Source organism: Cavia porcellus, unplaced genomic scaffold (assembly GCF_034190915.1).
Source record: "Cavia porcellus strain 051 isolate PalLab524CR breed Dunkin Hartley unplaced genomic scaffold, mCavPor4.1 scaffold_5, whole genome shotgun sequence".
Taxonomy (NCBI): Eukaryota; Metazoa; Chordata; class Mammalia; order Rodentia; family Caviidae; genus Cavia; species Cavia porcellus.
Window position 1 is genome coordinate 107,022,139 of NW_026947488.1, and position 72,089 is coordinate 107,094,227.

A 72,089-nucleotide genomic window follows, 5' to 3' on the forward strand; every position below is an offset into this window, starting at 1 on the left:
AGAGAAAAACACAATCACAAAGCTTTCAATGATACAACCTTTTATTGAAAAGTGAAGGTTTGCATTTGGTATGCTTTCCCGCAATTAATGTTATCTTGGCTGTTGCATGCACAGTGACAGTTTGTCAAAGGTTGGCTCATGCTGCATTCGTTTCAGACCAACACATGCAATACTCAAGTCATCTGTTGGTCTGTTTCATGTATCAGATTTAATATAATTCAAAGCTGAAAACAGTGGCCCAAAGCATAAGCATTTATGAAAATTCATTGAATTCAACATTTTCCTTTATTATTCCTTGTTACCAAAGCTTCACTTTCCTTGCTGCCTTCCTACAAAAATTGTCAAAGTTGACTCGCTGCTCCACCGCCACCTCCTGGCCATTCTGTGAACTACAATGCTGGACTAGAGAGGTCTCCAGGTGCAGTTGGGCTGAGTGAGAGGGATGCTGGTTAATACTTTTTGCAGCAGACAAAGGCAGCCAACCAACCAAGCCCTGTCACTGTGCAAACATCACTTTAGGGACTTTGTGCAAACAGCATCTCTCTGACCCAAACCCTCATGTGCACACAAATGGAGTGGGACAAAGTCATCAACCTAATCACCTTCCTCTGGTTGCCATCTCTCCTATGTATCCCAGTTCTCACCTACGACTGTAGTTTGGAGTTATCAGTATGATAAGATGTCTTTCTCACATGCTATATCATCTAAAACCCTACATCCTTGATAAAAGAAATGTATTTGATATACCGTGAGGTTAGCAATAATTAATTTGAATGCCATATAAAAACTTTGTGTACATTTACTTAGATTTTACACTTTAGGCAAAATTTAGATTTTTTAACACACATCTGTAGAAATCTAATAAATTTAGGATAGAGCATTAACGACCATATATATATATATATATATATATATATATATATAGTTATTAACTAATACAATTATATCTTATTTATGCAATAACAAAATGCTTATTTAATAAATTCCTGTAGATGTAGATCAAACTTTAAGTACCATGACCAACTTTAAAGAGATGTTGAAATATTTTATTGCTGTTTAACATTTAGATGTATACTGTGTGACAGAGAGCACTTGTTATTTTTGTATGCTCTAAACATATGCAGTCTTAACTCTGTACCTGAGATTCTCCTGATCTCGACAAAAACTGTCCTGGGACGGGGACAGTACAACCAACCATGGAAGCAGTAGGCAGCTACACCCAGGGCTTTTCTTGACTTAGTTCATTCAGGAAGTTGCTACAGTCTTCTGTGCCACCATTTTGTGCCCCGTTTGTGTTGTCAAGAATTTTCTCACAATATAGGGACCTTCCTGAAAGAGGCGGGTGCCACTGTGAGGGGTTCACGAGTGGAGGACAGAGAACTCTACATGCACCTAGCAAAATTAGGGATGTACAGCTGCAGGCCAAGGTCAGGTCAGGGAGCTGACAACACTAAGAGTGAGCAGCAGATGGAAGGGAGCTGTTTCCTGACAGCCTAATGGAATGCTTGCAGAGGGCAAGCCAGGATGAACAGGCGTGAGCTGTGTGATGGTGGAGGATGAGGAGCCAATCAGATGTTAAGGGTGATCAGACATCAGGGATGGAGGCTTGTGGCCAACTGCCTTAGCAGGACACTTGCTAAAACTGGACAATGCAGATATGAACACAGAAGCCAAAAATTAACTGAGAGTGAGAAATATGAAATAAATATAGGTGAAAAATTAAAACAACACTGAGATTCCACCTCACCCTGAAAAGAATGTTTATATCAAGAAATCAACCAATAAGAAATGCTAGAGGTGTTGTGGGCAAAATGGAAGCTTCTCAACTGCTGGTGGGGGCATAGACTGGTGCATCCACTGTGGAAATCAGTGTGGAGATTCCTCAAAAAAATAGGATTGCTGGTCCCATTTGACACAGATATGGATAACAGATTAACTTAAACTAGATTAACTTCTGGTCACCCCAGGGACTTTGTGCTATACTAGGCCATATGAATGTTTGTTTTGGAGGAAGTTTTACAAATGCATTGTGTTTAAAATAAAGAATCCAGAACCTGGAGTCTCAGTGGAATGCTGCTGGGACAGCACAATTTGGTTTGTGAAGATGTGTCCAGAGGACTGGTAAATGTGAAGGCCAAGTATAGCCAGATTTGGTTCCTGGGAAATCCCAATTTCAGGATACAAATTTATCGAAATTTACAGTGTCTTTTTTTCCTTCCAAGAAACTCACTGAAAAAAAATCCACTGTCTTAAAGATAAAATAAGGCCTTAAACAGAGCCTTCTTTTGCCTTTTACCTAGAAAATGGGCCATTGCCTATTGCCTGTAACTTGAGCCCCTGCCTTCTATAGATTCACAAATTCCACAGATTTCTATCCCCCATAACAGAGAAGCTGCCCAGCCCTAGACCATAATGGGCCTCATTCTCTGAGCACCTGCACTCTGTTCTGACTGCCTGCATCTTTGAATCTGCTTACTAAATTTACCTGAGGCTCTCCTAGGGATACATAGCAATTCTCCTCCATGACAAGACTGGAACCTCTGCACCAGGCACAGGATGAGTGGAGGTCCCCATCTCCTCTTTGTGGAGACTTTTCAGACACTGTCAGGTGACCAGAGGATCCTGACTAGGGTTTGGGCAAGGAGAGAATAGTTGTCAGACATGAATGCAAGTGACACATGTCACTACCCTCTAGAAGCCTTAAGAGTCAGAGCTGTGAAAGACAATAAAACAAAATCAGGAAAGCTGAGACTTTATGAGGTAAGTCAGGAAATGGCTACAGGACAGTATGCAAACCCGCTGAAGGTGAAACTGAAGGATGTTCCCTAGACTTAGAGAACAAATGAACATCTTTACCTCCTCCTCCAAAATCTCTCACCCAGGCACATCCTTGTTAACTTACAGTCAGATGCACATGTGACTCAGGAGTCTGTGTAATCATGGAGCTGTCTCTGAAAATAACTTTGGGAATCCTCTACAACAAACTTCACTGAATTTGTTTTATGCGGCTGCCTTGAGGGGGTGCACCTCAATTGCAACACGGTTTCCCACGTACCATTTCTTTAGACATCTATTTTTTTGTAGTTGACATTGAATAAATAGTAAAAATTCTTTTTCCTCTCCTGTAAGAAGTGCAGTGTCCCACTGAGGGGAAGGAAGTGCAGGCGATGTGAGTTGGACACCAGTGTTGGCCCCTGAGTGATGCACACATGAGAAACGCTACTTTGTGTGTATGAGGTTTTGGATTGTAATTGTCCCTCAGTGACCCCTGTGGTAGAGGCTTGGTCATCAGCCTGTGGCACCACTGGGAGGCCAGCATGCAAGAATGTAAACATAACAACATATACAGAGGCTGGACGATAGAGACACAACTCTCCCTGCCTGCTGCCTGCTGCTGTTGATATACTGAGGTCTGCCTCCCTGCTGTCTTTGGGGACTTCACAAGCAATTTACCCCTTATCCTCATCCTCTCTGATAGATGTAAAGGCAAGGGGGTAAAGCTGCCACCAGCAAGGAGCCAGTTCTGAGTAGGATACCCACGAGGGAGCCTTTATCTAGAAGTTGTTAATGGGTTTAGAAAAGAGCTACCCTATGGAAGACTACCTACTTTTCAGGGTTCAATCTATGTATTGTTGTGGGGAACCACTCAGACTGCTTCACAGCTCAGGGACATCTAAAGACAACTGAGGACATGACCCTGCTTGTCTGCACAGGCACACAGCGGGGTACAGTTATGTAACAATGACTTAGCACAGGTGAACTCATATGAACAGGTTAGAGCACTGCACAAGAATGTAAATATGACATAACAACCTGTTTAAGAATTATACATCAAGAACAGTGGTTTTCTGCTCTGTTCCACTCTGCCTACCACTGTTGCTGATGTCTTCAACATGTACATTCTCTAATTTTGTGACCTCACCCAACAAAATCTTCATTGAGTCCACGAAACAGGCCAACAAGTGTTCACACAGTGCCCATGCACAGCCCATGTACTCTTCAGCCAATGTCCTGCATGATCATGCTCTGGAAAGGTCCCCCAAAACTGCAGGACAGTCAGCAGATGTTTGTGTAAGGTCCCTGGAAGGTCACAACTCAGCAGGCTCCATTTTGGACTTCCTGACTCCATTTTGGGGCTGCTGCCCTTAATGCCTGGCAGCATCCTAATTCCTATTTCACTGATTCCTGTTACAGTGATGTAAACCTAAATTAATCACCCTGGAACCACATCTACAATAAATCATTGACAGGAAAAGGGAGGCTAAAAAATGTACCAAAGATAGTTACCTCTCTACATAGAAAAAGAGCAAATATTTCTAATTTTTCTCCTTGTTTGTTGTACTTCTTGAAATATGTAAATATTACCATAATTACCAAAACAATGACTGAGAGACAAACAGAAAAAGAAAAATTAGAGGATTCAATGATGAAACTTCAAAGCTCCCCAGCATGGTGACCTGATTTAGGCCTCTGCTGACTCCTACTGCAGGACCACCCATTGTCCTCCTGTTTTCCTTAGGAAACAAGAGTCTTGTTCTTCATCCTTGATGGCCAGAGATGCAAGGCTGAAGAAGATGCTGCAAAACAGTTTCCTCTGGCCACCTCTAACTCATGAACACCATGGAACTGCTCTTTCTCACCTCCATTCTCTATAGTGCTGCTAACATAAGTGATCGTTTGTAAGTGAGAAAACTAAGTGTGGAAAAGTGACCAGATCTGTTCAAGGTCATTTCTACAATAGGAGAGTCAGCATGCAGACCCTGTTCCTGGTGTCTGGAAGCTACCTCCCTGCCATATGAAGGCAGGGGATGTTTTTGCTATAGTACATGGCTTGGGGCAAGGGGACCTTCTATCATTTAGATTCTTAGCTTTGGGCCTCTTGATTCATGTTCCACATGCAAGTGTCTGAGCCTTGAATACGGCCAATGATGTTTTCCCAGCAATCACTGCACTCCTATTACCTGCAACCCCCCCCCCAGGTGCATGGGATTAGCAAGGGATTAAGCAACCTATGCATTAGCATGTAACTGCCCACATGCTTTAAAATTTGTTCCATCTCTTTTCCTTTTTACACATTATAACTATTAACGCCTACTAGTTGTATACAGTAAGGGGATTCATTATGATATTTTCATATATACATATACTGTGTATTGGTCAAGTTTGTCAACCCCTCTCCTATCTTCTCGCTCTCTCCTAACTCTCCATCCAGGCCTGTATAGCCCCTCTTCTACTTTATTTTTTAGTTTTCACATAAGAGAGAAAACATGCAATATTTGTCTGTCTGAATTATTTTGTTTAACATGATATCCTCCACTTCCCTGAATTTTTCTGCATATAACTGGATTTCATTCTTTTTTATGGTTGAATAGGGTGTGTGTGGGGGGGGGTGCATGTGTGCACATGTGCATGCCATGCTTGCTTTGCCCATTCTCTTGCTGACACATACCTAGACTGATTGCTTGCCTTGGTTATTGTGAATAGTGCCTCTCTTGCTCCTATCTTGCTCATTAGCCATTGTTGTATAACAATGCATTCCCAAACTCAGTGCCTTATTGCAAACTTTTATAATTGGCACTCAATTTTCTGGTTTTACTAGGCTCAGTTGGGTAGTTACAGTGTCCTGTCAAATAACTTCAGTCAGCTTGGGGCTAAAACTGCAGTACATTCCCATGGCCTAAAGTCCAGCAATAAGAAAGCGAGGATTGGAACGTATCTTGTGGGTAGAGCACTTGCCTAGCATGCAGGAGGTCCTGACTTCCATGCCCAGCATGAGATTGTATAACAGCTTACAATTGATTTTTAAGACCATAGGGAGAATGGAACATGGGTAGAGGAGCATTATTTGCTATAATAAAGCAAAAGAAATGACAAGCTTAGTGCCTACCTAGAGGTAAACTGATGAGACCTCATTTCACTGCAGAGCCTTGAAAGCAGTGAAATTCTGTGTGACACAAATCTATAATTGTGTGCTACTGCTGGTTTTCTTTCTGTCAACAAGAGCACACCATTCTTGTGTCAGGCATTGAGTTGGGTATTGAGAAACACTGATTACCAGTTGTGTGAGTTAGTTTTCATTGGTTGTTGAGACAAAATATGTTACACCCAACATGCAAGAAGGAAAGGTTTATTTCTTACAGGTCAGAGGTTTCAGTCCATCCTCAGTTGGCTCCAAGGCAAAGTGACATGTTTGAGGGGAAGCAGTTAATCGTGGCTGCAAACAGCAAACATGAACAGCAAATGAGAGAGACACGCCTTCTTCCCTCTAGTACACTGTATGCTGGCTCCACTCCTGGGCAGGTGTAGCACTCATATCACCAATCTGAGTGCTAGACAATGAACCAATCAGAAATACTGGATTTGGCCACATTCATTATTGTATGATGCGTGGGAGGGGCACTGACATAAACTATGACACCAGTAGAGGCAAAGAGACTGCTCTCATACTCTCAGCATGAAGCTTATTGTCTACTGTGGTAGGGGGATATTTATCAAATCACTATCCAAATATAGGCTGGAAATTCCTAATCTGAAATCTGAAGTCTGAAATGCTTCAAAATCCAAAACTTTTGAGTACTGATATGGTGCCAAATTGAGAAATTCCACAAAAAGAAATTTTGTTTCAAACACGAAATGTTATTTAATTAAGATTATTGGTACATTTTAGATGTAAATAATGATCATGTTAATCGTGGGAAATTTGTACCATACGTGATATGAATCTTTTTTCCTCCATTTTTCTCTATTTTATTTTAGTCCTTATCTACATTTTCAGTTTCCCACACCGGAGAAACAACACAATACACATGTTATCCACAAAATTAATACAAATATTGTATAAAATTATCTTCAGGCTCTGAGTATGAAGTATATGAACTAGAAATAAATTTCATGTTTAGATTTGGGTACCATCCTAAAGACAACTTATTATGTCTATGCAAGTTCTTCAATAAATAAAAAAATCAGAAATTCAAAACACTTCTTGTCCCAGTCATTTTGTATAAATGACACTGAATAATGCAGATGTTTAATTAATAACCTCAAGGAAGAAGTACAAGGGCTAATCAAAATATACAGCTAAAATTCAAATTCTTTAAATTTATTACAATAAGAGATACATATTCCTTAATACTCCTTAAAAAACACATTCTGAAAATTAATTAAATAAAATACACCTCGTTGCTTCAAACACACTTCTCCATTTGTTCTTGCAATTGTTGGAGCAGTTTGGAAGTCCTTTTTTACAAGTGTCTTTACAAATTGAGATAAAAATATAGTGAGTGCTGCTGCTGAATGCCATCCAATGGGAAGAACGACTCATATATACACTATGGTGCGCCCTTATCCACCTGATTCACCAGATCTGGACCCTGTGACTTCTGACTCTTCTCCAAAATCAAAATGATCATGAAAGGTAAATAGTTTGAACTGCTTCAAACATTGAGGCAGCCTCAACATCAAAACTAAAGATCCTTACAAGAGGACTCTCAGAATTGATCCAGAAGAAAATGGCAAGAATGATGGAATGAGTGCATTCAAAGGAAGGAGGAACTGGGTGTGGTGATGCATACCTGTAAACTCAGCACTTGGGAGGCTGAGGCAGCAAAATCTGAGTTTGAGACTAGCTTGAGCAACACAGTGAGTTCAAGGCCAGCCTGAACTCCAAAGAAAATCCTGTCTCAAAAAACAGCCAACAAGCAAAGAAAACCTAGGTGATTGTTTTATCACAGTTTTGTGTTTGTGTGTAGATTACTAACTCATTGAAGATGGAAGACCTTCCCTGTGTGTGGTGGGCAACCAATAGTCCCGCATCCTGGAGGCAGTAAAAAGGGAAAGGAGAAAGTCTGGCTTCTGCCTCTTCAGAAGTGTTTGAGTCCTTGCCATCACCTCAGGTGTCATTTCCAGGATCCTAGCATAGATTTTTCTGCTTCCTGCCAGAGACTCTCCCAGGACTCTGCTGTGAGCTCCAGGCCTCAGACTTGTGACTAGATCTTTTGCATCTCCAATGAGCACCTGGCACTTTTGTGTTCTTCTCCACCTGACTCTGCAGATGGCCTTCCTAAGCCTCCTTTGTAAATCCTTTATCTGTCACACACACAAATCTGATCCTCTAGTGAACCCTGACACAAACTACTGCTAGCCCCCTGTGCAACCTCCCATGAACAATTTCGTGCCTCACTCATGTGAAAAATCCAAAGCAGAACTGCAGTGGTGCTGTGCTAATTATGGGTTAGTTAATAGAGATGTTGGTGTTGGGCCCATTGGGTTAAAATTCTGTCCATTGCTTTGTTATTGGAAAACGTATTTAATGTTGGTGTCTAGGCTCACACAGCTATGAAAATGAAGATAATTCCTATCTCACACTCTTGTAAGAATTAACATATGTAAAGTGTCTCAAAGGGGCCCTGGCCTGACACCTATAAGTGCTACATATGCTTATTAATATGTTATATTAACATGTAAAGATACTTTTTTTTAATCAGTACTGGGATCAAACTCACTACCGCCTATTTGCAAGGCAGGTGCTTATGCTGCTGAGCTAATCCCCAGCCCCCATATAAAGATACTTTTAAGATATAAAGAAATCAGACGATGGATACCGAAAGCACTCATTTCTCTGTAATAAAAGGACAACAACACAAATAACAATTGTATCTGAGCACTTGCTATATGCTAGGAACCATGGGAAGATCTCTTCTTTGGATCTTCACAGCAGTGCCAAGAGATGAGTATTGCCTTTCATAAGGGTTTGTTTTTTTAATGGAAAAACCCCACAATATTTCAAAGCGAAATAATAGGAGAATAACAATAGTGGAAACTGAGGCTCCCAGAAGAGAAGCAATGTGCCTACGGTGTCAGGCCTGGGAAAATTTGATACCAGACATCTATAAATTCCAAGCCTCAGACTCGGTCCACTGCTGCTTCCTGTCATAGCAGGCCTGGGGCTCAGAGTTCCCACAAGCCTCATCAGAGACCTGCAACCACACCTCGCTTCAGCCTGACCCAACCCTCAATGCCATGCCCCCTTCCTCACCCCCCACCCCCCCACCCCACCCCCACCCCCCCCACCCACCACCCCCCCCCCCCCCCCCCCGCCACAGGAGGACTACATAGCTATTGGGTCCCAACTTTTTCGCCACGCCCCTTGCCCCGCCTCCCAAGCCGCTGAGCCCCACCACTGGCCACAAGTGAAGATTACACTCTACCTGGCCCAACCTGCGCGTGCCGCGCCCACGGACTGTCCCTCGCCTTGGGCCTCCACATCCCACTCAGTCCCCCGCCGGCCCTGGCCTCGCCCTCACAGTGGATGCTGGTCTTGTGCACGGAGTCGCCATTTTGCCGCTAGAGAAGCCCTCTGGAGACCTGAACGCTCTTTCTTCAGCGGCCTAGCCGGCGGCGGCGCCAGGGCTGGCGTGTGGGCCAGGTAGGCTGGCGGGAGCCGGCTGTGAGCGGCGGCGCGGCCCCGTGGCCCCGAGGTTAGCGGGCGCAGGTTCCTCGGCGGGGAGTCCTACTGGCGGGGGTCTCGGGCCCAGGGCGGCAGGCGCGGCTCTGGGGGCGAAACGGCCTCAGCCCGCAAGGCCCCTCTCTCCCTTCCTCCCCCTTCTCCTTCAGGGGTCTGCATAGCCAGGCCTGGCCCCTCCCCCAGGCGCTGCTGGGAGCCCAGCCCTGGTGTGGGACCTGCGGGAGGCGGCTCAGGTCTCACATGGCCTCTGCTGTGAGTGAGCATGGCTGTGCTGAGCTGGGGACGTTTACCTGCAAAACGACGATTTCATTCCATTCTGAGCTCCTCCCTGCAGAGACTGAGTGAGGACCCAGATGTTACAGTAAGATAGCAGTTATTATTTTACCTGCACATGCTTTGGCTCAAGTCCCTTCCATTGATAAGGGGTTTCTGCTTCTTATAACATTGGTGCCACTTGGGTGTTTATGTTTTGTAAACATTAGGAGACTGAATGCAGCATGGGGCTTTGACAACAAGGCAAAGTGTGATCAGTAGGGTTTAAAAATTTAAATCCACAAATAAAAATAATTCACACACATTGTTGAACCCTGCTACAGAATATCCAGCTTGCCCATATTCGGCTGTCTCTAACCACTACTACCCAGTTCTGCTCATATGATTTATATATTTGCATAGTGTTGAATATTTATATTATACGCATTGGTAGAGGTTTATTTAGTTATCCTGTTACTGACCATGAACAAAAGTCTAGTTCCTCTTAGAAAAATTGCATTGAGCATATATCATTTTTTCTTGGGATAAATCCCAGAATTTGAAAATACTAATTCAGAGTTCTCTGTTCTTTCCCTGACACTTGACATGAACCGGTTCCTAAACAAGCCATGTTTACATCTTTCAAAATCTAGGTATTTGTCCAATTATCTTGGAAAATTTGGAGTTCAGCGAGATGTTGAGTCATTTTCTGTGCAGGCTGAGAGGCAGGCCACACAACCTACTGTAGGATTTTGTTTTTAAGTCATGTAATATGTTCATGTTTTTGTTTTGATTGACTATTCGGTTTTGTTTCATTTGGTTTTATTCTCTTTAAAATAAAAAATAAAAAAACATTTTCTTGCTGGGCATAGTGGTTCATGCCTGTAATTCTAGCACTCTGGAGAGTTATATAGGGGCATCGCAGGGAATGCCAGGCTAGCCTGAAATACTTGGTGAGTTCAAGATCAAGCTGCAGTACATAGAAGGACCTTGTGTCAGAACAAAACTACCCCTTTTTTGTCTTTTCTTATTTTAATGTAGCATAAGTAGATATTAATAAAGAAAATATGAAAACACTTTTATAAATAGATTAAAGTTTTCATACCATGCAGTTTATATACTATCAAACTATAATATGCTTTATATAACTATATACTATGAAACAGCATAGTAGTTTCATACTATGTATTTTTAATACTATGCAGTTTATATACCATGTTCCATTATCCTGGGGATTTCTTCATGAGCTATATGGCTGTGCAATTTAAAAAAATTTTTTTTTAAGTTTGAGACAGAGTCTAAATAATTCACTCAATTCCCCAGGTTGGATTTAAATTTCTGGTCCTCCTTCCTTAGCCTCCCAGATGGCTGGGAATCTACAGGCTATCCTTACTTAGAAATTAGCAATCATTATATATGTTTATGGGATAAAATGTGCCTTTGATCTATGGCTCCTTTGTAGTAAGAATCAATCTAGTTAATGTGTCTACCACCTTCCCAACCTACAAATGCTTTCACAGTGACTGGGACTGCAAGTCTCACTGTTTAGCAGTTTTTAAAGTTATCCTTCTTATTAACTGTGGTCACCATGCAGTTTAGTAGAGAGTTGAAAATTTCTTCTCCACCGTGCCCGAGATTTTGTATTCTTACGTGAACATCTTCCTTTCCCCATCCCTCATGCAATTGATCATATTAAAAATCAGAGTGCCCAAGAAAGGTGTGAAGGTACTTGGGGCACACTGCTCTTCAGAACGACCAGGCAGTGGTACCCTGTAGCACCTCATCTTGCTCCCAGTTTTTATTTTTTTGTTTTTATTTTTTTTTTTCCTTAACTCAGTTCTGGGAATTGAATGTAGGGTTGGCTTAGTTACTTTTTCCTGGTTGCAGAGACAACATACCTGATGCCAAAAGTTGGCAAATGAAAGGTTTATTTGTTACAGTTTTTGGATGTATCAGTCCATACTCAGTTGGCTCCAAGGCAGGCTGGCATGGTAAGGCCACAGTTTATGTCTGCTGCAAACAGCAAGGAGGAAACAGGCAATAGAGCAAGACAGGCTTTCTTTCTGCCATTACATCACATCCTGGCTCCACCCCTAGGTCAGTGTAGCACTCAGACACCCAGTCCAAGGGATAAACAATGAACCAGTCACAAATACATAATATAAACGCATGATTCCTGGGGGCCACAGACATAAACTGTGACAAGGGCCTTGCACCGAACTAGACGAACTTCTGTTTTTAAAATTCGTTTTTATTTTGAGCCAGAGTCACCACAAGGAACTACAGTGCTGAGACATCATTCTTGGACATAGATTCTTACATGCCTATGTGTGGATGCACCTTGATGTCATACTGGAATCTACTAGGAGGTGAAATGGCTCTGAGCAGGATTTAAATTTTACTAATTGGCTTTCTATGTTTAGCTGTGAATCTGTGCTAGGCCCAGGCCTCTTGCCTGGAGACAGGAGCTGATTCATAGTAAGTGAACCTCTATGAATCACAGGTCCTGGCTGAGGCCTGTAGTGGCTTGTGAGGCCAGAGATACCTCAAAAGGCAAGATAAGGCTACATCTGTGGACAGTCTGGCTCCAACCACAATTAAGTAGTTAGAGACTGCAGCTGCAAAGATTACTCCTACAGTCTCATGTCTTCATGATAAGACAGTGCTACTGAATTGACTTGATACATTACTTGGAGAGATCCTTGAAGTGACTCCCAAGGTCCTGCTCATTGCTTGTACTTTCCTCAGTTTTTCTGCCCTTTGTCCTTGGTTGTAATATAAGAGGACTGACACAGAGAATCCTTTGTCTTTACCCTCACAGTGGAGCCCTACAAATCATATAATTTCTCACTTTCTATTTAACCTCCACCATAAACTAGTTTGGGAGATCCAGGATCTAGGACAGAACCCCATAATGTCAGAGACATTTGACTTTGAAAACCGAGATCCTTGTTCTCACATTCATATATTATTTCATGGTCAGATTCCATGGCTTCTTTTCCTATGGATCCAGAGAGACCAATCTCAGCATCCTCCCAGCTTTCCCTGCTTCATGTGGCCCACGCTGATGCTGCACACCCTTTATGTGGAAGATAGGGATGGTCCCAGTTCCTTCCTGCTTAAAACAGCTGTGAATCAAAATCCTGAAAAGAAATCTTGTGAAGTTGTGCAGCTCTCTGCAAGTCATAAACCTCTATTTTTAACCCTCCCAGGTCCAGGGACACTTGTGTAGTGCTCTGATGGGAGCTGCCAGAAGGGGCTCTGCTCTGCCCCCCTTGTTGTCCCCAGTGCTGTTCAGCACCTGCCTTTAAACCTGCCATCAGATTGAGACATAGCACATATTCAGGATGTTTGCCTGCATGAATCAGCTTTGGAGGCTCAGTGCTTTCTGCCCTTGTTGGCCACCTGTGGTGATTCTCTTTTGATTTATAAGAATTTTTCATCTCTCACAGAATGGACTCATGACACCTCTTTTACACCTGTATCACAAACTATCTGTCTGACTATGGCTTGTAAGGAAAGGTTTCTTGTTGCAGTTTCTACATTATTCTTTTTTTTCTGTTTTTCAAATGCAGTGAATCAGACATTTCTAGCTCCTTTCTATCATTGAAGTCATGGGAACTCTTTTCCAACATGAAAAGATGAGTAGATACAAAATGCTCTCTACATTTTCCTGATAGAATTGTCTACCTGAGATTTTGTCTTCTATCAAAGAGCAACATCAGCCAGGGGTCTTTCAGTAAAATTTGACTGAACAGAGTCTGATAAATGATTATTAAAGACCCAGAGTACTAAATCACAGTGAGAAAAATGTCAGAGGTGGGTAGGGTATAACAGGAGAGGACAGGGGTATAGGTAATTCCAATACTGAGCAGAGAGCTGAAAATCAACAGATGTGGAAATTGTACAAATGGATGATGTACTTATATGCTACTAAATTGAACATAGTGAAACTAATGTTATATTAACTTTTAAAGTAAATTGTACTAGAATTTAATGTCTAGAAGAATTAGAGACTTAGGAGTAGAAATGTAAACTGAAAATAATACAAGGTGTACAAGGAGAGGGGAAAGGAAAGGCAGGTGCTTTTCAGGAGTGGCCCTAACTGGAGCTCAGGATGCTTGCTGTGGAGCCAGTAAAAGCCTCAGCTCTAGAATTCCTCAAGACAGGCTGCCTGGCCTTAGTTTTCACTTTGATCCCAAAGCTGGTGAGGTCGCTGGAGATGGATCTAGCATAAACTCTGCATGTTGGGCTTGAGCTCACTTAGCTACTACCCTGTGACAGCAGAAGGAGAAAAATCACCAAATATCCTTGTTCCTTGCAGGCCCTAGAACTTACCAGTGCCTGTCACAGACAGTTCTGTGCGCAAATCCACCCAGGAAAGCTTCCCATTCTTCTTTGACCCACTCACTTCTGCATGTCTTAGTGTTGCAGAAGGCCCCAAATCTTGGAGTCTTTGTGTAAAGTGTCCCATGCACTCCCCAGAGGCCCACAGACCCAGGCCAAACCCTTCTGACTGCAGTGCTCATTTTCAGTGAGCTCAGGTTGGTCCAACTCAACTGGGCATCTTATAGATTTGGACATCAACCTCCTGCTGCAGTTCCAGAGCCCTGCCCCAGGCTTTTCTTTGCCTTGAATGGGGTAGTGCTGGCCCAGGTTGTCCTCACGTGCTGACAGAAATCACTAATAGTGCTGTGACCACCTGTCCTCCCTTCAGTTAAGCCTGATATAATCCTCCCTTTCCAACTCTTGTGGCCTGTTGTCTCTGAGCAAGAGTGGTGTCTGCAGTGTTACTCTACTCATGGTCACTCTACAGGGGTGCTGTACTATATATACCTGCAAAGTGAGTGGACAGAGAGTGTGGGTTCTGCATGCCTTTCCTCCATCTTCAGTTTATATTATGATGCATCACCGCATTCTGTGTGCCTTAGGGGAAATCCCCTTACACTATTATGTGTTCACATGTACAGAGGCCAGAAAGTTAGGCACATTCACAGTAATGTGGGTATTACATGGTGTTCTCTCCAGAGTGACTGGGTGGCCTGCACAACATTAAAGCACAAGACAACAGTGGTTATGTTTAATCTGGTCATTACATCTGTCAGAGCCTAGTAAATTGATAATTAAATGCACCCAAGAGCTTCCTGCATGATTTCTTTGGACCATGATATCTCACCAAAATTCCTGCTGTAGATAATAGGGAATCCCATGGAATGACTCTCCATTGTCCTTCACAATAAACAACAACTTCTTCACACAAGTGATGGATCCTTGGCCGGAGGCAACACTTTCCCAAGGCTAAGAAAAAACAGCCGTGCAGGAAGTGTCTCACCTCTGAGGCAAAAGTCAGGTATTTGGATAGAACTTGTTTTTCTGGTTTCCTATGTCAACCTAGACAAGACACCATGTCTCTCAGGACCTTCCCAATGTATTAGTGTGCTCTATGGAGCTCATCCTGGCATCTGCCACCTGGGAACATTATCAGTGGTGTGAGATGACATTTGTAAAATCTGTGGGCTGGTGTCAAATATACCTAGAGCAGAGAATTAGAAGTGAAATCCAGGAAAGGTTAGGATGGAGGTGGAACACAGTGACACAATGCTGGTTCCTGCTGTGTGGTGGTAGAAATGAGACTCACCTCCTGGACATGTTTCCCTGGTGGCTTCATGAGGGTGTGGAAATGCATTGATTCAGCCATCCTTATTTTCCCTAAGCATCTCAATTTCTTCTATGTATTGGTGCTGTGGCCTCTAATCAGGACCTCACACAGGCTGAGCAAGCACTTTGGGTGTAGCTACATCCCCATATCTAAGTCCATAGCTCCTATATTCACACCTGTGTGAGCCACCAAGCCTGTGGCCTGTGCTCCTACTCAGTAGCTGAAAGTTCATCTTGTGATGGCCATATCCTGATTAGCCTGTTCCCTATATTATGGTCCTAACTTTGTGGCTTATTATTAATATTATTATTTTAATTTTGCATTAGCACTGCTGAAATTGAGCCCAGGGCCTCATGCATGGTAAGCAATTATTGTATCATGAGCTTTCTCCCCAATTCCTGACTCACTCTTAAATAACTAAATATGGCAGAGGTTATTTGATGGTACTAGTAAGGTTCACACAAAATAACTGTGACAAATCTGATATTTTCCTCTGTTCTCCCCAGTATTTTTTTTTTTGTTGGTCCCTCTCTGGATCTCTGCCTTCAAAGAAGTCACTGCTATCTCTGTAGCTTCCCTGAGGAGAGGCTGATGAACCTTGAGTGAAAAAAAAGAAAACAGACAGAGGAGACATTAGGCTTTTGTCCTGAGTCCTTCCTGTTGACAAAGGACAAAGGTTGAGGGCAAATTCTTCCCTAGTGGCATGTTCACTGAGTACGTAGCTCTGTGCACCAAGCTACTATGGTTGCAGCCACAGAAAAGCCTCCTGGATTCCTGATCCATAGCAACTCTTGATAGAACAGAGTATTATCTCATGTATCAGATAGGCACAGACTGACCTGCCTTGTATCTTTTAATATTTTGAAAATGTATGTAATGACTGGACAAAATTTGTCCTCTCTGCCTTCTTTCACCAATCAATCATTCTGAGGTTCCTGTACAATGTTTTTATATTTTTTTATTAGAATTTCAATTCATGGCTTGCTCTGGTTTCTTTATTCATTTAGATGTTATTGTATATTCACATTGAGTTTTCAGTTATTGAAAACAAACCTGATGTGAATATCTTGTGAAATTCTCTTCATGACATAGAGAGGACTGGATGCACAGAATGTTAAGGTAGTCAGATGTGTTACTCTTAAATTAACTACCAAAATGATTTCTAAAATGAATATACCACTAGCAATGCAAAAGGAGTCTCCTTCCTCACCAGTACCAGTATACTTTGACCTAAAAAACAAAGTCGGCTCTTAGTGCTCTTCAATACATGAGCAGGGTTTTTCCTTGTGAGATGAATATTCACTTATCTGATTACTGATAATGTTAAGAGACATGAACAGACTGGGAAGGGTCCATATGACTCCCAAGGGCATGTTGAAGGCCTTCAGAAGTGATAGACATGTGGATCCCACAGAGGCCTTCAAATCACTGCAGGCTCCTGCTGAAGTCACACTGCATGACCCAGGGAGCTCCGCCTACTTCTGAGGTTAAGGCCCCATGACCAGGAAAGTCTCTGTGAGTTCCCTCAGACCTGCTACTTGACAGAAGGTGGAGGTGGAGGAGCCCCTAGGCCAAGGAGGGGGACTTGAGGGACTGCTCCTCTCTATCCATGATACACATATACAATCTGTATAACCCTGGAATATGGGAGCTGGCAAGACAGTTGAGTTAAAATGTGAGTGAAACTGTCCCAACATGGGTGTTATAGCTATGGGAAAATGGGGCTGATAACATAAAGATGAGCCCACAGAAGATGTGCCAAATTTATTCCAGCCAGCACTGCCTCTATGTGACAAGTTCTACAGAATGTGAAAAGGACAACCTCTGAGCAGATAAGCAGACTTTGATTACTTGTTGACAGCAGCAGCTGGGATCAGAGATGCCAGACCTGCAAGTGCTGATATGGAGAGCATGACCGCACCACAGGGACTGGGGCCTGTTATGTACAGTGTCTGGGGTTGGATAACAGTGAACTAAGGAGCATACCTGGATGCAGCCCCACTTTTATTCAACAGGTAAATGCAGCATTGGATCACCCCATTGTGGTGTGGATATGACTTCACCTGTGTAACTGTGTATCACTGAAAAATGATGCATACATTTGGGGTGGCAACAAGCTCATTAGGGTGGTACCCACTGATTGCCTTACTGTGGAAGCCTCTTAAGTCTGTGTCAGCTAGGGCTGACCATAACTATCCTACACTGACCAGGACACCACCTGGGTATTCCCATGTATCCAGGACACCATCAAACCTATTATAATGGACACACTGCAATATTGTGAATCTGTTCTATAGGTGCAACCATATTGTACAGATGGCCTAATGGTTTACTCTAATGGCTGTGTTGCTACCAACGACAAAAATCATGGACCTAAATCCTTGTTAATGGAGGGCCTACACCATTAACTTTAATTGCTAGGCTTGGTGATGCTCATGGATGAAACTTCTCAAATGTGAAAGGTGGTTTTGCAAAACCACATGAGCCTTGATTTGGGAACCACAACCCAACAAGGTACTTGCACTGTCTTTCATTAGAATATGACATTTATATCTCTGACCAATAAAGATAGAAACAAGAGGCCTTAAAATAAAAGAATGTTCACCTGAGACTCCCGGAGTCTGCCCCACAACCCCTCAACCAAGGACATGCTGGACTGCCACTCAGGCCCACAAAGTTGGAAACTCCCCCAACTCCTGGAGTTAGTATTACAGTTGACCTTTGGCTCTGACACTTTCTCCTAAAAACTTGGACTATAGTGGATTACCATGCGTGGTTGATGAGAGACTCAGGAACCCCTCCTGCAAACAGAAGCTGTCAGCAGGCTCCAGTCAGTGTGGTGCATGTATCCCTAAACTAGAGATCTGCAGTGGGTAAATAGGAGCAGAAATTAAGCTCCCTCCAACTACAAACCATTGGCAAACCTGGCAAGACAGTGAGTAACACTCCACACAGAGAACATCAGACATGTTGAGGAGTGTACCAACAAGGCCTCCCCTAGCTAGGAGAAAATTAAAAGAGCTTATAAAACACCCAGTGATACAATAGGGCCTCAGCTGACACAAACACTATAGACAGGGAGACCTGGTGACTTGCAACAACCTGAACACATGGCAATAGCTGGAACTAAGAGTTTTCCTAGATCTGTTCTTTTAGGTTAGTTAGTCCAGGAAGGATATAAGACTCACAAAACAGGCCCTGTGTGAGGAATTCAGGTGACTGGCTCTCCTCTTCATTTTGGTACCCAGCAATTGCACAAACATCAACCACACAATGGGACCCTAAAATTCACACTGTGTTGGGGTTGGAAGACCAAATATGTACCCAAAGGATGAAAATGACAAGGTGAATTGGCAAAATGCATTCTCAAACATCTAGCCAATCAGGAGCAAGTTCAGGTAACACTGAAATAGAGCATCTTAAAAGTCATAAACCAGGAATCCTGGAAAGATAGCAACTGAAGTAAAGAGAGAAATCCATGAGGCTATAGCAGAAATCAAATGAGAAATAATGTCCCATGTAAAGACAGAAATCCTAACCTTATTATACTAGTTGCACAACATAGCTAGAGAAGAAATAGATTTAAAAAAACAGAAGAGCATGGGAAATTGATTGAAACTTTGAATGAATAGTGTAGAAAATAAGCAGAATCCACGAAACAGGTGCAAGGAGATATCCAAAACAAGAAACTATTGAAAGCTGGTAAAGCTATTTAAAAGAAGCTGAAGATAGCTTGAGGACAGTGTCATATATAGTGATCATGATAGGGTAGAACTTCTAAAAACAGAACAACATGAAATAACAATTCAGTAGCTTCAAGATGATGTGAAGAGAAACATAACAGTAATAGACATCAGTGAAGATACAGTTGATGCTGACATAACTAAACTATTCAGAGAAGTAATAGTAGTAAATTTCTCAAAGGCAGTAAAAGTCTGATATACAAGAAAGTGATGCATACAGAGTGTCAAACAGTCACAACCAACATAAATCTAAACCCAGATATAAATAATTAAGATCTGAGACATACAGCATAGAAACAGAATACTGAAAGCTGTTAGAGATAAAGACACAACTCACCTATCAAGGAAAGCCTATTAGAATCGCAGCAGAATTTTCAGCACAAATCTTCAGGTTAAGGATCAGCTTGGTATGAAGTATTTCATGCCCTACAAGAAAACAACTTCCAGCCCAGACTGATGTATCCAGCAAAACTTTCATTTACATTTAATGGAGAAACAAGATAGTTCCATGATAAAGAACAACTGAAGAAATTCATGTCCACCAAACCAATCCTAGAAAGAATACTGAAAGACATGCTAGACAGAGATAAAAATGACCACAATCTCCAGAACAACAGAAAGAAACCACAGGCTGGACAGAAACTAAACAATTTAGGAAAGCAGGAAGCCAAAAACAGGAACACAATATCGCAAAGTCAAGTCAGTACATATCAGTGATATCCATAAATGTAAATGGGCTCAACTCACCCATCAAAAGAAACAGATTGACAGAATCGGTCAAGAAATAGAATCCCACAATATGCTGCATAAAAGAAACACATCTGACTCAAAAAGAAACTCAGATTAAAAATCAAAGCATGGAAAACATGCAACAGGAAACCAGAAAAGAGCAGGGGTAGCTATTCTGTTTGCAGACAATGTGAAGTTCATACCTAAAATGATTAAAAGAGTTAATGAAAGCCATTGCAAACTTGTATATGGAAAAATACAGCAGGAAGAACTAACAATTATAAGTATAAATGCACCAAATATAGGAGCACCCAACTATGTAAGACAAATCCTAATGGACAAGAAAAACTAAACAAACAAGAACACAATTGCAGTAGGAGACCTTAACACCCCACTGTCACAAAGAGATAGATCAACTAGACAAAAAGTTAGCAAAGAAATAACAGAACTGAATCATACCTGTGAGTGAATGGACTTAGTGGATGTTTACATAGTATTGCATTCAACCACATCAGAACATACATTCTTCTCAGCTCTACATGGGATATTCTCCAAAATAGAGCATATATTATCCCATAAAATACTTTTAAGTAAATGCAAATGGAGAGAAATTATCCCATGCGTATTATGGGACCATAGTGCACTAAAATTGGAAATCAGTGGCAAAAAGTCTGCAAAACCTGGATAAATAAATGGAAATTAAATAACAACCTTCTCAACAATCAGTGTGTTACAGAAGAAATTAAAGAAGAAATAAAACAATACTCATAATACCATAAAAATGCAGAATAACATACCACAACCTATGGGACACAAAGCAGTCCTAATTGGGAAATACATAGTAATCAGTAGTCACATCAAGAAAATGGAATGAACACAAATAAATAACCTAATGCTACATCTCAAGCTTCTAGAAAAGGATGAGAAAATCAAACCCAACTTTCATAGAAGAGTGGAATTTCTAAAGATTAGAGAAGAAATTTATGAAGTTGAAACCAAAAGAACAGTATAAAGAATAAATGAATCAGTGAACTGGTTTTTTGAGAGAATAAAATTGATAAAACTCTAGCCAAGCTTATCAAGAAAAAATACACAATAAGGACTGAAAAGAGAAATTAGTATATGTCCCATGGAAATTTAAAACATGAACAATTTAAAATTTGAACATGTCTACTCGCATAGGGTGGAAGACAGAAGAAATAGATTTCTAGAAACATGTGATCTATCAATGCTCAATCAAGAATATATACCAATTTTGAATAACCCAATATCAGCTACTTTAATCAAAAAGATGATTAATCCTAAACTTACCAACAAAGCAAAGCCTAGATCCTGCTGGATTCAGGGATGAATTCCATAAGAAATTCAGAGAAGATCTGACTCCAATACTCCTTAAACTCAATGAAATTGAAAGAGTAGCAGTCCTCCCTAACTCATTCTTGGAAGCAAGTGTCACTCTGATATCAAAACCAGAGAATGATCCAACTCAATAGCAGAACTATAGACTAATCTCACTAATAAACATTGATGCAAAGATTCTCAATAAAATATAGGCAAATGGAATGTAGCAAATCATCAAGAAGATTATACAACATAACCAAAAAGGATTTATTCCAGGAATGCAGGGATGGTTCCACATACACAAGTCAGTGAATGTAATACACCACATCAACAGAGCCAAAAATAAAAATTGTGTAATCATCATAATTCATGCAGAAAAAGCTTCTGATAACATACAACACCTGTTCATAATAAAAACCCTACAGTAACTCAGACACAATGTTCCTCAATGTCATAAACACCATTTATTTCAAACCTACAGCCAATGTTATACTAAATGGACAAAAACTGAAAGGCTTCACACTAAAATCAGGAAAAAGACAATGATGTCCACTATCACCACTCCTAGTCAATATAATTCTGGAAATATTAACCAGAGCAATCAGACAAGAGGGAGAAATAAAAAGAATAAAAATATGAAAAAAAGAAGTTAAATTATCATTATTTGCAGATGACATGATACTCTACATAGAAAACCCCAAAAACTTAATTGAAAGACTACTAGAGGTAACAAACAAATTAAAGAAATTTAGCAGAATAGCTGGATACAGAGTCAACATTCACAAATCAATAACATCCCTGTACACAAAAAACTCGATGAGAGAGAAATTACAGAAATGTATCCTTTCACAATAGTATCTAAACTAATGAAATAATTAGAAATCAACCTAAGAATGTAAAAGTCCTGAATGTTGAAAATTATACTACTCTGATAATGGAGATTCAAGAGGATATTGGCAAATGGAAGTATATTTCTTGCTCTTGATTAGGAAGTGCCAATATTGTGAAAATGGCGATACTCCCAAAACTGTTATATAGATTCAATGGAATCCTAATCAAAATATCATTAACATACCTTCAGATCTAGAGAAAATATTTCTAAAATTCATCTGGTAACAGAAGAAATTTAGAATAACAAAAGCATTTCTGGACAACAATAGAAAGACAGGAGGCATCTCAATTTCTGACTTGAAACTATACTACAAAGCCAAAGTAATAAAATCAGCATGGTACTGACAGAGAAATAGAACCAAGGATCAATGGAACAGATTAGAAGATGTAAACACTACTACAAAGACACAGAGCCACCTTGCATTTGTCAAAGGGGCTAAACATGTTCAGTGGAAAAAGATAGCCTCTTTAATATGTGGTGTTAGAAAAATTTACATTACATACCAATGACAGAAACTAGAACCATACCTATGATCATACACTAAACTAAAGTCAAAGTGGATCAAGGATCTTAATATTAAAAAAGAAACAAAAATCTACTGGAGGACAAGGTAGGTAGAAATCTTGGAGACATAGGAGTAGGCAGAGAATTCATGAATAAAACACAACCACATGAGAAATACTTCAAAGAATCAACAACTGGGATCTCATATTATTAAAAAGTTTTTGTACTTAAATATATATCAAACAAAATGAAAAAAAACCCACAGAGTCAGAAAGAATCTGGATATAAAACACAGGACTTAAATGCAGAACATATAAGGAACTGAAAAATGTCAAGCCCCCAATGTCAAGCACACAGTTCTCAGATGAAGATATACAAATGGAAAATAAATATATGCAACACCTGTTCATGATAATGCCCTACAATAACTTAGAATAGATGCTGTATACCTCAATTTCATAACGACCATGTATGACCAAACTATAGCCAATTTTATACTAAATGGACAAAACTGAAAGGCTTCACACTAAAATCAGGAACAAGACAAGGATGTCCACTATCACCACTGCTATTCAATATATTTCTGGAAATACTAGTCAGAGCAATCAGACAAGACTGAGAAATAAAATGAATAAAAGTAGGAAAAGAAGAAGTTAAATTATTATTATTTGAAGACAACATGATACTCTGCATAGAAGACACCAAAAACTATTGAAAGACTACTAGAGATAATAAATTCAGCAGTATAGTTGGATACAAAGTCAACACTCAAAAATCAATAGCATTCCTACACACAAACAAAAAACTTCATGAGAGAAAAATTATGGAAATATAGGCTTTCATTGTAGCATCTAAAAAATGAAATACGTAGGAATCAACTTAACTAGGAATGTAAAAGACTATATGCTGAAAATTATACTACTCTGAAAATGGAGATTCAAGAGAATTTTCGAAAATGGAAGGATATTTCTTCCTCTTGGTTGGGAAGAACCAACATTGAGAAAATGAACATACTTCCAAAACTGTTACACAGATTCAATGCAATCCCAATCAAAATATCATTAATATACTTTACAGATCTAGAGAAAATATTTCTAAAATTCATCTGATAACAGAAGAAATCTAGAATAACAAAGACGATTCTGGGCAACAAGAGCAAGACAGGAGGCATCTCAATTCCTGATGTGAAACTATATTACAAAGCCACAATAATAAAATCAGCATGGTACTGGCAGAGAAATAGAGCCAAGGATAAATGGAACAGATTAGAAGATGTAAACACTGCTACAAAGACACAGAGCCACCTTATATTTGTCAAAGGGGCTAAACATGTTCACTGGAAAAAGATAGCCTCTTTAATGAATGATGTTGGAAACATTGAATTTACATGCCAAAGACTGAAACTACACCCATAACTATCTCCATACACTAAACTTAAGTCCAAGTGGATCAAGGATCTAAATAGTAAAAAAAAAAAAAAAAATCCTGGAGGACAAAGTAGATAGAAATCTTGGAGACGTAGGAGTAGACAGAGAATTCATGGATAAAATGCAAAGTGCATGGAAAGTATTTCAAAGAATCAACAACTGGGATCTCATATTACTAAAAGATTTTATACTTCAGAAGAAGTCAGACAAGGGAAAAAAAACCCCACAGACTGAGAAAGCATCTGGATATAAGACACAGGACTTAAATGCAGAACATATAAAGAATTGAAAAACATCAAAGTCTCTTTCAAAAATGGACATCAGAGATGAGCACACAGTTCTAAGATGAATATATACAAATGTCAAACAAATATATGAAGAAATGTTCACCATAACTGTTCATTTGATAAATGCAAATTAAGACAGCACTGAGGTTTTGTCTTACTCTGGGGAGAATAGCTGCCATCAAAAAATAAACTGAAACAAATGTTGGTGAGCATGAAGGGAAAAAGGAACTTCTGCACTGTTAGTGGGAATGCAGACTGGTGAAAGGACTATCAAAATCAATGTGGAAATTCTTCAAAAAACTAGGATGGAAGTTTCATTTAATCCAGCTATTACACTCCTGGGTATTTTCCCAGAAAAACTGAAAATATCATGTCACAGTGATGTATGTGCACCCATGTGTGCAGCACAGTTTTGATAGCTAAATTTGGAAACAGCCAAACTGCCCATCAACTGCAAGTGGATGAAAAAATTGTATTTTTACACAATGGAATGCTACTCAGCTATAGAAAAGAATGATCTTTAGGCTTTTATAGGTACATGAAGGTAACTTGTGAATATCCTCATTAGTAAAATAAATAAGACTCACATTAGGGGGCTTGGAATTTAGCTCAGCGGCATAAGTACCTGCCTTGCAAGCAGGTAGTCGAGTTCGACCCCCGGTACCGGAAAAAAAAAAAAAAGACTCATTAGAAAATGTCACATTGTCTGTCTAGTGTAAAAAATAATAAAAACTGACAAAGTAATGGGACCCAAAAAGCTTAATAGATATTATAAAAAAGGAAGGAAGAAAAGTACTCTAAAGGATATAATGGTATGTATAGCATGTAAAATAGATGACCATATTACTAAATTTCTGTTAGATCGTTGAGCAGGAAGGTTTGCACTTTCAATGTTTCAGTGTTCAGTGACTTTTTATGCTTTGTTTTTGTAACTTTAACAACTATTTTAAGACAACAATATGTAATGTATCAACTAGTGATTTTATGACGCTAATTTTTTTGAATTCTATATTCTATACCTTTTTGCTCTTTGTATTTTGTTTCTTTTAATTTTGTTTTCTTTCTTTAAATAAAAAAATTAAAAAACAAAATAAAAGAAATGGACCTGGAGTTTTGTGTCTTTGATTCCTTGAAGCAGGACCTGCTCATGCAGTAGTGGGAATCCTTGGGATCCACCTAGCTTTGTATGGCCATAGGCTGCACTGCGGTGGGATTAGTGGTATTATGCTGTACATTTACTCTTGATATGTTCTTTGTGTGCATGAGTCCACCCTATGGGTGACTTACAATAAGCACATTTTCCCTGATTTTTGAGTTGGTGGAATGAGAAAAACCACTGCACATTGTTTCAATACCAAAGGTATGAGGACCTGTATGGACCTCACTCAACCGACTGGCATCTGCACACCATGGGCACAGTTATATAAGCATGAGTTAACATAGACAACCATGAATGGGCTCCAGTTTATGACAGTATGCAAGAAATAATGCCTGAGGATGACTGATATATACAGGCTGGATATTAAAGATGCTTGCTTATTACCTTTGCTAATGTTGGCTCTGTGTGGTTTCTTCTCCCTGGGGATCTTATCCACTAAAATACCCACTCACTTCCCTAACTCTGAGAAAATATCATACCACAGACTCAGAGCACTTTACTACCCCACAAAACTAAACTCCCTGTGCCCTCTTCCAAGCCATGCATCACATCCTAAAGCCCAATTCTCTGTTGGGATACAGCTTAGAAATGTAGACTGAGTTTTATGCCTGTGTCTTGGTGATCACTTCCTAAGCCCTGTGATGGACATTTGCCCCACTTCTATCCCTCCTCTGTACCCCACAGGGCATTAATGTTACCAAATGTTCTGAGCTGGAAGTGGAACACGGCTCCCCTAGCAGCAGACATGCAGTTCTCCAGTAGCTTGGTCGGACCATGTTCTGAGATGAGTCAGTTCCAGGCTGGAGGCCAGGACAATAGTGTCTGTTGGCCCCACTCTCATGTAGTTGAAGCTACTTGCCAGCATATCTTAGCCTCCCTTGATCCCTGAACACATGGGGACTCATTTTTCCTGTGTCATAGTGTGTTAAAACCAGGCACAGCATTAATGCATGGTAGGGAGAACCCATGTCCAGCACAAACACCCCTGAAGGCAGCTCCCCATGTACTGTGCAAGCCATCTGTTCTTAATACGTTGTAGCTGAGTGCTATGAGGGAGAGCACAAAGCAAGGGCAGGATTGGGTGCTATGGAACCCATAGAGTTGGGCAGCCCTTCTCAGATATGTGTGGACCCCAGTGGCTGTCAGGATATAGGGATGGCCCTCTTGAATAGCTAGGGATATCCCTGCCTGGGGTTGTTGGGTCAGTGTGGCAGTGGACACTGGCTATGTCTGGCAGCCACTTTGGGCAACACAGAGTGTGTACCACTACCACATGCCCAGGACATCCTCCCACAAGGTCATTTTTTGTCATTCCCCTACCAGATTCTATATACCCAGGGCCCTCCTTGTCCACTCCAATCTTCACTGGATGTTTGAATGGAGTCACAGGAGGAGGCCATGCTTGTGTAGCTGTCAAAAATCCAGTGTCAGTGATGTCTGCTGTCACCCAAAAGTTATGGTGGGTAACAAGGTCAGGTGTCCATCACTGAGTAATTTCAGGCCTTATTCTAATCTTCTTCCTTCTTCCATTCCCTCATTCCTCAGGCATCACACCCTCCTCCTATACTCTGTTCTCATCCTAAAAGCACACAGCTGGGCTTGTGCTAGCCCTGGCTGGCCTGGGAGCTGCTCTATGCTCCTTCAATCCCTTTTTGTCCGAAAGAGAATCCTGTTCTCACAGGTATTGGTTATCACCTAGAACAAGCTTAATCCAGCCTATGTTGTGCTTGGTCCAAGGCCTAGGATTGAGGTTACTAGGAGCCCTTAATGTTGGCTTCCAGCTCCAGAAGTTCTCAGAACATGGTTCTTAGAATTGAGGTCTCAAGGTCACTCTGGAAACTCTAATCTGTGGAGCATCTAAGGAGCTGATCTAAACTGTGAGTTGTCATATGATACATCTGTATCTAGGTATGTGGGGAGACAAATGCAGATGCTACTGTCTGGCACAATCCAAGTAGAAACAGTAACTTTGAAATAGCTCATGTGGGATGAGCAGAATTGGATCTGGCCAGGGAACAAAAGCTGTGTGCAGGACCTAGAAGCAGGGTCCTGAGATCTTACCACACATTGGAAGGAAGGGAAGTAAAGGTGCGAAAGCCCAACTGTGTCTGGGAACAAATTCTTCCAAACTGCTACAGTACATCTTTGTTCTGTCCCAAGACCAAATGACCGTGTTATAAGGCCTGGAATTGTCATCACCCTGTTATTGGTATATCTCTGGGCCCCTCATAAGCAGACATCACCTGGAAAGGAGATGACCCAAGGCTCACCTGTGCATAATGTGCCTCTCAGGGACCAACCATCAGGTAAGGTGGTCATAGCCATTGTCATCTCTTTTTTCTGTCTGGCCAGCTAGTTGCAAGGCACTGCTGTGTTCTCACTTTCCTGCTCATTGGCACATGAGGAAAATACCTAGTGTTCGAGTACTGGTGCCAATGAGAATTTAGTCAAGTGTGGTGGGGTGGGGCAATCATCTGTGTGATCAGCAATGGGGCAGCTGAGTTTTCAGTGGCCATGGAATGGGGCAAGAATCCCATATATTTCCTTCCCCACCACATTGATGTGGGTATCTTGGTGTATAAAGCAGGATTCCTTCCAATTAACTGTCACTTTTTACTACATCTTTCCATCTCATGATATTTACTGGAAAGCTGTCTGTATGTGACACAGTATGTCACATATAAAAGTATGTTGATAAAAGTGTGTTGAAGGCCCTGCTGAGCATCTCTGCCCAGACCGCTGGGCAGCACCTCAGCCTTTGAAACTTAGTGGGAGAGACAGAGCAGGAAGGAGGAGGAAGACAAGGGGCTTTCTCCTAGAAGTCAGCAGTTAAAGAGGGGCAAGGGGTTATGGTGGGTAACAAGGTCACTGTTAGACCCACTTTTTGAGCCCGTATCCTGAGGCTAGAAAGAAGACAGCAGTTTTGGCCACTTTGCTAGAAATCAGGGGTCTGATCAGAGTTACAAAGGCAGGACTTAGGAGCCAGACTGAGGGCTCCTCCAGAAGACTTTCCTTTGTTTGGTTTTCACTTTCTGTTTCATGACTCAGTCATCACCAGCTTTTGGCAGTGTGGGTTCACTTGTCTCCCCAAGATTGAGCTGCTTCTGTAGATCTCTGGTACTCAGCACACAGTGAGTCCTCTATGTGTCTCTGTTAGGTTGTGCATAGACAAAAGCATGAAAGTGCATATTCCTATGATAGGAAGATTAGCCCCAGAAATTCCATTAGCGAGGATGTAGATTGAGGACAGCTGATGCTTTGCTCTACAAGTTTGCATCTACATGAAGGTCCCACTGCTGGCCAGGTAGAGTGTGTCCTTCCTGTTTGAGGTTTTTCATCAGTTGCTGTTTTTTTCCCACATGTCTGAATAGATTTTCTTGCATTGTGTTTTGTTTACAGATTATTGTACATTTTTATTAGTACCTATATACAGTGTATGCTGATTAGATTGGTGATTGGTCCATTGCAAATGTGATGCATAGAATGGAAATTAGGCCCCATCTTGTGCACAGTGGTACAATCCAACAACCAGTGACTGTTCTCAAAGTTTTGTGCATTGAGCAAACATCTCAGGACTAAGACATCAGCAACACAAGGTGCTGCTTTGTCTTGATTGTCCTTTCATTATGACCAGTACTGTGGGTAATGATGCAATATTTGGGAGCTTAGCCCAACCCTAACCTTAAAAGTCTAGCTTAAACCCTAAACCTAACTCTAACCCTAGAAAGTCATTACCAGCATTCTCTGGCCAAATTGAACTTTATGGCACTGATGTGGGAAATGTAATATAGGTTAATTATGAGAATATACAAACTGTGGTGGCTGGGATGGGAAAGAAAAGAAAACACCATTGTGTAAATATTTGAAGAATGTATTCTGGAAGTGGACCTTGGGGGAAATTAGCTTCAAATTGAGATTGCACTGAATGCCAGCAAGCTGATTATTTTAAAAAACATTAAAATCTTAAATTTTATCTGTTTGTTCTATCACTAACATATATCTGGTAAATAAGTGTAGCAGTGAATACAGTAATAAGTAAATCTGGAAAAGAGGGGAATGGAAGGTGTGGGTCAAGAGCTGCCCACAAGTAGACCTCAAGAGATGACTCCTGAGTGGAGGCACCAGGAGGCTTAGATCTCCAGCTGCTGGACAAAAGAATCCAGGTGCTGGCTCTTGCTCTGGGATCACAGCTGGTGAGGGAGTTTCAGGTGAAGCTGGCAAGTGGTCTGCAGGTGCAACTTCTGCATGGGCTGAACCTAGCCCTGAAATTGCAGGAAGTGAAAAGATCACCAACTGTCCATGGGCTTCCTGAGCAAAACCTTCTCACTGCCTGTTCAGGCAGCCATGTGCACCAATAAAGCCCCTGACTGTATTCACATATTGACTGCTGAGTGTGTCACACTCCTGGGTCACCAAGCATATGGGCACTTTGTTGATTTCCAAGGCCATCACCTCCCAAAAGCCCACATCCCACACTCCAGGGCTACTTATTTTAGAGCTCAGTCCCTGGTGGTTCAGGAGGCTCCAGCTGTTTCAGGAGAAGCTCAGCCTGGGGATCCACATGGGCACACATTTCCAATGGGGCATCAAGCACAGAAGACCTGGGAAGACAGGGAGCTAGCAGAATGAGAGGCCTGGCCTTTCCTGCCACAATGTCTCCACAGCTCACTTGTAGAGAGGGGTGCATGGGCCTCCAGTCCAGTCTGTACAACATCCATCCCCATCCTCACCCAGCCATAATTGGGTATTTACAGCCCAAGGAGCTCTTAGAGGCTGACAGAAGTCTCAGTGGGTGGGAGTTCTTGCTCAATTGAATCATACCTCTGCTTCGTACAGGGAATCTTGACACAGTTTCTCCCTGCCTGTCCCCAGTGCAATTCAGTGTGGTGAACACAGAGAGTGGAATCTTCCCTGTCTTTGCACTCAAGGGCTCAGGGATGCCTCTCCATAAATATCTGAGAAGTGATGGATCAATCAGTGTCTGTCCTGTGTTGCTGCAGTCTCTAGCTCAGGCAGTGATGCATTGTCCAGTTCTCTTAGCCTCTGTATAACTCCTTGTTTATGGTCTGTCCCCACATCTAGGGAGGCCTGGGGACCAGAACAATGGCCTTGAGGTGAGCAATATCTATTCTGTTGCCAAGGGTGACTCTGTGGCCTCCAAAGAACATCAAAACTCAAAAGGGCAGTGATTGCACTGGCCCTGCTTATAGGATCATGGTGAATGCCCAGAAAAGTGTCGGCACACAGTGTGTCTTCATGTACATTTGTGGGTTGATGACATCTATCTGCTCTTCCATGACATCTGACAGCCATGGAAAATTTGCTGTTCTTAAGATTTCCTGTGTTGAACAAATCCTGAAGTCCACAAAGTGACTCTCCAGTCTCCTTTCCAATGAAAAAAACTGCAACCACCAAGTATTGGTCAGTGAATGAGATGGAAGATCATCCATCAGAATCATCACAACCTCCACAGTAGGTCTTCATGGGGCAAAGGCCACACTTGGCATGGAGGCCCCATTTCATCCTTAGTGACCCTGAGGTCTAAATCCACTCAGATCCCACCCATTCAGCATTGAAAATTAGGGTTGATTGAGGCCCTTGCATATGGCCAGGACCTGAATCCAAAGGTGGCCAAGTCCCACTCTGCTGCTAAGGTAAGAACTCCCCTTCTCAGCCTTGGTGCTTGTGGGGTAGAGATGGGATCCTTGGAGGAGTCCAGGGATCTGGATAGATCTAGAGGATCTATCCAGAAGGCCAGCTCCTTAGGCTCCTTCAGGCTGTGAGGCCCATCTGCCTGCACCGTGTTTCCTGTACAGACCTCTACCAGGCTCTCTGCTGCCTGACTTCTGACAATGTGGTGAGACTGTTGGTGGATATGGAATTGGTGTTCTGCATGTGGCTTCCCAGGAGGGTTTGGGGATGAAGCAAAGCCCACACTCGAATTGGTCCACAGAGGCTCGTGGTAATGGGCTCACAGGATGGTCCTTGCAGAAAAGGAATTCTCATATTAAAAGTTACATTTCATAAGGGACACTTAGGAATACTAGTATGCTCAGATCACGTTGATAGAGAGGTTGAAGTCTATGCATGAACAAATGCTATGAGTCCTAAGACGGCCCCCTTTTTAGAGATGAGAAAAGGAGGCTCATTCTGGATGTCCAGGTCCATTAATGAGACACCACAGAATATTCTCAGTTTTCTGATGAAAAGTTCCCAGGAAAGAATTAAGTTCCTCTTCCATTGCCATGGGAGGCTGAGCAGCTGTGTTCACTGATACCTTCTTGTGCTCATTTTGCCCAGAGGCTCCTGCAATAGTAATTGCAGAGCCTGAAAACTCCTATGAGACAAGTGCCAGAGAAATGGACAGAGTGGATAACATTTGAGGTGAGCACATCTCTAGGGAGATGATGCTGTGTAAGAGCTGGAGACAGTGGGGGAAAGACAGCTCACTAATTGTCCTTGGACACCAGGCCCAGGAATGACAATAAGGTGCAATGGCAGAATTCAATCATGACAAGAAATGAAATGACTTTTGTCTGTCCCCTTTCTCCTGCTCCCACTGATATGTGTACAGTGACCTTGCTTGTGACAAGGTAGAGACAGAGTTGAGAGTATATGGTAGTTGAGCACTTGGAGTCAAGTTTCCTTTGGAGCAGGACCATGGGCCCAGTGTTTGAAAAGCCCTGGAGGAAGGTGCTGGAAGGATTGATCTGACACAAAATTCCTCTCAGTCATCTGTGGGTCTCCATACAGTGTCTTCTGCTCACACAGCCTGCACCCAAGCTGATATATGTTGTTACTGTGGGTACCATTTCTGGTTCAGGGATGTGGCACACAGGTTCCAGGGTCCATCTCCATAATGATGTCCTGTAGGCAGCTTGGGTGTGGCAGTGCCTAGCTGCCAACAGGAAGCCTGAGACTCAGACACCACAGGTTTCACTTTGTGAACCCAGATAACCTTATGTTCCTTAAAGACAGACAGATCTTTACCAGACATCTACCCAGGAGGACAAGAGATGACTCTGGAGGCTGTGGATAAACATGAGCTCTGCCCTTCTCCTCGAGGCTGCCCTGTCCTGGGTGGAAACTTGACAGGAGCACAGTCTCATGCATCCCAGCATCTGCCCCTTCTGCAGAGCATCTGCCCTTGGTGTTGGTCCTCAGAGCCCTTTCACTGATGATTTAGAATGGGAAATGTTTAGGAGAACTCACAGAGGTGCCAGGCCTTAATGTACCTGTCCTGTACTTGGTTTCTCTGAGTGGCAAGTGGCCGAGCCTAGAGACACCTGTACTGGGCTCCCTTTTGTCTCTGGTCTCTTGGGAAGCCTATGCTGCCCTTGACATTTGAGCAGTCCCTGGTAAGCATCCTGTAGCATCTTGGCCCACTGAACCATCCTTTTCTTCATTCCCATGTGGGATCTTGAGGCTGGTGCTTCAAGGCCTTGGAAAGCAGCACAGTATATTCACTGGTCACTCTCTTGAACCAAGTGCCTGTGAAGGTCAACTGTTGCCAGAACAAGGTGCCTGGTGACGAGAGCCTTCAGAGTTCTGTTTAGACCGGTTGCCAAGGAAGTTGTGTCTTGTGCTGGGGTCCATAGCTGCCCTGCCCCCTCTGATGCCCCCTTTCTTTTTATTGTGTTCCTTAGAAATGGTAAGTGAAAAACTAGAAAATTTAGTGTGGTTTTACACTTTTATTCACTTTGAAGTTTTTAATACAACAAACATGTAGATGCCTCAGATGTGGCATGTTAGGTGCCAAGTGCACATTTCCATCCAAAAGTTCTTTTCATTGAGAATTAGGTTTCACTTAGAGATCTATCAAATTTTAGGATGAGATTCTTTCCTGGCTTCATGTTAGTTTCATTTCAATTCCATTAGACAGTATGGAGAAGTTCCCAGAATACCCATAATAATTTTCCCAAAGTGTGTGAACATTTCATGTTATAACCCCATATGTCCAGGGAAGGATTCCTAGCAAGTTTTACTCTCACATGCATATGAATGATTACTTATCCTTAGATGTTTAACTCGGCCACACACTGTAGTGCTCCGCACTCTGACATCCTGTGGAGGGGTTAGCAGGTGGTGATTGCAAGGGGTAGCTTTCCAAGGCCATGGGCATCATCACCCCATGCTGAGGAAAGACACATGCACATGCCTCCTGGGGAAGGTATCTCATAGCAACTGGTATGACTTCCTGTCCTCCCATCCCAAATGGACCATGGGCTTTGTCCCTCCTAGGTAGTTTGCCTTTCCTAGAGCTGATGGCCCTGAGGCTGATCAGGCGCAATGCTCTTTGGTTGGTATCCTTCAAGCAGTGTGTCCATGCTGGGCTCCCACTGTGCTGCCACCACATGCCATTGGGGAGCTGAAAGAAACCAGCTGTGACTTGTTCATGCACCCCTCACCCATCTGCTGATGGCCATTTCTTCTGTTTCTGAGTCAACCCGTGAAAATGAGCTGCCATAGCCATTCTTATAAATGGGCTTGAGTCAATGCAGATATTTAAAGAAAGACTACTTAAATGTGAAATTACTGGATCATATTGCTGGTTTATGGCTAACTTAGAAATTCTTAAAGTATCATTGGAAACAGTTGTTTAGCAGAGTTAGGTGGTTGCTTTTCAGTTTATTTTGATTTGTTTTATTATAGTATACTGTGCTATGCTGTGTTATTTTACATTATGTTATATGTTGGTGAGGATTTTGAAACTGTATTTTCTGTGGTTTCTGATTTGATTTTGTATAATCTACCTGAGAAAATATAAGAATATCACATAACTCTGAATAAGTATTTTTTGGAGAAAATTTAAAACAGAAGACACAGTCAGCGATGTTGGTACACACCTCTCATTCCAGTACTCAGAGGTTGAGGCAGGGGGATTGTTGTAAGTTTGAGGTCATCCTGGTCTACAAGGGAAGATCAGGGGCAGTCTCAACTGCATAGTAGAACCCTGTCTCAAACAAAGAACAAAAGAAAGAGAGAGAGAGCAAGAAAAAGGAAGAAAAAACAATTAAAATATAATGTCAAATATCACCTGTGAATTCAGAATAAAACATATGTGAGTTTTTCTAGCAAGTGTACTTTAGTTAGCACACCTAGCATAAGGTTTACCATCATGTAGACATTGATGTGTTACCAGGTTTGCATTGTTTCAATTTTATCGAATGTTTTACTGAGATCACTCTAGATATGCTACTGAATATACCTTCTTAGGACTTGCGTAGCTCAGTATGAGGAGAATATGATCATTGCTTTTTATCATCTCCTAAATTTATATTTAGAATCAGAAGTTGATCAAGGGATTTCTACTGTTTTAAAATAAAAATAAGGACCATATAAAGATACTCTTTTGATGTCTATGGAAAGATAAAAATAATTGTAGAATAACAGTTGTTAATGTACCTTGCACAGTGATTTCCAGGATTTCTTAATAATCAATAGTTTCATACTTTTGTAAGTTTTTAAAAAAGATTTTAAGACATGGTCTCACCAGTTCTCCGAGTTTCCCACGCTAGAGTTAAACCCTTCCTCATCCTTCCTCTCACTCCCAAAGGGCTGGAATTACAGGTGTACATTATCCTGAATTGACAATTCACAGTAATTTTGTGTATTCATGGAATAAAATACTTGGCTTTGATCTTTAGAATCTTTGTAGAAAGAATTCATCTAGTTAAGCTATCTCCTACCTTCCTAATCCACAGTTCCTTTCATAGTGAGCAAGACTCAAAATCCCATTAACAATATTAGTAGAGTCACTGCTTTTTAACTGTAACAGTGGTCAGCCTGGAATTCAAGAGATCACTCCAAATGCCTTCTGCTGTGGGAGGCTTGGTATCCTTGAAGCACAGTCTCTTTTTCTGTGATCACTCATGGCAATTGATGACTGACATCAAATCCCAAGAAAGATGTGAACATTAAAGCTACGTGGGGCCCACTGTCCTCCAGAAGGTCAAGCCAGGGTAAAACATTTTGCCTTCCCCTTCTACTTTGCAAAATTTTTGTTTTGGTTATGGTTTTGGTTTTATCCTTAGTTTCTAGAATTGAATACAGAGGTTTTGTATATAGTTCCATTTCCATCCACTTTTTAAAAGTCTTCCTTTTTTGAGGAGTTTCTTAATAAGTTGTTAAGTTGGTGAGTCTCTCCTTGAAATTATGATGTTCCTGTTTTAGTCTTCCAGAGTGGTAAGCTTACAAGCCACACCACCAGATGTGGTTTCATCACGGGGTTCTTAAAAACTCATTGACTGTGCAGGGATTGGTGAAAGTGCCTGTCATGTCAGCATTCAGGCAACTGAGGCAGCAGGATTCCTGGGAGTTCCAGACAAGCCTGAAACACACTCTGATTTCAGCTTAGGCCAGAGAGACAGAGGGAGTCCCTGACCAGAAAAAGAAAAGAAAAATATAGGAAAGGACAGGAATGGAAGGAAGATACAATACCAAATTCCTGGTGATTCTATGAGTTCTTTTGTATCTGGGCTAGTCATTTTAATCTGCGGTCCTATTGCAGTATAAGACCTTTTGGACTGCTGTTACTTTAAAATATACCTTGACACCAGGGATTGTGGTACTTCTAAGTTTAATGTTCTTTACATGGCTAGAGGATGTTGTACTTCTTTGTGAATTTTCATATTGATTTTGTTTGGTTTCTTGGAAAATATCAGTGGTATTTTGACAGGAATGCTTTGAAATGGCTGGTTGTTCTGGGATGCACATATATTAGAACAACATGAATTCTTCCTATCCACCATCATACTATGTGTTTTCTTCTGTTAGTGCTATTTCACTGATTGCATCAATTTCTGCAAATTTTAAACAACAGGTGAGTTTCATTAAATTTATCCTAAGTGTTAATCTATTTGATGAATTATGAAGTGAATTGTGTTCTTTGTATTTGAGGCTGCAGTTTGTTTGAAGCACATAGATATGAACTGTTTAAGACATGTGGATCTTGTACCCTGCACACTATATGATTTGAAAATTTGTTCTAAAAGGTTTTGAGTGAGATATAAGTTTCTTATATGAAAGGTTGTGTCCTCAGGAAACAGAGACCATGCTTAGTTCTTCCTTTCTCGTATGGAAGCCTTTGATTTCTTATTTTTGAGTAAATTCTAGGGATAGGTCTTGGAGTACTGTGTTGAAAGGCATTGCAAGCCTTGTCTGGTTCCTGATCTGAGAAGAAAATTTTGCAACTTGTCAGCCTCTGGGCACAATATCTGGGATGGGCTTCTCATGCATGATCTTTGATGTGCTGAGGTCCACTCTTCCAATACATGGTTTGTGGGTAGTTCTTACAATGAGAAAATGTTGAAAATCAGTATTTTTCAAAGCTATTTTTTCCAAATCTCTTGAGAGGTTACTTCTGTCTCATTCTGTGAGAGTGGCAAGTGACACTGAATGGTTTTTACAGTGGGGCAGTTCTTGCATCACTGAGATTGAGCCAAGTGTTGATGGTTGTGCTTAACTTTTGCATGTGCTGGCAAATTTAGCTGACAAGTATTTAGCAAAATAAGCAAAAATAATTTTGCTTATGTTCATTAGGAATATTGGCCAGTAGAGTGCTTTCATTTATTTTGTTTTTCAATATATTATTGTCTGGCTTCATTCTCAGGGTGACTTTGTCATCTAAAAGAAGTTGGTTTTGGATTTTTCCCTTCAATTTCCTGGAAGAACCCAAAAATGATTAGTATTTATTTTTTATTTTACACTTGAAAAAATTCACTGGGTCATTTGTCTTATCCTGGTTTTGTTGTTGTTATTAATGAGTTTTGATTGTTGACCCATTGCCTATATTAATTTTTGCTCTGTTCATCAGTGTGTTTGTTCCTTATGGGTGTGGGTCAGTGACACCAAAGGAGGCCACATTCCCATTAAGGGTCACATCTCATTTTACTTAGGGATGCAGCCATTTACTTTTGTATTTTATATATTTTTGTCAGTAACTCCTTTCAGTTACTTAGTCTTTAATGCATACTGTTCTTGTCAGGAGTTTACTGCTGAAGGAAACTGGAGCTGGTCAGGTGCCCGTATCTTATTTCAGGCTTCATACTCTGGCCTGCCTGCAGTGTCCCCATCTCCTGATTTGCTCCCTGTAAACACCGGTCCTGCTCCATAGCTGTGGTGAGTACATATGTGGCAGTTGAAATCTACACCTGGGTGGAAGTCATTCTGTCAAGGTGGGCTTTGTAACAGGCTGACCTCGTACAGTGCTTCCCTGAGTCAGCCAAGGGGCCTAAGTCCTTCAGGAAGGAGTTCTGGGAGCAGGGACACACCAGCCCTCTTCTGTCCAGGGTGCAGTCTATGCTGTTTTGCTGGAAGCTAACTTGTGGATCAGGAGGCCTGGACCTGGGCCTTTCTTGCCCCTGGTGCCACGGTGTCCTCTACATCTACCTGGACCATTTTCCACTGATATTAGATCTCCACAGGAATCTGAGCACTCCCTAGACTTGCTCTTCCAGGCTCCAACTCAATGTGGAGACTTCAGGTGTGAAATCTGTCACTATGAAATTCAACATGTATTCATTTTTCCTGGAACACCCACTGCTAAGTCTTCATAACAAAAAGTGAGATTTACAGTTTCCCATATTCTATTCTTACTCAGTTAAGGTGTGAAAAGTTAGAAGACAGGAACCTATGATAGCAAAGCTGCTGAGTGAATTATAAACTTACAGGCCCTGAAAATGCTGAAAGAAGGCCATGTCCTAGGCCATGTCCCCAGTCTTACTTGAGATGACAGGAGCTTGTGGCCTGGCCCTCTCTCCACCCAGCAGTGATGAGACCCAGGCCAGCACAGCAGGCGAGGACAGGAGAGAGGAGCTGGTCAGTGGCAGACCACTCATCCTCAGAGGGATGCTTTTGTTGTTTTTCAATTTTTAATTTCCATTGAATTATTGCTAGTGTCCAACTCACCATTTCTTCTCTTGTACCCAATCTAGTTAAGAAAAAAATAGTATGTAATTTCTCAAACAGATGAGCAAAAATGGATGACTTAATTTTCCTTTATGTAAAATGAAAGATATGCACAGTACAGAAACTTCAAAAGTCACCTTATAGATATATAAAATAAGGAGTTTTGTTATTCAGAAAAGCAACACATCATTTATGACAAATTTTTACAACCTTAACACTGCGGAGCCCTTCCATGGTGGGGTGGCACTGCCCTCCTACCCTAGAAAGCACCGGTTCACCTGTGCCAATAAGTCTCAGAGGAGAACAAGAGTTTTTCTTCAGAGTCTCTTTTACCAGTGAGGAGGACCTAAATCTTCATGCTGCCAGGCTGAACACGGAGTGTGCAGTGTGCAGAGGAGCCCAGCACCGCCTGCTTTACACTCCTCTCCCCCAACATATCCATGCTGCAGCCCTGCAGGGACAGCAAGGCAGAGCTGCCAGGTTGCAGCCAAGACTCTGCCACATCAGTCCTAAGTCTGCCTCCACCAGGTGCCTGATACTGCCTGGGTGTTGGTCGCATAGTGGGTCTACACACCCTCAGCCTCCTAGGCCAAGTGCGTTTACCACAGTGACCCTTCCAGTCTGCAAATTTCAATCCTCTCCTTTCTGACTATGGCTGCAGCTTTGGAACAAAACACAGCATTAACATCACCTTTACATCTTTGTTCTTTTTCATTTTGGTTTTTTTAAAATTTATTTAACCATATATTTAAAGCTGCATTTTGCCAAAAAAAGCTTTTCTTTTGTTTTTACTCTCCACTTGCCTGAGTTTTTACAGATGTCTACTGCAGTTCAAACCTTACGTTCTTGGATGCTCAGAATCTACTCTGCAGCTTGGTAGAATGAGTGAAGTGAAGCAGAAAGTGAACTTGGGCACACTTCTGTGCCTCCCAGCATCCTGTACAGCAAACCCTGACCCATGTCTTTTTATCCCCAAAATATGGGCTTCAGTAGATTCAGTAGCTTGAATCTGCCACTGCAAAATGTGTTTCCTAGGATTTTCCAAATAATGTCATTTCTGCTCAACTGGCTAAGCACATTGTCTAAGGCTTTTTATGCCCAAACTTGAAAAATAATTTCCAGTAGACAAGAGGCTGCCACCCATCCTGAAATCATGACAGGATTTTATGTAAACACATAGTGCAATCCGTAGTCTGAGACCATGGTGTCAGGGCAGGGTTCTCTCCAGCAACCGTGCACAGCATGCTCTACACACTGTCCTACTTCCACCTTACCTGTGGTCTGTGACTTGTGGGAGGGGACACCCTGACACCTCACTGTAGGAGTCCTGAGGCTGGTAGACATTCCCAGAGCCACTAATGACACAATCTTCAAGTTCTCTTCCTTTCCAGGAGAAGAGCAGACATTGTCTCTCCCCTGTGTCAACGCTGTTATCTCAGTGACTGTATTCAGCTTAAGTCCTCATATTTCTACACTGAAGGATTTTTAATGAGGGGAACCTACAGCAGGACCATTCATATCTGTGGAGCAGCTGAGTGGTACAGGGCTTCCCACCTTTCCCACAGAACTAGACAGTGTCCAAAGAGCTGACATGTAAATACTTTTTAAAAATTTAACATGGTTCTATTGTTCATGTCTCTGGTGGCTCCTTTTTCAGAGACTCTTCTCACCTGGTAGTTGTGTTGTTTTCTTGTTAGTTTTTAACTGCAGAAGAAAAGCAGAGACATAGTGGCCCTGTAGGGATACTGTGATCCCCTCTCCCACAGCTGATCCCTGGTCTTCTTCCAACCCAGCCTTGTACTCTGTGCTGTGTCCCCGCCCTCCCCCCTACACACTGGGAAGTGGTGGCATCTCTCTTTGATTTAAGTAAGGAGTCTCAGGTGACTTTTTTTTTCAACGAAGGTTAAACCCCATTTCCCCCTTTATATGGACCTCCCTTCGCTTCCCTCACCCTTCTGTCTTCTGAGTCTGCTAATGACAAGCCCATGGATGACTCTGCTACTGGAGAACTATCTGTATGTCATTAATATATTCTCTCTTATAGTAAATTGTCGATGTCGCTTCTGGCCGGCAGGAAGGACACACGACAAAGTCTGGCAGTGGACAACCTTTTCTTTTATTTTCCTTCTCCGTACAGCCTGCCCTGGGATCGCTCCCAGCTGAAGCCTCCTCTGGTCCGCTCCCCGCGGCTCCTTCCGGGCTTCGCTCCGAAGCCTCTACTGGTCCGCTCTCCGCGGCTCCTTTTGGGCTTCTACTTCCGGGCTTCTTCTTCCCCCCAGGGGTGGCACCAGTATATATACGGATACAGTGTCCAATCATGTTAAAGTAAGCAAGGCAAGCTGATTGGCTAACATCATCAGTTGCCAGGCAGACTATATTGTTGAGCGGGTTGCTTACGCGGTAAGCAGGAAACTAACGTGCTCGATGGGAGGGGTAATCTACCTCAGGCTTTGCTCTTTCCTACAGGCCTCACGTCCGCCAAGTAAGGCGACTGGGCTCGGGGCTGCGGCTCCCAACAGTAAATGTCATATTTAGAAAAAGAAAAACCACCTTGTTGCTGGAGTCATGATGTACAGAGCAAGATTCCTGCCACTCAGATGTCACTTTTTACTATAACTTTCCTTCCCATGATAAGTTACTCAGAAGCTGTGTGCCAGATAAATATATGTTCAAGGCCCCGCTAAGCATCTCCACCCAGAGTGTCTAGTAGTAGCTCAGCCTTCAAAGCTGTGTGGGAGAGGACAGGGAGGGAGATGGAGGAGGATAAGTGGCTTTGTCCTCTTCGACAGCAGTTACAGAGGGGCAGGCCTTCAGGTGTCACTGATACATCCACTTCTAAGACTGTAGCCTGTGGTCAGAGAGAAGACAGCAGTTTTGATCACTTTGCTAGAATCAGTGATCTGAACAGAGCTACAAAGGCAGGACATTGCAGCCAGACTGAAAGCTCCTCCAGAATATTTGCCTGCTTTTCGTTTTTGCTTTCTGTTCCATGACTCAGTCATCACCAGATATTGGCAGTGTGGATTCACTTGTCTCCAAAAGAGCGGGCTGCTTCTGGGGATCTGGGGCAGTCAGCACACAGTGAGATCTCCACGTGTCTCTGTTAGGTTGTGTATACAGCAAAGTAAAATGTGCATGTTCTTATGATAGAAAGATTGGTCCCAGAAACACATTTAATGAGGTCTTAACCTGAGGACAGTTGATGCTTTGTTCTTGAGCCTGGATTTGCCTGAAGGACCCCTTGCCTGATGCAATATACACTTCTTTGCAGTGTATATTGATTACACTGATGGTAGGCACATGGTTTATTTATTATGCAGAATGCATATTAGATCCTATGTGGTGCATGACAGTGCAACCCATCAGCTAGAGCCTGTTCTCAAAATTGTTTGCATTGATCACCCAGAATTGAAAAAAATTGGAAAAGTTTACAGAGAAAATCTTTCAGATACAAAAACATACTTTAAGTCAAATATATTAGAGAACACACAAATAAAAGAATAGATGAACATAGGAAAACAATGAAAAACAAAGGTTGCCCAACATAGTGAAGAAATGGAATACATGAAAGAGACCCAAACAAGAGTTCAGCTAGTTCAATGCTATATGAAAGAGATATAAAACCTATAAGAGATTAAAATTATATGCACAGACTGAACAAAAGTTAGGTTTAGAATTCCAGACCTGGAAGACAAAATTGTTGCTAGTTGTCATGAAAACAATGCTATCTTAAAAGTAGCAAGGGACTATGAGAGATCAATCCAACAGGTACAAAATGCATCAAAGAAGAATTGCATGAGATTGATTGGGGTCAATGAGAAAGCCAGAGACAACACAAATACCATAAAAAACTTCACAAAATAATGGAAGAAAACTTCCCAAGCATGATTAAAGTACTTGCAATACAAATAAGTGAAGCATATAGAACTCCAAACAGACATAACCAAAATAAAAGTACACCAAGATATATAATATTCAAGATTCCAGAAATACAGCAATGAACACAGTATAAAATGCTGTTAAGGAAAAGTCACAGATCACTTATAATTGAAAGCACAGCAAATTCTTAGCAGTCTTTGCTGTAGCTTGGCATAACTGGCATCATCTTGAGCCCTGCTTTTAACTGGTGGCCTATATTTAACCCAAGATAATGGAAAGTGAAGCAGAGTACAAGTCCTTTGAGAAAAGCAGAATGAGCAGCATCACCTGGAGAAAAATTACCCTGCTCAATAAAAGAAACATGATACAGGTGTCAACTGAAAATTAATGTAAGAATCTAGCTCAATTGTTTCCAATCACTTTGTGGTTCTCTGTTTAAAAGTGTTGTAAGTCTCCAGTTCAGCCACTTGTTTGGAAACTGAAATTGGCAGGTAATCTGTATGAGCGGTCCTGAGCTCTATTAATCAAATTCCCAATTTATCAATTTGTATGCTTTGATTCTTTTATTTTTGTTCATGAACCTACCTCAGTCTTCTCAACACAAATATCCAAATAAAGAAGAAAGCTGTAGTTCAAACAGAAGAACAAGTCCTGAAGTTGGACAGAAGTACAAGTCCTGAAAGGAAAGAACATTCAATCCAGATTGATGTATCCTACAAAACTTCAAAATTAATTGAAACATAAGATACTTCCATGACAAAAAACTAAAGAAATATATGACTGCAAAACTGACTGTAGAAAAAGTAATGAAAGTTATAGTAGAGAGAGGTAAAAATGGCCACAATTCCAAGAAAAACAAAGAAACAACCAGGCAGGACAAGTAATTAAACAGAGGAGAAAAGCAGAGAATCAACAGCAGAACAATATTACAACAGAGACAAACCAATACATATCATTGTTAATGGTCACACCTCATCAACCAAAAGAAATAGATGGGTGAAATGGATTAAGAAACAAGATACAAAAATATGCTGTATACAGAAAAAAAATGTTTAATTCGAAAAGAAATTCAGAGACTGAAAGTCAAAGGACAGAAAACAATCTTCCATGCAACAGAGCCCCCGCAAAAAGCATGAGTAGCTATGCTCTTTGCAGAAAATATGAATTTCAAACCAAGAATGACCAAAAAGACAAAGAGGCTCACTGCATACATGTTAATGGAAAGTTTTAAAAGGATAAGATAACAATCATAAATATGTGTGCATCTAATACAAGAGCACCCAACAATATAAGGCAATTGTTAAAAGACATGACAATAATGCAAACAAAAAATTAACACAATTGACCAAAAAGACTTTAATATCCCACTATCACAAATACGTTACCGAGACTAATAATCAGCAAACAAATAAGAAAGTAGAACTGAATCTGTGAACAAATGAACTGAATAGATGTTTACCAAGTATGTGTCCCAACATATTCAGAATAAACATTCTTCTCAGCTGTGCAGGGGAGGTTCTCTAAAACATGCCATATAAACTAGTCCACAGAACATGCTGAAGTAAATGCAAAGAAACTGAAGTTACCCCATACATTTTACCTGACTATAGTGCAATATAATTGGGAAATAATTGTAAAATAAGTTACAAAATCCTCATAAATATATGGAAATTAAGTAACACTCAGCCAAATAATCAGTAGGTCACAGATGAAATAAAGGAAGAAACCTGAAAGTATCTAAAACACAACAAAAATATAGATGCAAACCTTGGTTCTCATGGGATTCAATGAAAGCAGTTCAAAGTGGGACATTAATAGTACTCAAATTTCACTTCAGGGAATGGAAAGAGCATAAATAAAGTTATACTGTTGTGCCTCACACTTCGAGAAAAAAAAAATGCATGAAAACCCCAAAGCCAATAAAAGGGAGGAAACTATAGTGATCAGAGAAGAAAGTAATGCATTGCAGAACATATAAACAATAAAACGATTTAATGAATCAAAGACTTGGTTCATTGAAAGAATGAATAAAATTGATAAACTTTTAGCCAACCACATCAAAAGAAGAAAAGGACCACTCAAAACCATTCATTTAGGAATGAAAACAGTAAGATATCTACAGATCATTTGAAAATTAAGAAGATCATCAGTATCTACTTCAAAAACTCATGCTTACCTAGGTTGCATAACATAGAAATGAATCGATTCCTAGATTCATATGAATTGCCAAAGCTGACTCAAGAAGACATAAAAATTCTAGATAATGCAGTATCTGTCAATGAGATTGAAGATCTCATTAAATTTTATTGGGTACTGGCCGGGTGGTGCATGCCTGTAACCCTAGAACTTGGGAGGCTGAGGTAGAAGGTTTGTTGTGAGTTTGAAACTAACCAGGGCTATAATGTGAGCTCAAGGCCACTCCATTGCCTAATAAGACCCTCTGCAAAATACATTAAAATGAAGCAAACAATGACAACAAAAAGGCAACTGACCAACATATAGAAGTCCAAGTCTTCAGGGATTTACTGCTGAATTTTATAAGAAATGTATAGAAAATTGAAGGCCCCTACTCCTTAATGAAATTGAAAGAGAAGCAGTTTCTCCCTATCTCTTTCCTGGAGGCCAGCATTACACTGACCCTGATACTAATACCAGAGAAAGACACAACCAGAAAAAGAGAACTACAGGGAAGTTTTCTGAATGAACATAGTTGCAAAAATCCTTAATAAGATACTAGCAAAGTGAATGTAGCAAATCATCAAGAAGATTTTAAAACCTAACAACTTGGATTCATCCCAGGAAGGCAGGGATGTTTCAGTACATGCAAATGAACAAATTTAAATGTTATATCAACACAAGCAAAAAAAATCACATGGTGATCATCTCAATAAATGCATGATAAGCTTTTGATAAAATCAAGCACTGATTTGTAATAAAGTCCTGCAGTATGTGACAATAGAAAGCCTTTACCTCAATCTGATAAAACAAGCAAGGACAAAAATACACCCAGCATTATACTAAATGGTGAAAAACTAAAAACTTTCACACTACAATTAAGAACAAGAAAAGGATGATTACTATCACCACTCTTATTCAATATAGCTCTGGAAACATTAGGCAGAACAATTAGAAATAAGAGACAAACAAGAATAATCATATAACAGAAAGTAGGTAAACTATCATTATTCACAGCTGACATGATATTCTATGTAGAAGATGCCAATTACTCCACAAAAAGAATTCTAGATGTAACCAAATTCAATAATGTAGCTGGAGACAAAGTTGACAATCAAAAATCAAGAGCATTCCTGTACACTATAAACTCACTAAGAGAAAAGTTACAGAAATCATACCCTTAACAATACCCTCCAAGAAAATGAAATACTTGGAATGAACCTAACAAAGAATGTCAAGGACTTACATATTGAAAATTACAGTACTTTGTAAAAGGATACTGAAGAGATTATCAGAAAATGGAAAGATATCCCTTGCCCAAACTGTGCATTGTCTTTTCACTGTGTTAGTGATTTCTTTTGATGTACAAATATTTTTTTAATTCTTTGAAGTTGATTCTTCAAATTTTGTGTTTTGTTCATGAAGCCTCATTAGTGTTTCTGTGGTAATATTTAGATCTCCAAGATAGTTTGACTTTAGTCTATTTCATGGTGATAAGCATAGACCCAGTTTAAGTCTTCAGTATGGGGAAAGTCATTTTCTTCAGCATTATTGAAGAGGTTATCTCTCTTCCAGTGAACATATTTGGCTCCTTTATCAAAGACAAGGTAGCAGAGTGTGTTTGTAGTTGTGTCTCCATCTCCAGGCTGTTTGACAGATTACTGGGTCTGTTTTTTCTGCCAGGACTCTGGTGATTTTGTGACGGTAGCATTCTAGTATTATAGCAAGTGAAGAATTGTGATGCCTCCTGACTTGCCTCTGTTGCCCAGGAATGTCTTGGTATTCTAGATCTTTTCTGTTTCCAAATGAATTTTACAAATGTTTTCTCTATATTTGTGAGCTATACTAATAGTATTTGGATGGGCATTGCATTAAATCTGTATAAGAGTTTGCAATATGGTATTTTTTGAGTTTTCCATACCCTTAAACATAGTCTTACTGATTTTTATACTCACATGAAGTATCCTAAAAGGTATGATCCTAAGAGTTTCAAACTATTGAGTAGTTCTTCTCAAGGATACCAGTAATAATAGATATTTTTTCCCTATTTGTTTGAGACAGGGATTCTCTACGCAGTTCAGGCTGACTGTGGACTCACATCTTAGTCCAGTAAATTCACACTGATAATCCTACCTCAGCATTCCAAATCCTGGGGTTACAGGTGTGCACCTAACACCTGAAAGAATTCCTGGTGTTATTTGAAAGATGAGAAAACTGTCTTGAGATACACATGTATTCATTAACTGTCATTTCCTTAAAGGAAAAGTGTTCAAATTAATGCAAAATACCATTGGAGTGTAAGGAATAAGATGTGTTTCTATCTCTTATGGTCTGAGGATAACAGACTATACTACTGCAAAATCGGGAGACATCACAGCTAGGAATATGTGTCAAAATTGAACACCAGTATTATGAATTAAGAGAATTTATGGAAGATGAGCGAAAAGACCAGTGGAAAATAATGGGAGACCTGGTGACTTTAGCATTTAATGACTCTAGATTAGGATTTATTATAATGCTGAACATCACAAATATTGAAATAGTCAAATATTATGTGTGTTTTTACCTAGTAAATCTTAAGGCTTGACACTGTGTCCTCTCTGTGTTGTAGCTTAGCATAAATCATACAATCTTGAGCCCTACATTTAACTAGTGCCTTGTATTTGAGCCAGGAAGATGGAAAATGACTCAGCATATAAGTACAATGAGAGAAGCAAAATGAGCTGTACCCAAAGAAAAAAATTTAACCTGCTCAACAACAACAACAAAAACAATATACAGGGGTCAACCAAAAATTAAAATAAGATCCTAGCTACATTGTTTCCAATAGGATGTTCTTTGTCATTCTCTCTTTTAACAACTCTTAACATTCCAGTGCAGGATCACTTGTTTAGATTTTGAAATGGGGGAGGTTTTGAAATGGGAGAAGTGGTTCTGAGTGCAACTATTTAAATTCCAAATTTATCCTTTGTGTGGATTCCTATATTGTTGTCACAAACTGCCTTCAAGCTCCAGAAAGGTTTACTGACACAAGCAAGAATGTAGATTAAATACAGTGTCACCTTAATGAAAGAATAATACTGAAAATGAGGGAAGAAAAAAGACAAACACCATCTGTTATGATACTCACCTCTTTACCCAGCATTAAAGAGGCTGAAACAGGAGAATGGCCATGTATTCAAGGACAGACTACCCTACATAGTGAGTGCAAGGTCAGCCAGAACTACAAAGTGGGACTATGTCTTTAAAAACAAAAAACAAAAATGAAAAAATATAAAAAGCGAGGAACAAAGAAAGACTACTAAACAAAACAAAAATATTAGAGCTGAATGAAATTTGACTTAACTAAAATGGGAATTATGGAATGGTGTTGCAGAGGAAAGCTGGTCCTGAAGTGTTACCCAGGAGGCAGTGAAAAATACAGTTATGAATGGGACCTATTGTGCTACATCACAATAGTGACCTCCTTCCTCCAATACATCTGCAGTCTACTAGACAGGAGGTCCAAAAGTTCATGGAAATTTCAACTCAGAGCAAATAAGCAGCTTGAAATCAAGGCTTTGAATCATGGGCTTTAGCAGATGTTTGGTATTCAAGTTGAAATAGGAGAAATATAATCCTACCTGGTTTGATGGCAAATTCAGCAAGTTGGTTGGCTCACAGCATTGAAGAATGAAGTCACAAATCAAAAGAAGTTCAAAAAGTTTTCTTGGAAAAAAAAGACAGAATAGCCCTGCCTTTGCAGGAGGGGTCTTCAGTGTTTAGCTCACAGATGTATTGTTAAGGGTCATTTATACAGCAAAGTCAGAATATCAGTACAGTGTGGGTCTCAAACTACAAACTACCTATAAGTGTATAGCTGCTTAACTAATGTTATTCAGAAGGTCAGCAAGTCACCCAGAAAAGGTATGCAGAAAGAGCCAAGGAATTTTGTGGGAACAATAGCCCAGGTGTTCTGTTCATTGAGTATGGTAATAGATTCCTACCTGGACTTCCTGGGGAAGGGGGTGGTAACTGCAGTACATTTAAAGCTATTGTTTTTCTCTTTAAGAAGCATGTAGACCTGATCACTGCATCTACAGGTCTGGCTTTCTTCAGCTGTTCCTCTAGCAGAGATTATTGTATTTAGTTTTTTACATTATTACTGTGAGGTTCCATCTCCTCTCTTAATGTATATCAATTTCTGTCTACCTTGGCCTCGTGTAGTAAAATCACAATACTATTTGAATGGATAAAGTGATATTTATACATTTAAGAAAATATCATTTAATAGGAGCCTGGAGTTTATCTCAGCAGGCAAAAATACCTGCCTGGCAAGAGCCAGGTTGTGAGTTTGATCTCCAGTACCTAAAAAAAAAAAATTATTGAAAATGCAAGGAAAGAAAATAATTTCATTTGCAAAGGTGTAGATGAACACAATTTTCAAATCTATATCTGTCAATGCAAATTAAAGAGTGCTAATAGTCATATTTAGAATCTAAGGTTGTTCAGGCTGGGGATTGAGCTCAGTGGTGCAAGGACCAGCCAGGCAAGCACAAGGTCATGAGTTCAATCCCTGGTATGAAAAATAATACTTCTACAGTTGTCAAACATGTAGTGCTTCGAGCACAATTATTGAAATTGACAGTTGTTCATTCAGTGGCTCAATTTTTCTTTTGTGTTCTACAAAATATCTATAGATAACATGGTAAATACAGTGAATGATATACTGCCCCCTATACTCTGGGTATTTGCTGAGAGTTGTTTTTAGTTTTTATTTTTTCACATACTTAAAACCTGAAAATATTTGGTGATGCTAGATAGAGAATCTGTGATAATTATTTTTTCATTTTAATCATATATTTCACTATATCCATTAAGTACATTTTATTTGCTACAATTATGCTAAGAGAAGTTGATAACCGATCCTTAATGTTATGGGCTGCTAAGTTAGTTAGAAATATAAGCAGTCAGACAGTGATATAGGGGAATGCAACTCCTGACCTACTATGTTGGGTATGAGTTTAGGTTCTCTAAAATTGAAGAATGAATAATTTGGAACAATGGAGATAAGAGCAGAATATATTTTTGAGAGAAATAAATTGACAGGATTTTGCTCTAGATGAGACATTTCAGTACTGGGAGGTGAGACCAGGGGACATTTACCTTGAGGTCTCTTTCCCCTCTCCTATGCAACTTACCTGTGGCATGAAAAGAGTCCCAATCAGCTACTTGCACATCAGCAATGCCAACTTTAAGCACCACCCCAAATGGAAAACTATATGTATGCCCCTACATGACATTTTTACTGTGTATTCTCTTGTTTACCATGCCAAAAATCCTATCATTTGGTTCCCTGACCACTAAGGCCCATTGAGTGTCTCCTGGGAATCCCTCCCATTTTGAGTCCCTTTGCTTTAAAACCACCAGTTTCTTCCTCCTGGATGGTTTACTTGCCACTGCTAATATGCATGCAACAGCAACCTTACTCACTGAACAGGGGTGAGATACCTTCTGTTTTTTTTTTTGTTTGTTTGTTTGTTTGTTTCTGTTTCTTAGCAAGCTTGTGACAGAAAACACATCCTGCCATCCCCAAACAGGGTTACTAGTTTCCACACTCCTTAGGCCACACAGCTGGAGGTAACATGGAGATTTTTATGTGCTGGGACCTCGCCTTGCTCTCTTTGGTTACCTGCCAAGAAGAATGGGTGTTGGGACTCTGCCTAACACACTTTCAAAATAGATTATGATCTCTTATGTTGTGTGTGACCAAGGACACCTTCCATGTTCCTTGGGGGAGCTACAGATCTTAGTTCCTGATGTGAAATTGTTCTCTCAGCTCCCTTATAATTAGGTCATGGGGACCACTTCCTGTCCTCCAGAAAACACACCTCTTGGTGCCTGGTTCATAACCTTGGTGCTTTTGGCCTCTAAAAGGCTACAACAACGAAAAGGCTGGTCTTTTATTTATGCTTTTGTCAAATGGTGAAAAGTTGGCAAAAACCCTTCATTTTTAGGCCTTCTTCACTTTAAGGTTGTGGTTTTCTCTCACTCTGTCTTCTGTGATGGCCCAAGTATTCCTGGCTCTCTCTGCTCCACCAGGATCTCCCCTTCCCCAAATTTATGATGTGGCTCCTGTCTTTACAGCTTCTCCTCATATCTCTCATACCAAATCCCGCTGCTTTCTCAGCCAAAAGTTTCTATAACCCCTGCGTCATCCTCTCCTCCTCCGTCACTCCCAAAGGTCTCTAATCCTCCCCCTAGGGTCTCCAATCCTTCCCCCTAGGGTCTCTCATCCTTCCCCTAGCATTTCTCACAAGGCTGTGACTTCTCAATCCCTCTGCTCTAGCCGTCTGTCCCATCTGAGGGTTCTTTTTCTCCTTCCCCTGCATTGCCATTTTCTCTGCCTGCCCACCATACTCAGTCTCAGGCATTGCAGCCCTCTGGCAGGCCACATGGTTGCCAACAGCCATGTTGATTACACACATGCACCTGCTGGGCTCATCTCTACTGCTGCTTTGGGAATAGGCTGGACCTAAAAGATTAACTAATATTTGTGTTCCTTCTTTTTAACTTTCTGAGCTACCTCAGGTTAACCATCAATTAGGTTCCTTTTCTGGTATTCTTATTTCAAGAGATCTCTATTAATTGATCTATAAGAAGGTTCACTCTATTTATTGCAGTACAAGTTGGCCAAATATATTTGAGTGCACTCTAATTTTATAAGATGATTGTCAGTTTATATATCTGTTGTCCATTTGTCCAATTGTCTGCTCTGTTAGCAGCTTTTTCTTTTTACTTGTGCTCAACAACTTTTTCCCTCAACATTTATATTTTCAGATCATGTAATAAAGGTTTATTTGGGTAACAGATTTAAAAGGCATGCTTCCACCTAAGTTGCCAGCTGTTCAAAATGATGCTAAAATTGGTTAAACAAAATCCCTTGGGGTGAGGCAACATTAGACAGCACTCCAAATGATAAACAAGAAAGTGGCCACTTGGTAACTTTTTTAAAAATTTATTTTAATTTTAAAGATATTAAAATAAAAGAGGACTTAACATATGATATTGGAGCACAACAGTTTAAGCAACACAGTATTTCAACACAATACAACCTGACATATCAGTAGCTAACTTAGTGTCTCTTTCCTTGAAGTAGTTGAGTATATCTTCATACACAACAGTGTCAAACATAACAAAATATTATAAAAACATTAAAGAGCATGAAAATATTACAGATTATTTGGAATGAAATAACACAAAATGAACAATGGTTACTATATTATCTCATTGTCCATAAAATATTTGTTTATACTATCACACATAATACAATCCAATAAGATGCAACAAGATAGAACCAAGGAAACAGAAGACTAAAAGCATGTTAGCACTTCAAAACAAGATGATATTAAATCAACACTAGCTATTATAATGTCTTCTTTTCTTCAAAATAGCTGTTCAAATAATCATAGATAATAAAATCAAACAACCCAGGATGAAACCATTCTGTGTAATGAGTGGGGATATCATAAGGCTCCAAAGCAGTGTAATGGAGAAGCAGGATTACCACACACTCTTATGTACTCTTACCAATTCTCACACTAGGGAGACTATATGGTATTTACACATGAACAACCAGGTACTTTAAGCAGGTGAGGTTCACTGATGGGAGGTCCAAATAAACTCTTTAGCCTCACTGGAAAAAGTTCCAGCAAAGTTCATATTACTAAGACAATTTATTGTTGCTGATCTGATGATATTTTCATGCCTTCAAATATAAAATTGCAATTGTTTATGATGAAAAATGTTTTCTTTCATATCTAGATGTCTTAAGCCTTTTTCTTGTGTTCCAGCCTGGGGATTTAAATCAGGCCAATACAAGGTCACCAGTCAAATAATAATTTTTTTTAAAAAAAATTTATGCAATGTAATGTGAGCAGTCCAAAATATGTCACAAATATTTTCAGTGCTCAAATGTTAAAATACCCATGGTTAATAGAAAATAACACTTCCATTTAATGTTCTATATTAAGTTTACTGCTTGTCCTGTACTGTATGGTATTAATCTTCTGGATGTTTAAAAGCTACAGTTAAGAGATAATTATAAATTCCCTTTGGATTCCTTGTTCTATGATCCACCAGGTATTTTCTAGAAAAAAAAGTTATATAATGCAAGGGGCAACAGAATAATGAGATCAGGAGTGGGGCTGAGACTTGGGGAGCAGCCAGGTCAGAGCCAGTCCAAGCCTGTCTGTCAGCTCTGGCTCAGCCCTTAGGATAGGGATGCATTTGCTTGATGTTTTGTCTTGAGGACTGACCCACAACAGGAGGTATCCGTCTCCCCCATAGTTTCAAGGTATATGGGCTTTTGCATTGGCAATTTCTAGGATCCAGTCCTGTCTCACTGCCTATATATTTCTAACTAACCACCTGTAACAACAGGGCTGGGACTTCAAAGGAGCAAGAGGATAAATTCAGATTGATTATAGCCTTGGAAGAGACAATCACCTCCTGCTTTGGGCCAAATCTCAAGACAAATGCCAAAAGAAATACAATCAAGTGCTAAGAACCAATAGTCCAAATAGTTCTGTATCACCCTGCATAAGTCAAGACTCACCATCCCAACCCCCTACAGGAAGAGTCCCTGCTATTAAGCAAGCCCACTTATTATGGGACATGCTCCCCCATTTGTTCCTAATTGAATCAATTTTACCTGAGCAATTGACCCTATTGGTTGAACACAGCTCTATCCCGCCTTATGCTCATCTTGCAAATTCCCATTCTTCACCTCTTTTGACCCATCTAACCTCCTGTTAGTACTCTCTAAATACAGAGTCTTTGGCAACCCACTCAGGACCCCTTCTGTCTCCCAGACAGAAGCTTAATTTCTCTCAATAAATATATTCCATTCTTAAACTCCATCATTCTAAATATTATTCTTCTATTTTAGAGATCACAAACTCATTCCAGACATATAGTACGTCAGGAGTTTCATTCCCCTCTATCATTAACATGAGCCAAATTCACATAAATATCTTTATGATTTGTCTGAATCTTTTTCCGTTTTCATGCAGTTTTAAGTGATCAATACAACCCACAGTGGTTGGATTCCTGGCAATGTATAAAGTTGTATATATCAGTCATTATAAATGTAATATAATTGGATTGAGTGTATAATTTAGCAAGAACTAGATATTGCCATGGCAGTAGGTTATCTCATATAAAAGTGAATGGTCAACTAAAATTGTTCAGAACAATTTCTTTTTTTTTAGATTAGTCAAGTGCAGTTGTGAGAAGGGGGGAAAGAGTAGAACAAGGAATTCAATCAGAATAATTTCTACATTACTGGATGCTTCAACAATTTTAAGATACATGAACTGAGTATTTTTGCCTTTTTGTTGAAGTCTTCTATTATGTTATTGAAAAAAGTCTGTACATCTGTAGGACCCTGTTTATATTTTGATGCTTTATCTGCACTGGAGCTTATATGAAGATTTATTTTTATCTTAGGCTTAAACTCACTGCATTGACACTGATGGAGTGAAGCAACAGTCCACTACATTAATTTCAATTATATATTCATGTCATTGATCATATGAATTACTAAGGAGGTAAATTAGCTATGTACACAGGCAAGAATCAGTACTGTTAGCATTTTCTGGTGCAATAGAGAAGCAGAATATAAGAAAAAGGAAAAGTGGCCTTTCTATTTCAGGAATGTGAGGAGGACCCCCAAAAAAACAAGTTTTGTTTTTGTTTTGTTTTTTGTTTTTTACTATGAAGTTAGGGGTATATGTGACTTTTGCCTGGATGTGGAGATTGGAGCAGACATTTCTGTCATGTGAAGAGCTGATTGGAATTTTCTTCAGGCCCCTGGGAAAGGAATGAGGAGGTTGTAATCAGGGAAAAAGAGGAAGTGGCCATATGGTTAGCATCCCTGATTGGGCCTTCCACCATGTTCAACTACAACCAGGAGGTCCTGTAACTCATTCTAGGGCAAAACTCTTTCAAGTGCATCCCTCAGTTTGAATGACAAAATGAAAATAAAAAAGTTTTGCTATGTGTCTTTCTCCAATGCTGGTGGTAACCATTCACAAGAAATATTTTGAGTCATATCCTTAATAAATTGTAGATACCATAACCAAAATTACAGATCAGTTCACTTTCAGAAAATAGAAGCAGCACTTAAATGCAGGCATAAAGGCCTTCAATGAAAGTATCCCTGAAGAGGTGAGATCAGCTTTATAGAACACAAACTACTACTCATTTATCTGAGTTCACTAAAGAGAAAAATTTATAATGGTGTTGCTACAGGGGAAAGAAACTCCTGATCTACTATGTCTGGTGTGAGTTTGTGCTCCCTAAAATTAAAGCATAAATTTTAGGAACAACAGAATTTAAGAGTAGAATATATTTATTGGGAGACAGAAAGCTGTTTGAGAGAGAGAAGGGGTCCTGAGTGGGTTGCCAAAGATTGTCTTTTCTAGGGACTTCTATAGATAAAATCATTTTGTGAGATGGATTTAAGGTGGGAATACTGGGAGCTCACAAGGCAGATATGCATATGATGGGACAGAAATATGGGAGCCAATAAAATTAATAGTTCAGGTAAAAGGGATTAAATTGGGATCAAATGGGAAAGCCTGTCACACAGAAAGTAGGCATTTTTATGCTGTAGTGACTCTTCAATTAAGGGGTTCAGAAGGTGATTCATGACTTCACCAGGATGATAGGAATTATTTGGAATATCAGGCTTTAGTTGAATGGTAACTGCTGACTTCCTCAGAGTGCTAGAGAACCATTTCAAATATCAATCCTTACAATATGAATTCAGTTTCTTAATCTTTTGTCCTGAAGTCTGATGCTTAGCAGGAAGTGTCTAACTTCCCTATAGTTGAAGGTATCTGGGATTCTGCATGGGATCCTTGGAGATCCTAGCCCTGTCTCACTGCCAACATTATTTGACTAACTCAGTTGCCCATTACAGTATTGATTGGAAAATTGAATACAAATGTCTTGTGTTCTGGGTGAATGATTTGGGGATGACAGTGTGCAAAGTATTTACCATTGTTGTCCCCTGATTGACATGTTTTGAAATTTAGTTATAGTTTATTTTATCCTTGAAATCAAATGGAATTGGAAATAAAAATCCTGAGGTAAATCTCTTTGGTACAAGCACTCCTCTGTGGATATCAGCACTGTAGAAGACATTCAGCTCCAGAAGTCTGCACTACAGTCTATCATTTGGGATCCAATCTTCCAGGGAGGGGTTCCTTTCCCTGTTTATTCTTGACTCAAAAGGAGAGCAGTAGAGAAAGACTGAATCACTGAGGAAGAGGTGGGCTATATGAACTGTCCAAGCAGGTGGGCCACAGCAGGAGGTCTCTTAGGTCATCTTATCTGGGCATTATTGACCTGTTGTGAGCACAGTACTGGAGCAGAATGTTTGCTGGATCTCATTTAGTGGTTTCAATGTCATGTGGCCTGGTTAGGAAAGAACCTGGGAGATCTTTGAGCCATAGAACGCTGAGGTTGTGGATGGGAGCCCAGAAATAGGGTGCAAATGGGCTAAACCTGTTACAAGTAGTTAGAAGCAGTGCTGGGGTCTCGATCCTCAGGTATTTAGTTAGCTTCAGCTCCTGAGGTCCTCCAGCATTGGCTGTGAGTCATCCATTGTGCATTTTGCCTCTTTCTGGTGGCAAGAGTGACTCTAATCTTCTCTTTGACAGCAGCAGATTCCAGTATCAACTTTGAAATTCTCTGCTGCCTTGTCACTTCCACAAGCTCAGGGAGGGAAGGAGCTCGGGGACACCCTGACTCTGATGCATTTTGTAGGTGCTTCAAAAAGTAGTGAGGAAGGTCTCTGCTCAAAAAGTAGTGAGGAAGGTCTCATTGCTGTGAGAAGCAGGCCTGGAGGGTCTGATGTTTATAAATGTCTGTGATACAGGGTCTCATAGCCACAACTGCTCTCCTTAAACTTGTGCTTTGTTGTATTTAGAGTGATCTCCTAAATTTATAGTATGTTCTTGTACTTCCATCCTCATGACAGGTGTTGGCAAAGGTACGGAGTATTTGAAGATGTGTAGTGATATGCCTCAGTTGAGGAAGGCTTCTCAAACACCTGGTGAATTCCTGTGCATCACAGAGAACAATGCAAAAGAATTTTGAACATAATTATTTAGGTGATACCTCTGCTCACAGACTGTTTGTGAGAACATCCATGGATTTTTGAATTCCAACAAAAATGAAGCAGATATGAAAGTGTTATCAAGGGCAGGGTAAAGTGTGCTTGCTAAAGACAAATTCCAGAATCACCTGCCTGTTAAACCCTCATTGAAAAATGCCAAAATTTATGCATTTGCATGGACTCATACACATGATATCCTTCTGAATGGAAAGGAATAGGCATGTCATCTCTGAATTAACAGCTGATTTAACACCTTGGCTGCTAACATACATTGTTTATCTATAGAAATTCTCTGCAATGGACTTTACTAAGTGGAGTAAAATAGAATCCCTAAATAGAAGTTGTGCTGCAGGGATATCCATAGTTAGGCGTGAAGGGTTTTCTTTGTAGTGTGGATCAGAGGAGAATGGAAAGATTGTGCAAGTGATTGGCATGATACAAGGTGCCAATAGCAGGATTTACAAGTGAGAAGATCTTCACTGAAAATCCAGTAGTTCTTAGGGTAAGCATGAAGTTAAATTTGGCTTCTGATTTCTTACTTGAGATGAATACCACCAACTCTGTCAATATTCAGTATTCCACATACCTCTTAATCCATGAATTATGTGTTCCATACTTGAGATCTAATTTTGATTTTCTCTAATTATGTGGCAGTGTCATGATGCAGGAATTGGAATCTTTTTTTTTTTTTTTTTTTTTTTTTTGTACCAGGGATCGAACTCATTAGCTCATTTTGCCAGACAGGTGTTTATGCCACTGAGAGAAATACCCAAACATGAATGTGTTTTCTGTATATTATGGAAAATATCAACGTTCTTCCTCAGAATGTCTTGAATGTTCTTGGAATGTTACTATATTGTATTAATATAATTTTTTAAAACAAACCAATGGTGTTTTATGCAGTCAATTTTCATTTTTTGTGGGGTTTTTCAGTCAAGGTTTTTCTCTCTATTTCAGACAGCTCTGTAACTGAGGCTGGCCTCTAACTCAAGGCAGTTCTCTTGCATCAGCCTCCCAAAATATATTTCTTATTTCTGAGTAAAAGATGATCACTTTGTTACACTGAGCTATAATTTGAAACTTGTGCCTTGTTTCATTGTTTATACATTGTTTACATACACAGTTTTTCATTATCATTTGAGTTATTATTTATGTGTCATATTTGATGTTATTTATGTTTTGTCATATGAAACTAAATTCAAATTTCAAAATGCTGCTTAAGTATATTAAGAACAAAGGACGCAGTGACCTAAATGAGATTTGAAGCGATATCATCTGTAATCTATCAAAGTGATTCATGAGATATTTGCATACCCCTTTGCTTTGTGGATGCTGGTCCTGCAGGATCCCACTGTGAGCTCTGCTTTAGAGACAGTGGGGACACAAGGACCATTGCAGTGACTCAACACAAAAATCTCCCATTTGGCTGTGAATTGCAATCTAGCATCCAAATTGCTTTTTCAAAAAATGTGTCTATACATAAAATTAATCACGAAGACATATAATTAAGCACATAAACATAAGACATATAAAATGAAGACATATAATTAAGCATATAAACATAAGACATATTTAAAAAAAAGGATGAACAAACAATCTACAGAATAGGAGAAGATTGTATGTTACTCCCTGACAGCTAACATGTAAATCCAATAGAAATGTGAAATGAATACACACTTTTCAGAACAGGTACAAATTGTCAAGAAATACATGAAGAACTATTGAGCATTTATCCACAATAGAGAAATGCAAATCAGTACACCATCTCATTGCAGAGACAAATCACCGCAAGAACAAAAGAACACTCCTGAGATGACAGGGGAAAAGAATCCATTTAACCTTGTTGGTGAAAATGTAGGCAAGTACTTCAACCACTACTGAAGTCAGTGTTCAAAGTATTCAAATGATTAAACATAGTAAGTCCACTAAGTACAGAACTTCCTTTAATGGGTCTCATACTCAAAGATCTAAGGACCCATTGCAGTGATTCATGCATATTCCTGTTTACTGCAGCAATAGTCACTTTTCTGTGGAGAGCAGCAGCAAGCACTGCTCCATCACCACCTAATGCCAATGATGAACAACAAATACTCATCAGTGTACTCTGTTTAGTAAATGATATGATATTTTATTATGAAATGGACCTTAAGTTAGATTTTCATAGTATGATAAGCACGATATAAGCATGATAGTCATGCTAATGTAACAAGGCTATCACTATTACACTCGTGTTAATTAGATTTGAACTGTTTTTCTTTTGATGGAAACATCTTGCTATGAAGTTAGGGTTGGATTTTAGATCACTTTATAACCCAGAGTGGTCTCAAACAATTCTCCCGAATCAGCCTCTCAAGTACTTGGTTACACACCCATGCCATCGGCCCAGTTTAGATTTGGTATGTTAACTTCATATTCAGTATTTTTTTTTAATTTCAACTGTTTTGGTTGTTAAAGTATTTCCACTTTTTACCTCCAGCAGCTATAACCACTGTGACCTTATTGAGGTGGTGATGTACATACCACCATCCTCATGACATTCTCTCATGGGTCCAGTGCTGTCAGTGTACTGCAGTGAGACTTGTGTGTACAAATGTATATAACTGTATGTTTTCTACTTTCCTTCAAAAAGATTTTAAAATTGCCTTATATAATCAATAACCTTGTCTACAATTTGATGCACACGCCCACAGATAAGTAGAGTGTAGCACACACACACAGGAAAGAGACCACATAGTTCCCGTGAGAGGTTTGTCAAGGCACATGAGAAGACAACTCTGTGGAGGTATGTATTCCTGATTATTACATTTGAATTCGCCTAAGGTTTTCTCATTGTTGTTTGTGGGAGGTAGACCAGATGACTACTTTAAGATATGGAGTTTTAAAGCATCCTTTTTTTTTTATACAGAGGATCAAACTCATGTCCTTGAACTTGCTAAGCAGATGTTTATGCCACTGAGATCAGTGCTCAGCATTCACAAAGTCTGTTTTGGAATTTAAGTATCTGAAGAACTGCATTGGTGGTGTGGCCCACATAGTAATGTCAACTTGGATCACCCAGTGAACTGAGGCACCATTGTTTTGGGCATAGAGCATCCATTGAAGGATTGTTGCAAACACCATCAAAGGAGAAATGAAGGGGAACGTTCTGGGCTGTTGATTCTCATGGAGAAGCTAGTATCACAGTTTTCAGGATATGAACACAGACATCATCATCATCATCATCAGAGGAGGAGGAGCTCAGGACCTCATTAGTACTGTGCATGGCTACTGTTTTCTTTTGCAAATCTCTGGCCCTCATCTTGAGCTTTTTGTCTTGGCTCCAGTATTGATCACTCAGCCTGATGGCACACATGCTGTGGCCAAGTGCACAGAATTTGTAGGTTCCAACAATGAACTTTGACTCTTCCTAGTACACAACTTTGATAGAGACTTGTATGAGACACTGGGTTCGCCTCTAGGTCTCCAAGTAAACTTGTGTTGGTCCTTGCCATCCGATCTAAGTGTTCAGCAGGACTTAAGAAGTATATTGTCATAGGATTCAGATTGTCAGCTGGATTCTTTAGGTATCTAGTATGTGGACAGATCTACACCTTTCTAAATCTGACTTTTTGGGAGTGAATATTTTAATATAATATTATCAATTATAAGTTCCATATTAAATCTCTTTCCTTGCAAACCCTGACTACAATAGATGGGAAAGGGTAAGAGGTGCCATTTTTCTGACATGACAAAGTTCTTTAGTTAGCTAATGTTCCATGACACTTTTCTCATGTGGAGAAGCCCAGCTATATCAATAGCTTGGCTTTGAAGACTGTTGATAGATTCTCTACAGATATTAAGACATTACATTCTGTGTTGCATGATCAAGAAGTACATGGGTTTGGAACCTCCATGGTGCTTCCTGTCACCTGAACCTAGCCTTGAAGCCTGTGCTGTCTGGCCTCTGTGTACCTGAATTGCTAATAAAGGATGCAGTCACAGATGCAGTCATTTGATATTGACAAATAATTTGCAAGTATTGGCATGTTATTTCCTGCTATTGCATCCTTCACTTTCATGACAAAGAACATCTAAGAAATTTATGACTACCAAGCCAACCCTGCAAAGAATACTGAAAGACAGTTTTGATACTCATAGAATAAAACTACTAAGCAAGGCAGACAATTAACCAGTATGGAAAGATAACATGTCAACAGTAAACCAATATATAAGTTATAAACATTAATGTGAATGGGCTTAATTTACCAATTAAAAGAAACAGACTGGTAGAATGGATCAAGAAACAATGGCCAATCACATGCTGTCTACAAGAAACCCATCTAACCCAAAATGAATCTCACAGACAGAAAGTCAAAGGATGGAAAACAATACACCATGCAACTGGAAGTGAAAAAAAAAACCAAGGATAGCTATTTTGTTTGCAGACAATGTGAACTTCAAACCAGGTATGATTCTAAGACATAAAGAAGGTCACTACATACTGGTTAGGGGAAAACTTCAAGAGGAAGAGATAACTATCTTAAATATATATGCACCAAATTCCAGAACACAAAGTTATCCAAAGCAATTATATATAGAAATGAAAAATCAAATAAGCAATAACACAGTTCTAACAGGAGAACTTAATGCACCATGGACACCAAGAGACAGATCAACCAAACAAAAATCAGGAAAGAAATAACAGAACTGAATCACACCTGTAAACTAAAGGACCTGATGGACAGAGTGTTCCACACAACAAAAATCAGAATATATATTCTTCTCAGCATTACATGGGATATTCTCTAAAATAGCCCACAGAACATTTTTAAATAAATGCAAATAATACTAGGTGACAGAACATTTTTTAAATAAATGCAAAATTGTTTAAATTATCTCATGCATGTTATAGGATCATAGAACCATGAATCTAGTAACGATAAAAGAAACTGCAAAAACCACACAAACATATGGAAATTGAATAACACATTCTTGAGCAATCTGAGGGTCACAGGGGGAATTAAAGAACAAATTAAATGATACCTAAAGGCAAACAAAAATACACATACAACTTACTGGAATGTGTAAGATGCAATAAAGCCAGCTCTCAGAGGGAAATTTATTGCACTGCCTTCCCACATCAGGAAAACAGAATGAATACAAAGAAAGAACCTGATGCTACACCTCAAATATCTAGAAAGACAAGAGCAAATGAATCCCAAAGTCAAAAGAAGGGAGGAAATTATAAAAATCAGAGCAGAAATTAATGCAATAGAGATTAAGACCACAATCCAAAGAATCAATGAATGAAACAGTTTGTTCTGTGAAAGAATACATAAAATTGATAAGCACCTAACCTACCCTATTTTGTAAAGGGAAGAAAAAGCTCAAATTCAGGAAATAAGGAATGCAAATGACAAAATCATGACAGACTCTTGGGAAATTCAGAAGATTATCAACACCTATTTTAAAATAATCTACTTTCATAGGTTTAATGACACAGAAGAAATGGACAGATGCCTAGAAACATATGAATTACCAAAGCTCGATCAAGAAGATGTAAAACTATTGAATAACTCAGTCTCTATTAATGAAATTGAAAATATAATAATTCTCCTTACATACAAAGAAGAGCCCAGGCCCAAATGGATTCACTGTGGAATTCTTCAAGAAATACAAAGAAATTTAATGCCAGCATTCCTCAAACACTTCAGTGAAATCAACAGGAAAGCAATTCTTCCTTAATCATTCCTGGAAGAAACATCATTCTAGTTGCAAAACCTGAGAAAGACCGAACTAAAATAGAGAACTACAGGCCAATCTGCCTAATGGACACAGATACAAAAATCCTTAATAAAATATTTGCAAACAGGAAGCAGCAAATCATCAGGATGATACACCACAACCAAGTGCAATTCATCCCAGGCATGCCGGGATGTTTCACCATATGTAAACCAATCAATGGAATCCACCATATCAATAAAAACAAAGGTAAGAATCACGAGAGCATTTCTATTGATGTAGAGGAAGCTTTTCATAAGGTGCGTCTTCCATTCATGAAAAGAACCTTACAGAATATTGGAATAGATGATCTGTACCTCAAGATGATAAAGCTCATCTATGATAAACCAATAGCTAGCATCATATTAAATGGCCAAGTGATTAAGGCCTTTACCTTAAATTAAGGCAAAAGACGAGGATGTCCCTTATCACTGTTCCTATTCAGAATAGTACAGGAAATACTAGCCAGAGCAATGAGATAATAGACAGAAATTAAAGGGGTAAAGATAGGAAAGGAGGAAGTTAAATTATTATTATTTGCAGATGACATGATACTCTACATAGAAGACCCTCAAAATTCCATTGGAAGTCTCCTAGTTACAATAAATTCAGCGAAGTAGTTGGATACAAAGTCAATACTCAAAAATCAATAGCATTCCTATACACTAACAACAAAATCATTGAGAGAGAAATAGGAGAAGCCACACCCTTCACACTACCACCCAAAAAAATGAAATACTTTGGAATTAATCTCACAAAAGAAGTAAAAAATATCTGTATAAGGAAAATTATAATATCCTGAAAAAGAAATTGAAGAGAATCTCAGAAAATGTAAAGACATCGCTTGTTCATGCATAGGAAAACTAAATATTGTGAAAATGCCCTTTCTCTCAAAACTGTTATACAGTTTCACCACAATCCTAATGAATATATCATCGACATACCTCATAGATCTAGAGAAATCACTCCTAAAATTAATCTGGACCTGGAAGAGACCTAGAATAGCAAAGACAGTTCTAAGCAGCAAAGGAAAGGCAAGAGGCATCACAATCCCTGAGTCGAACTTATACTACTAAGCAATTATAATAAAATCAACATGGTATTGATATAAAAACAGATCTAAAGATCAGAGGGATTAATTAGAAGATACGACCACAACTACAAACAAACTCAACCATCTTATCTTTGATAAAGAGACCAAACATTTTCCCTGCAAGAACCACAGTCTCTTTAATGAATTGTGCTTGAAAAACTTGCTCACTATACGCCAAAATCTAAATCTAGACCGATGCCTATCAAAATGTACTAAGCCAAAATGTAACTGGATTAAAGATATGAATATTATAAAAGAAACACTAAATCTGTTGGAGGATAAATAGGGTACAATTCTTGAAGACATAGGAGCAGGTAGAGAATTCATGAACAGGAATCAAACCACAGGGGAAATACTTTCCAGAATCAATACCAGGATCACATCTTGTTAAAAAGTTTGTGCATGTCAAAAGAAATCTCCAGCATAGTGAAAAAAAAAAAAAAAAAAACAGAAACTGGGAAAAAATCTTAGTGAACCATCCCTAAGACAAAGGATTTCTGTCTAAAACATATAAAGAATTAAAAAAAAATCAGACCCCCAAAATTCAAAGATCTAATGCAAAAATAGCATTTCAGATGAATGCATAATTCTCAGATGAAGAAATATAAATGGCAAATAAATACATGAAAAAAATGTTCCTCATCATTACTCATTAGAGAAATTCAAATTAAAACCACACTGAGATTACATCCTTCTCCAGAAAGAATGGCCAGGATCCAGAAAACTATCAACAACAAATGCTGGGGAGGCTGTGGGGAAAATGGATCTCTCCTGCACTGTTCTTGGGGGTTTAGACTGGTGAAACCATTATGGAGGTCAGTATGGCGATTTCTCAAACAGATGGGATAGGAAGTCCCACTTGATCCAGCTATTCCACTTCTAGGTATATTCCCAGAAGAAATGAAAGCATCATACCTCAGTGATATATGTACACCCATTTTTATAACAGCACAATGTATAATAGCTGGATCTTAGAAACAGCCTATGTGTCTGTAAACAGGAATAGATAAAAATCTGTGGTATTTTTATTCAATGGAGTACTACTCAGCTATAAAGAATGATCGCATTGAGATATTTATAAATAAATGGATGCAACTTGAAACCTTACTCATACGTGAAATAAATAAAACTCACATGTATAAATACTGTATACTCTCCCTAGTGTAAGAGCCAGTTAAGAGTACATAAGAGTTTATGGTTATCATGATTCCCCATTACATTACTTTGGAGACTCATAACGTTCCCATTCATTAGTTGGAATGGTTTTATCCTGGGTTGTTTGATTTTATTATCTGTGATGGTATGAGCAGCTATTTTTAAGAAACTAAGACATTATAATAGCCACTTCTAATTTAATATCATCTTGCTTTGAAGTGCTGCCATGCTTTTGTTCTTATGTTTCCATTGGTTACATCATGTTTTATCTTATTGGATTTTATTATGTTTGATAGTATAAACAAATCTTTTATGAATAATGAGATAATATGATAACAATTTTCCATTTTCTGTTGTTTGGTTTTGAATGTTCTGTAATTATTTCATTCTCTTTAATGGTTTTGTATTATTTTATTATGTTTGATACAATTGTATATGAAACTATATTCAACAGTTTCAAGGAAAGAGAAATTATGGTAGCTACTGATATATCAGGTTGTCTTATGATGAAATACTGTGTTGCTTAAAATTGTTCTGTTCTGAAAAAAATATAATTTGCAAGTCTCCCAAAACTTTTACTGATTTTGCTGATGTGAAAAAAATGTAGGATGCATAATCTGAGTTCCCAATAATCAATTACAACTCTATGGACCTATCTGAACTCATGGAAATTCAACTATAGGCTCTCCCTATTCCATCTAGAATTGGCCTTCCTAAGTGGTTCTGCAACATGTTACTAGACTTCTACAAGCTCAAGAGGGATAAGCTTCTCAGAGCCTCCCTTATCCTTTTTAGTTTACATTTACACAGTGTGTAACAATGCCATGTCTCTATGATCAGCAGACCCTCATGTCTTTGCTTCAAACTACTGTTTCTGTCATTAATACTATATAATATTGTCTCATTAACCTATTTGTGTTATTCAAACAACTCTAGGTAAAATGAAATTTAATTCTTCTGTTGAGCTAATGAGTTTCACACTGCCTTTTCTTATTTTCTTACAGCATCTTGCACTTTTAATTTTTCCTTATTATCACTGAAGAGACCAAGAAAGCTCGTTCCATCTGCTGCTTCCCCTCCCCTTCTCCCTTCAAATCTAACTAGGTTAAGTTTTAACTTCCTAAAGGCCATAAAACAAAGGCCTGAAGTAATAGCTCCTGACATCCTGGGTCTTCCCTATCCGGTAGCCCCATCACAAATTGTGTTAATTGCATCAGATTGTATTAGATTGTACATTCTTCACAAAAATAGCTTCGTTTATATCATAGTAATACCTGTAACTTGGCCTTACTGTAAATGTGTGTCTTCCTTTTCCTCTGGGCAAAGGATTGATATGTTATGAATTAATGCTCTCTGTAAAGAATTGTAAAATCTTACCCAATTGATATGCTAACCATCGTTGCCCTCTACAAATAGAAAGGTTGTGGTGCTAAAGTAAGGTAATTATGTCAGGAAACTCAGAGATAAAGTCCGCTGACTAACAATGCTTGCTTTGCGGTTTTCATCCTTAAAAACACCAGCCTTGCCCCAACTCAGGGTTCTCCGTTTCCACCTGTTTGGAGGACCCCGTGTACATGGAATAATAATAAAAACCCCTTTGTTTTTTACATGAGAGCGAGGCCCTTGGAGTCTTCCTCGTGACACCGGTCTAACATCACCACTGTGAGTTTCACACTCCCTTGGTCTAAAAATATTATGCATGCTGAGAAACAGTATTGATGAAAAAAAAGTGTTACTCTGTCCTCAACATCTCATATCTCAGACTGACAAATTCTCTTCTGTTGAACATGGTGACTAAGCATAAATGGGATGAGATAGGGCAAATGTCTATCAGTATTCAGTAAAATTTGAAGGCCATGTCTGGGAGTGAGAGAAAGTGGCAATGTTTGAATGAGACTGGAGTGATGTGCATTTGTGATTGATGTAATTATATGCAAAAATTTTGGAGCCATTGAAGCTGAATACATATGCAAGCCTGTGGCATGTCCTGGGCATGATTGAACTGAGAATGAGGAGACATCACAGGGGGCAAGATAGGCAAAATGGTTTTCCTAAATTAGCATCATTTTTTGCTCTGAGGGATCCTTGAACCCCTCCCAAGATAATGTTCAGGTTTCCTCCATTGTCCAGTAAACTCCTTTCTGGTTCTGATTAAATACTTGCTACCCAGCATCTTTCAGCCAGGTCGCTAGCAGACTTATGAGCTCTGCCAAGATTTTACTTCTGCTGCAGTCCTAAAGATTGTGTCACTTGTTTCATTGTTTTGGGCCTTTCCCATGAACCTGTTTGAGGGCCTGTGGATCCAGGAATGGAACCCAAAATCTTGATGCCTGAACAGGGACTCTACAGTGGAGATGTCTGATGTAGAGTGTAACTTACTTTTGCTGAGTTCCTGGGGTGGAATACAGCCCCCAAAGCATGTCTATCTCACTTTCTTTGGAAAATCCTTTCATTTTCTTTGAAAAAAATCCCTTCACACATTAAATTGTGGATAATTCTGTGTCTGAAGTGCAACAGAAATGTAGTGCAAAGTGCATTTCCTTAGGAAGGTGGGCCATGTTACTTCCAAGGATAGTTTGGTGCACCTCATGTGGGAAATTCATGATCATTCTCCTTGTTATTCTGAGGATGGTGTGGTCATTGTGGCAGATTGGGAAAAACATATGTAAACTGCTACATTGAGGAACCTTGAGCTCTCTTCATTGTCTTGCACACTTGGTATCTTTGCTGGGATGTGGTGACATTTGGCAGGCAGGCACATGGAACAACACACAGTTCACTTCCCAGTTTTGCTGGATGCCTCACTTGTGATGCTTCTCACCTCCTCTTGCTACTGCCTCCAAAATATGCAAACCCTGTAAAGACTCTGGGCAACTCTTCACCTGTTTGACCTCCCAGGCAAAAGATGGTGCAAGAAGGTAAACAACATAGCAAATTAATTGTTTGACCTGTTTTGTATCAACAGGAAAAGAGCCCCACTTTGAAAGTTTGCAGTACTCTATTTAAAGAGTTAAAAGGGGCAGGGGATAATCTCAGTGGCCTAAGTGGCTGCCTGACACCCACAAGGTTGTGAGTTCAGTCCCATGTTCCAAACAACAAAAACAAGAAAAATAAAGAGTTTAAAATGTCTTTCAAGAAATATGGATTTAAAAGTACTTTTGTAATTGGCATTATTGAGGGTATCCTTCATGATTGTGAAATGATCCTTTTGGACTGGAAAGTCTCAGTGTGTACTATTATCACTCCAGCCCAACATCAGGTGTGGCTTAAGAACATACTGGTGCTGAGGACATGCAAGCTATAAATAATATTGATTGCTATATCCCTATAGGAGCTGCTGAATTATGAGGGGTGAGAGATTTTTCAGATATTTGTCAACAAGTTCATCGCCACCCTCAGGCTATTATCCTCAAATTGCTTTAAAAGCTTGAATAAGAATCTCTGAATTAGTGGGCACACACGTTTTTTTAGTACTATTTAAACAGGAGGACACTGAACCTTGCCTTGCCTTTATAGAAGACTAAATAAAGCTATTGAATGCCAGGTGGACCACAAGGCAGTGTGAGAGTCGACCCCCCTGCTACAACCCCCTCCCCAGAGCGGGGAATGAAACGGTTAACTCCCTAACTCCCCAGAGCGGGGAATGAAAGGGTTAACTCCCTAACTCCCCAGAGCAGGGAATGAAAGGGTTGACTCCCTAACTCCCCGGAGCTCTCAGAACAGAGCAGTAAAGAGTGCTTCACTCCCTAAACCTTTCCCAGGAGATAGTCAGAGCAGGGCCAAAAAGAATGTACTGTATAAACAGGACCAGGGAGCACCTGGCACTCTAAGGTCAACCCAAGACCCTCGGTCTCCATGGTTACTCAGCCCCAGACCTTCAAATCAGCATTAGCCAGGTCCTGCGCCGCTCAAAATTAACCAATGCGATTTGCTTCTGTAAACTTGCTTGCCTCCTACATGTACCTTTAAAAACCCTACACAAATTCCTCTCGGGGCACCTCCGCGCTCGTTCGCCTGAGGGACCCCATGCGCCTGGAAATAAACTTTTTTTCCTCACCAAGAGTTGAGTCCTTGGGGTCTCTTTCCCTGCGGCGTCGGCCCTAACATCTTGGAGGCCCCAGCGAGATAGCACGTCTCACGGGAGGTGACCTCAACGGCTCTGCGGTGGGTGAGTACCACCGGTCGCTTCTTATTTTTACTCTGAGGATCAATCTACCGGTATTTTACGCCCCGAGCCAAACGGCTCCGGTCTAGAGGCAATTTTTGTTACCTGTTTTTGTTATCTGTTCTCTGTTCTTGGGTGATCGGGGGACGCCCCACACGGTTTTCCGTGACTCACCGTCTGCGATAGGATTTTCCTATCGGTTTGGGGCCCAATCTGTGGTCCGTCAGGGCCAATTCGGAGACACCCTCTGAGGTGACTCGTTTGGGGAATTTCATTCCCAATCTGTGGTCCGTCTGGGCCAATCTGGGGAATTTCATTCCCAATCTGTGGTCCGTCCGGGCCAATCTGGAGGCACCCCCTAAGGTGACTCGTTTGATGTGAAACTAATGCGTGAGAGTGAGGTGGCCGGCCTGTTTGTCCTGTGTGTTGTGACTGTTGTGATCGGTTATTTGTTGTGTCGCGCGTACGCTAACCACTCTTTGTCTTCAGAACACCATGGGACAAATGACATCGTCCCCATTGTCCCTCACCCTCGACCATTGGTCGGAGGTTCGAGAGAGGGCTCACAATCTCTCCTTTCAGGTTAAAAAAGTAAATGGCAGACTTTCTGCTCGTCTGAGTGGCCCACATTCTCCGTGGATTGGCCACCAGAGGGGACTTTCCATCTTAGCAGTTAAGAACATCATCTTCCGCCCTGGACGAGAGAGCCACCCCGACTGGGTCACCTACATCTTGGTATGGCAAGACCTCAGGGAGAAGCCCCCACCGTGGGTAAAACCCTTCCTTCCTCCGCCCTCTCCTTGGTTGCCTGTTTAAACTTGTTACTAACTTAGGGGCTTGTTGCCCATTTCTGTTGCAGGATCCATATGGCTTATTAGATTCAAGGTTCATGATAAGAAAAATTATTTCCTTTAGCTGACCAAACTATGCAAGAAGCTCCCTTTGTTTGTGTCTTTAATGTTGTGGCACCTTGTTTAATATGTAAGACTTCAATTGATTGCTTGCAACCTCGGCATGCCTTTTAAAAGGAGTATTTTTTTCTCTCTGGTGAAAATGTAAACATGTGCACATATATATGTATATCTATGGTTGTTAAGAGTCATGTCAACTTTGCCAAGTAAAAACCAGGTGGTACTATATTTGAGCCAGTTAAAAGGTTACAGTTTTGTTTTTAAAATACAACATTTTTATGTGGTAAAAAAACATAAAATAAGTATGTTTTGGACTACTAAAAGGTGACTTCAAGGGTTTTGTTGAGAGTTTCGATGTTGTCTGAGAAGTGAAAAAAAAAAAAAGGTAATTGACTGGTAATAGTAAAAAGAGGGACAAAGAGAGTGGTCTTCAAGTAAAGGTGTCTGGCTATGCCAGAATGTAGAAAAAGATTAAAGCTTAGTTTGAGAGGTATTATTGTAAGTTGTAGAAGGCTCAAGAGGATGTAAATTTTATTTGTCTTGGTTTATAGTACTACAAATAACAGGTTTGACAAAAAGTAAATGTGTTCAGAATTTGACAGTATTAGATCAGTTTTGGTAAAAGTATACATAAGATTGTACTTTGCTGCAAAATGTTTTTATTAAAATGAGATTATAGGTGATATTAAAAATAAGATACAAGTTCTTACATGCGCTGTGAACATCTGGGAGATTATACAGCACAATTTTGTTACCTATGAAAAAGCCCTTTTTGTTAAGAATATAATTTTAATAAAATAATGGCCTGTCACGTGACACCCTTGGACAAAAAACAGTGTGCCATCCAGATGAAGCCGGCTCTCTGATCCGGAATGCCAAAACCATGTTCTCCTTTTGTGCCACCCTGACTGGACATCCAGAGGTAAGGAGGTTTCCCAATATTGCCAGTTGTTCTCTTTGTAACTCAGTCGGCCCCACATGTTAGACAAAAATTACAAAGGTTTGAGAGGTTTAAAAAAATGCCCCTCAGCCAGTTAATAGAGATAGCACAAAAAGGTCTTTGAAAACTAAAAAATTTACAAAAAGATAGCCAAGGTGTTAAAATTGCTCTATGAAAAAAAAAAAAACTTTTAAAAAACAGACGAGAGTTTCTGGGGGCAGTTGGATACTGTAGGCTAAATTTTACTGAAAAGCTTGCCTCTATATGACTGACTCCCATAAGGGAGAAACTCAAAATTCGCTGAACTGGACTGATAAATGTAAACAGGCCTTCCAACAGCTCAAGCGGGCCTTGACAGAGGCCCCAGCCCTGGGACTCCCTGACGTTACCAAGCCTTTCATCTCGTTCATAGATAAACTCAGGGACATTGCCAAAAGAGTCCTAACTCAGGACATTGGCCCTTAAAAGAGGCCTATAGCCTACCTCTCCAAAAGACTTGATCCAGTGACAGGAGTATGGCCCCCTGCCTAAGAATACTAGCTACTGTGACAATGTTACTTAAGGAGACAAAAAAACTCGCTTTGGGCAAGTGATTTCTGTGGTAACCTCTCACAGTTTAGAGACTCTTATCAAAACCCCCCCTAAAAAAAAAAAAAAAAAAAAGGCTCTCAAATGCCAGAATTCTACTGTCAAGCCCTGCTTCTAGACCCAGAGTTAATGATATTCAAGACTTCTTCAGCTTTAAACCCAGCCACCCTTATGCCTGATGATGATCCAGAGGAACAAAGGACACCTCTCCATGAGTGTGCTGACATCCTCGAACTGCAGCAGAACCTACAGGCTGATCTTACTGACCAGCTTTTGGGAAATGCCAACAACTGTTCGATGAAAACAGCTTCATCCAAAACGACAAACGAGTGGCCGGGGCAGCAGTGACCACCGAAAAGGAGGTACTCTGGGTTAAGCGGGTAGAGCCTGGCACTTCTGCCCAAAAGGCGGAGCTTATTGCTTTGACTGAAAGGCTAAAACTAGCCACAAAAAAGAGGGTAAACATTTTTTTACTGAAGACATCCCTTTGCTACTGTACATATACGGGGAAGCCATCTAAAAATGCTCCACAGATTCTAGATTTGCTGGCAGCTGTCTGGCTGCCTCAATGGGTTGCTATTCCTTACAAGGCTCACCCAACCAGAGATAAAAATAACAACCACATCAGAGGGGTCAACCAAGAAAGTAACTGCTCTGATACTAGTCCTCTGACCTTGTCAGAACTAGTCTACACAAAAAAAAAGACCTACAGTTGACATCTCAACTTGGAATAAAGTCTCCCACCCCAAGGGGCTAATACCAGTTACCTGATAAACAAGTACTGTTACTGGAGGCACTAGGGTGGGAGCTGTTTCACCTTACAGAATTGTTCAGAACTCAGTATTTTATTCCAAAACTCTACAAACTGACCACCTCTTCGAGCTCCAGATGC